Source organism: Schistocerca serialis, chromosome 3 (assembly GCF_023864345.2).
Source record: "Schistocerca serialis cubense isolate TAMUIC-IGC-003099 chromosome 3, iqSchSeri2.2, whole genome shotgun sequence".
NCBI lineage: Eukaryota > Metazoa > Arthropoda > Insecta > Orthoptera > Acrididae > Schistocerca > Schistocerca serialis.
In genome coordinates, this window is record NC_064640.1 from 402,917,312 (window position 1) to 402,989,400 (window position 72,089).

The following is a 72,089-nucleotide window of genomic DNA, read 5'->3' on the forward strand; positions in this document are numbered from 1 at the left end:
TTTTCAAATTTTACATTAAACTCTCATTTATAGCTACAGCCAGTAACAATAGACTATTTTAAATAAAATTATGCTTTACATTCAGTTTCTGTACTATCCTACTGAAAAAATGTTCACTCCATAACTATAGTTATTAAGTGTGTGAACTATGTTCTAAAAACTGAAAAAAATGGATTTATACAAGAAAAAAACCAGTCGCATGTGAGTTACAGAGCGAAAAAATACTTACTTTTGTTGTAAAATGTAAGTAATATGGATATTGTCAAAGATTATGATATTCATTTTTATTCATTTGAAGGCACCCTGCTATCTGTAAATAAAAATCTGACGATTTTACACTATAACTTTTGTATACATAGGCTGCAAAATAACCCATTCTACATCATTCCGATAGAAAACGCAAATGATTTATGAAATTTGGGATGGCCTAAGGTATTATGGCGACTATGTGCCATGAAATGAGGCAGCTATCATGTATTAGAATGAGCCACTGTAATTATAAAATGTTATTTAATGATGTGATGAATTAATATATTTAATGCATATTGTGTCAACAGTCTGTTTCTTACGAGCGGAGACAAGTCTGTAAATGATGGACCATGTTCACTATAGTAATTATCTACATTTGTACAGTCATGTAAAATTAATTAATCGTTGACTCTGCTTTCATTAAATTCTGTCACAATTTGATCCAAGTATATAGACAGGTTTTGCACCCTATAGCCGGCCGGAGTGGTCGAGCGGTTCTAGGCGCTTCAGTCTGGAACCGCGCGACTGCTACGGTAGCAGGTTCGAATCCTGCCTCGGGCATGGATGTGTGTGATGTCCTTAGGTTAGTTAGGTTTAAGTAGTTCTAAGTTCTAGGGGACTGATGACTTCAGATGTTAAGTCCCATAGTGCTCAGAGCCATTTTGCACCCTATATGAAGAACAACAATATATGCTAAATGGACAGTTGCTAATTACACATCAGTGCTCATATGGATGGAGATCAACATCAACAATGTAAGTGAATCAGGGTTAGCAGAAGAATGTTTTGAGGAGAATTCGATTTTATCCGAGAAGATTAAATCAAAGAATCGTGACGTTCAAGTTCTGCAGAGAAGACATACGCCAGTTTACGTTAGAGGGTATGGGCAGGTGGATATGTGAGAGTAATAGGATTTCGGGGCTGTAGGTGTTGTGGTTTCGATAAACCGCGCTAAAAGGATCAGTTATGAGGTACTGTAGAAACATACGCCAGTATAACCACAGATTTGTGAGTTCTGTTCGTCATACTCATTCACATGATTATGAAGTGACATTGGATTATGAGCCTTTTTCCAGTGTAGTGGTTCGGTACCACCGAACGTATCAGGATGACCAAAGGTAGCGAGAAGACACCAAATGTAGTGGGTGATGCCAGGAGGTGCCGTATTAAAACTCGGCAAGAACTTTCGAAGTGATTTATTGTTTTTTAGCTACAGTGCCCTCGTTCCTCTTGGCCTGTGTCACAGGGCACCGCAATGCTGAGGAAGCACCCCAGCGGCCTGTGCAATGCAACGCTGTGTCGTGCCGGCCTTGGCCGGCCTACTGAGTTCCGATGATGTCAGGATGTCTGAGCCAGCAGCCGACTCAGCGACCACCATCCTCGTTGTCTCAGCGCTGCTCCGCTGGGAGCCGTTGGCCAGCCCTGCAATGCTTCTTCCTCACTGACATAGTTGAGATCGTGGCAGCAACAAGCGCCCGCTATCCGGCGTCCGAATCTGCGGCCCTCGCCTCGGGAAGTGTCCGGAGTGTGTCAGGAGCTGATGTGACTGCCCACAGAAGGGAGCCAAAGAGTGGCCCACAGCTGGCTGGCTGTGGACCCCGCGTCGGCCTCAGAGGGTGGAACCAACGACCCGCCGTGGACTGGGACACTGGCGGTCTGTTGCTGCGTTTACCCGGTGGTGTGATATGCCCCACCGTCCAGGAGAGCTGCCACGCTTGACTGGATCTCGTTAGAAAATGGCACCTACTTACACTCGGCTGTATGCCCCTGTTTTGGTAACGCGCTGCTCCGAGTCACATACTCACCACACCCCAGTTGCGCCAGTGGGCCCCTTCGGCCTGTAGCTTGCGCCATGCGAACCGCTGCATTTACGCTTTTCAGCGGTTTGACGGCCCTGTGGCCTCCGTTCTACTTCGCGATCCTTGGTATGCATAACTCGCTGCAATCCAGCCTGCACTTGGCTGTAACTTTTGCTCAGAATATTGCACAAAACTAACTTTCCCTATCCTAAACGGTGGTGTCTCTACACCAGTAACGAATAACAGATGTACTCCACAGAACGGCACTATCCAGACACCACCGCTGTGTCATACATAACTGGAAGTAGGATGTACGCCGACATCCAAGCCTTGGCGCCCGTCGTCCCTGCAGAGATAGACTCAGAACAGTAGATGGGGAACTGATGTGAAGTCGGGTTTAGTGGTAGTACCAAAGGAGCCTCCCATGGTCGTTACCTAGGGACTTAGAGTTTTTACCCTGCTTTTTTAAAATATCCACACGCAGTTCCGTACTCTGCACCACTTACAGCTTGTCCCCAGCAGCTGTCAGAGTTCTAAAAGTGGCCCACGCCTACCTCCACTCATCGAGAATTTCCACTGAGGTAAGACCTCTGTGTAATAGCAACATGTCCTTCCAGCTCCCTCTCATGACACTACAGGGTGGCAGAAAAACAGGTGCCAGGTGTGCGATGGTATCGATAAGTGGTGTATAAGGAAGAGACACAGAGTACAGTAAGAGGTTTAGGAAAGATCAATAGAGTCAGCCCAGCTCTGAGCACGAGATGGCGACGTGAGTGAGAGGCTCACCATACCGAGGCATCGACATCTGCAGCTGATGTGAGCGACACGTTCACCGTACCTAAAGCCTCGCCAGCTGCAGCCGACATGAGCGAGGGGCTTACCGTTCCAGAGGCGCCACTACCTACGGCAGCCATGAGCGGGAGGTTCACCGTACCAAAAGGCTAGATAGCCATCAGGCCAGCACAACTAGCAGTGCAGCATTCGCAGGAGGTTGGTGAAAGTGGCTACTCCCACTGATTCGACACTAAATGCCGTGACTAGTGTAGACCGTCAGTACTTGAGTTATAGTGAGGCTACGAAGCTAGTGCCTACGAAGTTCAATGGAAACAGAGAACAGCTTTCAGAATTTCTAGATAACTGTGATAGTGCGTATGAACTTCTACAGGCAAAATCGAAGAATGTGTTTTCAAAAGATATGAGGGCTGGAACTTTAATAGTGGCCACTATTTATTTACAGCTCGTAAAAAATAGATATGTGTTTCAATGTTTTACTGACCTTCAAAGTAAACACCAGCTTGTGTATAACCCGTTGCCAGCGATGTGGAAGTCGTAGGATACTCTTAGCAGTGCCAGTTGTGTTGACAGTTCGAGCGGCGCGGTCTATTGCCCGACGAATTAGTAGCAGTTCTGAAGTGAATGCCGTGAAGTGTTTCCTTCAGTTTAGAAATCGAGATGGACTTACAAGGGCTTAAGTCAGGGGAGTGCAGTAGGGGGTATAGCACTTAGCAGCCCCATCAGTCAAACCAATCAGTAACAGCTTGCACTGTACGTGCTTAAGCGTTGTCTGGCAAAATGATGGTCAGGTGCTGCAGAAAGTGTCATCACTTCTGTCTCTATGCTGTTCATGTTTGGAACACAACCTACGATCAGCTTAGAGACAGAAGTGACGACTATTTCTGCTGGACCTGACCATCATTTTCCAGTAAACCCCTGATACCGGTGGCGGAGGGAACGATTATAAACCAAAGACCGTACTGAATACCACAAGCATAGCAAAAAGGCCGAAGACGAAGAATGTTAGCCAATGGGATAATTTCAGCCAGCACGTGTGCCTGGAATTTCCCCAGTGGTCGACAGAAGAGGTGAGTCGTAGCCGACTTTTGAATGCTCAATGACGCTTCCCTCAATATTGTATATCCCCTCCCAGGGATATACGGGATACTAAACAGTCTGCGTAAAGTGAAATATTTCTCAAGACTAGAATTAGCAAAGGGCTACTATAAAGTATCTGATAGACGGGAAAGACCGAGAGAAGACCACTTTTAATACATCCACATGACATCAGGAGTATAACAAGGTCACCATGGAGCTAAAAGCCGCGACTTCGACTCTCAGCGGAGTCTCTATATACAGGGTGATCATAATTAAACTTTCAAAACGATGTAGAAATAAAACCACTGGTCAGAAGGACGTCAAATTGCAACGGACTGTTATCAGAGAATGGGGAAATCGTATGGCAGGAGAAAAAAATAGTGTGAAAATTGATCAATAGATGGCGCTGTGTCAGAATATGTAAATGAAAAAAACTGTCATGTGCACGACCCACTGAAGTTGGTATAAACAAGCCGAGTACACAGCTTTTCCTCCTTTCGCACCTGCGACGTTCACCATGATTGTCTCAATGCAGGATCGCGCTCTGCTTGTAAAGCTATATTACAGGAATGACCACTGTGCGCACGTCGCTCTGCAGAAGTCCCGGACACTGAAGGGATTAAAAAAGGCGTTGGTCCGATGACTTCTGTGGGTCTGGAGAAAATGATTCGCAAATTCGAAAAGACGGGCTCTTTTGGTGTGTAGCCTGGTAGAGGGAGGAAAAGAATCGATTCAACGTCAATGGAACCAATGGCCACAGCAATGCAGGAAGAGATGAGTAGTGCACGGAGAAATCCTCGAACATTGAATGTACCCGTGAGCACTAAACATACTTCTTTGCTATCCATTCAAAATTACCCATGTGCACGGGCGACGTTCTGTTGACTGCCAGCAAGAGAGACCTTTGCTTTAGAATTTCTTGCTCGCATGGAAGTGGACAATTATTGGCCGTTGAAGATTTTGTGGACAGACGAAGCCCACTTCCATCCGACAGGATATGTCAATACACAGAATTGTCAAATATGGGCAACGGAAAATCCACACGCAAATCAACCAGTACCACTTCATTCTGAAATGGTCACTATGTGGTGCGGGTTTACGGCGTCATTTATTGTAGGGCCATATTTTTTCAATGTTTTCCGCTCCCGTTACCTGTACCGTCACTGGTTAGCGCTATGAGTGTCTTCTGCGCAACCACGTCATTCCAGCTCTCCAACAGCTTGGATGTGTGGATGCGACCATTTCTATGCAAGATGGCGCACCTCCGCAAATTGCAAATCCAGTTAATCAGCTGCTGAAGCGCCATTTCGGAAATGCTAGTATTATCAGCCGGCCTTTTCCATTCGCCTGATCTTAATCCGTGTGACTTCTTGCTGTGGAGCTATGTGACAGATACTGTGTTCAGTGTTCTGATTGCAAACTTAGCTACATTGAAGGCACGCATTCCACAACATATTCTGAAAGTGACCCCAGAAACACTTCGATAAGTTGTGAAACATGTTGTTTCTCTACTTCAACTTGTTGCAGAAAGGCCGTGCGGTTCTAAGCGCTTCAGTTTGGAACCGCGTGACCGCTACGGTCGCAGGTTCGAATCCTGCCTCGGGCATGGATGTGTGTGATGTCTTTAGGTTAGTTAGGTTTAAGTAGTTCTAAGTTCTAGGGGACTGATGACCTCAGATGTTAAGTCCCATAGTGCTCAGAGCCATTTGAACAATTTTTTTTGTTGCAGAAAACGGTGGACAGCACATCGAACATATTTTGCGCCAGTCACAGGGAGACTAATAATCCGATTTTATTTTGATTGGTGATTTTTATGCGGTTTTTGGCCTCAGGGAAATTAAAAACCGACGTGAGAGATGCTTTTTATGCTGTTTTGGCCTCAGAACAATTAAAAACCGAATTTTACCATCCGATGTGACATGAACTTGCAGTGGTAACTAACAGTTTCACACCAGTACATCCATACACACTTAGTAGTGGAGTTTGTTTAATTTCAAACGTACACCTTAGGCATTGTCGTATGATTCATTTGTCATCTGTAGTCGCCCACTATTAAATTACGATGCTTACAGCGCCATATATTGCTACATTTTGTAACTATTTATTTTCTTGTGCCATACGTTTTTCCCCTTCTTCGATTATATTCCGTTGCAATTTGACGTCATTCTGACCCGTGGTGTTATTTCTATAGCGGTTTGAAAGTTTAATTTTAGTTATAATCATCCTGCATGTGCCTAGATGAGATGGTTGTGGTAAGCCTAGTCGGATATAATGGTCGCTTCCTAAGTAATTTCAGTAAACTGGTGAAGCCATCGCATACCTTGTTGAAAAAAGTAATTCCTTATGACTGGGGAGTGACGAAGAGGAGGCATTCCAACAACTAAAGAAAAATTGATGTGTCCACCAATATGGCAGTACCTGGATTTGGACAAGGAGTTTATAGTAACGACTGATGCTAGCAACTTCGCGCACAGAGCGTATCTCACTCAGGGAAAAATGGGAAAAGACTTACCCACAACTTTTATAATGCAGACTCTCAAAAAGGTCGGGGAGAATTATAATACTGTGAAGCGAGAGTTGCACAGGATCGTATGGGCAGTGAAACACTTCAGGCCATACTTATTCGGTGTAAAGTTCAAAATGGTGGCTGACCACAAGCTACTTGTGTGGCTAGGAAATATATCAGATCCGTCCTCATGCTTCATGAAATTCCGTTTAAAATTGGAGGAACTGACTACCAAATCATGTAGAAGGAAGGGAAACATAAACGAGTGGCACTGTCCCGCATTAGAAACATGCACGAGGTAACAAAGGAGTCCTGACACAGCACAGAAGAAACTGTAGAAAACGGCGCGGAGGCTGCGGCCCTGGAGGCAGAAGCTGAGACAGTTCAGGCAGAGTTCATGGGCAATGCAGACACAGCAGAACAGCAAACACAAGAAAGGAAAGTAGAGATAGCGCCGGAGAGTTCGGGCACTGTGTTGAGCCAAGAATAAAACTTAGCAATCTTAACACAAATGCATGTGTCGCCGATAGGCGGGAACCAGGGAATGGGAAAAACATACAAAAGCGTGAAACATTATTGTAGCGGGCACGAAATGAAGTCCGATATTGAGAAATTTATGTGCAAATGTCAGAGCTATTAAGAGAACAAAATCACGTAAGCCAAAACGAAGCAGTCCCAGCAATTAACGCCTACATCTGAATTTATATTTGAAGCATGTGGTTCTCACACTGTAGGCCCCCTACTGCAGTCAAATTCTGGAAAACGGTATAATTTGATGTTGCATGACTCATTTACTAAGTTTGTTCTGGCTAAACCGATAGGGCGACAATATATACACTCCTGGAAATTGAAATAAGAACACCGTGAATTCATTGTCCCAGGAAGGGGAAACTTTATTGACACATTCCTGGGGTCAGATACATCACATGATCACACTGACAGAACCACAGGCACATAGACACAGGCAACAGAGCATGCACAATGTCGGCCTAGTACAGTGTATATCCACCTTTCGCAGCAATGCAGGCTGCTATTCTCCCATGGAGACGATCGTAGAGATGCTGGATGTAGTCATGTGGAACGGCTTGCCATGCCATTTCCACCTGGCGCCTCAGCTGGACCAGCGTTCGTGCTGGACGTGCAGACCGCGTGAGACGACGCTTCATCCAGTCCCAAACATGCTCAATGGGGGACAGATCCGGAGATCTTGCTGGCCAGGGTAGTTGACTTACACCTTCTAGAGCACGTTGGGTGGCACGGGATACATGCGGACGTGCATTGTCCTGTTGGAACAGCAAGTTCCCTTGCCGGTCTAGGAATGGTAGAACGATGGGTTCGATGACGGTTTGGATGTACCGTGCACTATTCAGTGTCCCCTCGACGATCACCAGTGGTGTACGGCCAGTGTAGGAGATCGCTCCCCACACCATGATGCCGGGTGTTGGCCCTGTGTGCCTCGGTCGTATGCAGTCCTGATTGTGGCGCTCACCTGCACGCCGCCAAACACGCATACGGCCATCATTGGCACCAAGGTAGATGCGACTCTCATCGCTGAAGACGACACGTCTCCATTCGTCCCTCCATTCACGCCTGTCGCGACACCACTGGAGGCGGGCTGCACGATGTTGGGGCGTGAGCGGAACACGGCCTAACGGTGTGCGGGACCGTAGCCCAGCTTCATGGAGACGGTTGCGAATGGTCCTCGCCGATACCCCAGGAGCAACAGTGTCCCTAATTTGCTGGGAAGTGGCGGTGCGGTCCCCTACGGCACTGCGTAGGATCCTACGGTCTTGGCGTGCATCCGTGCGTCGCTGCGGTCCGGTCCCAGGTCGACGGGCACGTGCACCTTCCGCCGACCACTGGCGACAACATCGATGTACTGTGGAGACCTCACGCCCCACGTGTTGAGCAATTCGGCGGTACGTCCACCCGACCTCCCGCATGCCCTCTATACGCCCTCGCTCAAAGTCCGTCAACTGCACATACGGTTCACGTCCACGCTGTCGCGGCATGCTACCAGTGTTAAAGACTGCGATGGAGCTCCGTATGCCACGGAAAACTGGCTGACACTGACGGCGGCGGTGCACAAATGCTGCGCAGCTAGCGCCATTCGACGGCCAACACCGCGGTTCCTGGTGTGTCCGCTGTGCCGTGCGTGTGATCATTGCTTGTACAGCCCTCTCGCAGTGTCCGGGGCAAGTATGGTGGGTCTGACACCCCGGTGTCAATGTGTTCTTTTTTCCATTTCCAGGAGTGTAGATATGGTAACAAGGAAGCTAGTAGAAAATGCTATCCAAAAATTCAGTATTCCGATAGCATTGTTAAGTGACATGGGAAGTAATTTCGTCAATGATACAATGAAGCTTGTATGTAAACTACTAAAGATCAATAAGATATAAGCCGGCCGGTGTGACCGAGTGGTTCTAGGCGCTACCGTCTGGAACCGCGCGACCGCTACGGTCGCAGGTTCGAATCCTGCCTCTGGCATGGATATGTGCGATGTACTTAGGTTAGTTAGGTTTAAGTAGTTCTAAGTTCTAGGGGGCTGATGACCTCAGATGTCAAGTCCCATGTTGCTCAGAGCCAATAAGATATAAACAGTTAGTTATAACCCACAGATAAGTAGGGCACATGAGCACACGCATCGGACGTTGACCGAGATGCTGCTGCATTACATTAACTGGGAACAGACTGACTGGGATAGTTGGGTGCCGTATGCCACTTTCGTGTACAATACCAGTCCGCATAGTACAAGTGGGTATGCGCCATTCGAGTTATTTTTTGGGCGGAAATATAGCCTTCCAGGGTTATTGCACAGAAAACCTGCTAACGTGATCTATAACTACGACTACTGCGCGACAGAGATGCGTCAAATAATGCTGGTTGCTCATCAGGGAGCCAGAGCCACTACGGAAGAGCAAGGAACGAAGTAAGTTAACTACGATAAAACACAGAATCCAAAGAGTTTCCGAAAAGATGATCGGGTGCTATTATTCGACGAAAGTGTGAGGAGAGGCCGTTCCAGGAAGTTCGATAGCCAATGGAGAGGACCATTCATTGTCGTGGACGTAAAGGGACCTAATGTAGTAATTAGAATAAAAGGTAATTTGTGTTAAGTTCTATGGGACCAAATTGCTGAGGTCATCGATCCATAAGCTTACACACTAGTTAATCTAACTTATACTAACTTATGCTAAGGACACCACACACACCCATGCCCGAGGGAGGACTCGAACCTCCGACAGAGGAAGCAACGCGAGCCGTGGCAAAGCGCCTTGGACCGCGCGGCGGAGAATAAAAGGGCAAAAATGTTTGAAGGTCCACGCAGCCAGATTAAAGGAATTCTTCTAATTACAGATGGCTGGAGTGCAAACACTGTGGAGACTAATAGTGATCGGAAGTACTATGGTGACATGCTAAGCAGAAATAAAAAACGCAATAGACTGCGACACGGGCAATAGCGAATTGTATGAAAAGGTAACAACGGGTAAAACTAAGCACAGCCGAGTGCGAGAACGCCCAAAAGGCCGTGAAATGGCAACTAGGCAAGATAAACAAAGCAAAGAGATTGATAAGACAGTTAGGCAGAAACGAGATGGCCGTTCAAAAAGAGGTATGTTGAAATTTATCGGAGAAGCAAGTAAGGTATTCTTCGGTACGCTAGACGAGGAAGACGTCTCCTACTTTAAAGCCAAGATAGATCTTCTGGAAGAACACCAAAGGGAACTTTTGAGATTGTTGAAGGACCAGGTAAAAACTGTGAGGGCATCATTGATGGGTTTTAGTCAGACAATAAATGCAGTGACAAGGAATAAGCGAATCATATCGAGCGGGATACGGAAGTTAAGTGCGCACATAGAAGAATTTGACAATAGCGCAAATAACAAAATAAAGCAAGCGTTGATACTGATAACTATCACGGAACAGCTAGTACAACTGTCAGTGATGTTTAATGAACTAGAGAGTTAATACGATTTAATGATTACGGTAACTGTGAGCGCAGTAAAGGGTTTGTTGGAACCATACTTGATAAATCCCATGCAAGTTGTAAATTATTTGGAATTAATTAAGGAAGTGCTAAGAGATAAGAAGTTTCCGACTGAATTCTCCGAGGACTAAGGGTATCAAATGTTAAGTATAATAGATTTAGATGTATTACTAGCCGGCAGTACTTTAAGTTATGTACTGATTGTACCTTCAGTTGATAGTAGCGAGTATACGCTATACAATGCATGTATGGCCACTACCTGCAGTGTTTGATAAGACTGAGCGACTATTTACTTATATCGCCCCGAAAAGGAGTTTTTGATGACTGATGAGGCAAAACGGCAGTATGCGCAGCTCGCCGGAGATAAGTTATTCCTTAAAAATATAAACACGAAACATCAAATACACTGGTGTACACAATTAAAGCAACAGACGGAAATTTCGCAAGGTTGCGTTTATTTTTCCACAAAACAGTGTAAACAGGTGCTAGTAAGATAGAAACAATGAAAAAACACACAACGTAAACAACTGGAACATGCAAAACGGTAGACAAAATGTTCCTCCTTTTTTCCAACTTAACGGATCCGCACACACATTCCGACAATTGGTTTGTGTTCAGCATGGCGTGTTACCACCTCTGGCAGCAATACGGCCCTGAATACGACGAGGCATGCTGTGAATCATCGGTCTCATGTCGACGCAATAATCCCCATTTTTCCTGCAGAGCTGCTCGTAAGACTTGGAGAGTAGCAGGCGGATGCTGACGTGATGCAACCTGTCTCCTTAGCGCATCCCACATTTGCTCTATGAGAATCAAATCGGGAGAGCGAGCAGGCCATGCCATGTATGCAATGTCTTTCGTTTCTAACAAGGGAACCTCTCCATCGCACCTCCCTCAGATTTAGTTATAAGTTGGCACAGTGGATAGGCCTTGAAAAACTGAACACAGATCAATCGAGAAAACAGGAAGAAGTTATGTGAAACTATGAAAAAAATAAGCAAAATATACAAATTGAGTAGTCCATGCGCAAGATATGCAACATCAAGGAGATTGTTAGCGCAGGAGCGCCGTGGTCTCGTGGTTAGCGTCAGCAGCTACGAAAAGAGAGGTCCTTGGTTCAAGTCTTCCCTCAAGTGAAAAGTTTACTTTTTTTATTTTCGCATAGTTATGATCTATCCGTTCGTTCATTGACGTCTCAGTTCATTGTAATAGGTTTACTGTACACTGTAATAAGTTTAGTGTCTGTGTTTTGCGACCGCACCGCAAAACCGTGCGATTAGTAGCCGAAAGGATGTGCCTCTCCAATGGGAACCGAAAACACTTGATCGCAAGGTCATAGGTCAACCGATTCCTCCACAGGAAAACACGTCTGATATATTCTATACGACACTGGTGACGGCATGTGCGTCACATGCCAGGAATATGTTGTCGACCCAACTAACTTATACACTTGGCGAATGGGCAAAAAGATTCTTCTACCTTGGCCGATTTAGGTTTTCTTGTGGATATGATAATCACTCCCAAAAAAGTGATAAAGTGATGAAAACGTAAGAGTTTGTCGCATAAACTGAAAATAAAAAATTAAACTTTTCACTGGGTGGGGGGGGGGGGGGGGGAGACTTCAACCAAGGATCCTTCACTCCGCAGCTGCTCACGCTAACCACGAGACCGCGGCGATCCTGAACTAACGCTGTCCTTGATGTTGCCTATGTTGTGCGTGGACTACTCAGTTTGTATATTTTGCTTATTTTTTCATAGTTCCACACAACTTCTTCCTGTTTTCTCGATTGATCTGTGTTCAGTTTCTCAAGGCCTATCCACTGTGCTAACTTATAACTAAATCTGAGGGGAGTGCGATGGGGAGGTTCCCTTGTAAGAAGACATCAACTACCCGTGCTTTACGAGGTCGAGCACTATCGTCCATCAGTACGAAGTCTGCTCCCACGCCACCTCGCAACAATCGCACATGAGATCCCAAGATCTCGTGGTGATACCTGACAGCAATTAAACCTGGCCGAGTCACCCGTACAATTTCATGAAAAGGTGTTATAGTGGTCAAAATAATCCCTAACCACACCATTAACGATCTTCCTCGATATAGGTCTCTTTCCACAATGTTTGATATCTGAAACCTTGTTCAAATGGTTCAAATGGCTCTGAGCACTATGGGACTCAACTGCTGAGGCCATTAGTCCCCTAGAACTTAGAACTAGTTAAACCTAACTAACCTAAGGACATCACAAACATCCATGCCCGAAGCAGGATTCGAACCTGCGACCGTAGCGGTCTTGCGGTTCCAGACTGCAGCGCCTTTAGCCGCACGGCCACTTCGGCCTGAAACCTTATTTCACGTTCCTTCCAGATGCGAATGCGTCGAGGATCACTCTCCAGACCAAATCGGAACTCACCTGCTAAAAGAACATTGGCCCACTGTTCGACTGCCCAGGTGGCATGTTGACGACTCCACTCTAAACGTTTCCTTCTGAGAAGACTATCACAGATACTCATACGGAAGGTCTCCGAAAATAAAGGCTAGTCTGCCGAAGCCGTCTGTACACCGTTTGCATTGGTACAAGACGTCGAGCAGACGCTGCGAGGTCAGATGCCAGTTGCCGTGCAGTACTAAGGCGGTACCGTTGTGCCCTTACGGCCAAATAACGGTCTTCTCTTTTTGATATCACACGTGGTCGGTCTTGCCCTGGCCTTCGGAATACTGTTTCGGTCTCTATAAATTGTCGTCACATCCGAGAAACACCAGAAGATTCACATTAACCTTTCGGGTCACATCAGTTTGCGACTCTCGTGCTTCCATTCTTCTTAAGGCCCTCGACCGCACGGAGTCTGGTAGGCGTCTTCTTTGTGTCATACGGCACTGTCTGTGACTGTATACACAGCGACTATGGACGTGGGACTTCCCGGCAAACACTACCTAGTTTGATAGGTGCCCTGAAGTCATCAAAAATGGCTCTAAGCACTATGGGACTTAACATCTGAGGTCATCAGTCCCCTAGACTTAGAACTACTTAAACCTAACTAGCATAAGGACATCACACACATCCATGCCCGAGGCAGGATTCGAACCTGCGACAGTAGCAGCAGCGCAGTTCCGGACTGAAGCGCCTAGAACCGCTCTGTCACAGCGGCCGGCCTGACGTCATCATTGACATGGTTGTCCATTGACCGGAACGCCATCTTTCGTGCAGAACATGATTGTACTGACATCTGTTGACATTTTGTATGATTATACCGTGAATTAGGTACAACACGGGGAAATAGAGGTTTGTTGCTTTAATTTTGGACACCAATATATGTAAGCAGAACTTTGTGCTAACCTCTACTTATGACTATGAGAGCTTTGAAGCCCGCATGCTAGAGCCGTTATGAGAGGCACTGCAAGACTGCAGTCTGTGCAGTCTGAAATATATAGTACTAAATGAAAGTATCTGGAGGCAGACATGGAACACCGTGTGGTTGTTAGGCGTCCCAAGGGACGAAGGGTTAATGGTGCTATATAATGATTTACCACCCGCTGACATCATTCCAAGAGGAACGAGAAAACTAAAGTTTCTGAGTAAATGTAAACATTATGGCGCACAAATTATGTTACAATCGGACCATTTGATCCGTACTAACACCAGCAAAAGGATGTAGTTCCTACACTGAATATAGACGTTGACTGCCATGTAATACAGGGTGAGAAGCAGAAACTGTTGGACATATCCGTGAGACTGCCACTCGACAATGTTGTGAGACACCAAGGCGTTTTAAATCTGGCAGGAAACAAAATCGAAGAGCTTCAGAACGAAAATGAGTATCAGCAAAGGACAACTTTCCGAGAATGGTCAATGAGTGACTATTCCATATGGGGATGTTCAGGGTCTGCAACATTAGTTGTATTAATTTTAATCTGTTGTTTATGTGCATATGGTACATGTTGTAGAAAATGTGGCAAACGATTACGTGAAATAAGTGGAGGATGCTGTACCAGAATCTGCGTAACCAATACTGTTGTAAACAGATGTCCATCTAGAGAACTACACTGAAGATACAAAGAAGCTAGTACACCTGTTAATACCGTGTAGGGCCCCCGCGAGCGCGCTGAAGTGCCGCAACACGACGTGGCATGGACTCGACTAATGTCTGTGGTAGTCCTGGAGGAAACTGACACTACGAACATTGGAGGGCTGCCCATAAATCCGTAAGAATACGAGGGGCTGGACATCTCTTCTGAACAGCAGGTTTCAAGGCATCAATAATGATCATGCATGGACGTTTTGGTGGCCAGCGGAAGTGTTTAAACTCAGAATATTGTACCTGTAGTCTCTCTGTAGAAATTCTGGACCTGTAGGGTTGGTTGGTTGTTTGGGGAAGGAGACCAGACAGCGTGGTCATCGGTCTCATCGGATTAGGGAAGGATGGGGAAGGACGTCGGCCGTGCCCTTTCAGAGGAACCATCCCGGCATTTGCCTGGATCGATTTAGGGAAATCACGGGACCTGGAGGGTATCGCATCGTCCTGCTGTAATTGCCCATCAGAATGTATAATGGACACGAATGGATGCATGTGATCAGACAGGATGCTTACGTACGTGTCACCTGTTAGAGCCGTATCTAGACGTACACTATGTGATAAAAAATATCGGACACCCCAAAAAATTCGTTTTTCGTATTAGGTGCATTGTGCTGCCACCTACTGCCAGGTACTCCACATCAGCGACCTCAGTAGTCATTAGACATCGTGAGAGAGCAGAATGGGGCGCTCCACGGAACTCACGGACTTAGAATGGGGTCAGGTCACTTGTGTCATACGTCTTTACTCGAGATTTTCACACTCCTAAACATCCGTAGGTCCACTGTTTCCAATGTGATAATGAAGTGGAAACGTGAAGGGACACTTACAGCACAAAAGCGTACAGGCTGACCTCGTCTGTTGACTGACAGAGACCGCCTACAGTTGAACAGGGTCTTAATGTGTAATAGATAGACATCTATCCAGACCATCACACAGGAATTCCAAACTGCATCAGGATCCACTGCAAGTACTATGATAGTTACGCAGGAGGTGAGAAAACTTAAGATTTCATGGTCGGGCGGCTGCTCATAAGCCACACATGATTCCTGTAAATACCAAACGACGCCTCGCTTGGTGTAAGGAGCATACCCATTGGACGATGGAACAGTGGAAAAACGTTGTGGAGTGACGAATCACGATACATAATATGGCGATCCGATGACAGGGTGTGGGTACGGCGAATGCCCGGTGAACATCTTCTGCCAGCATGTGTAGTGCCAAAAGTAAAATTCGGAGGCGGTGGTGTTATGGTGTGGTCGTGTTTTTCATGGAGAGGGCTTGCATCCCTTGTTGTTTTGCGTGGCACTATCACAGCACAGGCCTACATTGATGTTTTAAGCACCTTCTTGCTTCCCATTGTTGAAGAGCAATTCGGGGATGGCGATTGCATCTTTCAACACGATCGAGCATCTGTTCGTAATGCATGGCCTGTGGCGGAGTGATTACACGACAATAACATGCCTGTAATGGATGGGCCAGTACAGAGTCCTGACTTGAATCTTATAGAATACCTTTGAGATGTTTTGGAACGCCGACTTCGTGCCAGGCCTCTCCTCCGTGAAGAATGGGCTGCCATTCCCCAAGAAACCATCCAGCGCCTGACCTGACTGACCGTACCCCTGCAAGAGTGGAAGCTGTCATCAAGGCTAAGGGTCGACCAACACCATATTGAATTCCAGCATTACCGATGGAGGGCGCCACGAACTTGTAAGTCATTTTCAGCCAGGTGTCCGGATACTTTTGATCAGATTGTGTATCAGGGGTCCCATATCACTCCAACTGCATACACCCCACATCATTACTGAGCCTCCACCAACTTGAACAGTCCCCTGCTGATAGGCAGGGTCCATGGAGTGATGAAGTTGTCTCCATACCCGTGCATGTCCATCCGCTTGATACAATTTGAAACAACCAGGCAACATGTTTCCAGTCATCGATAGTCGAATATTGCTGTTGTCGGGCCCAGGCGAGGTGTAAATCTTTGTGTCGTGCAGCCATCAAGGATACACGAGCAAGCCCATATCGATTATGTGTCGTTGAATGGTTCGCACGCTGACACTTGTTGATGGCCCAGCACTGAAATCTGCAGCAATGTGCGGAAGGGTTGCTCTTCTGTCACGCTGAACGAATCTCTTAAGTCTTCGTTGGCTCCGTTCTTGCAGGAGGTTTTTCCAGCCGCAGCGATGTCTGAAATTTGATATTTTACCGAATACCTGATATTCGCGGAACACTCGTGAAGTGGTCGCACGGGAAGATCCCCACTTCATTGCTACCTCGGAGATGCTGTGTCCCATCCCTCGTGAGCCGACTATAACATTTTCTTAGATCTTGATAACTTGCCACTGTAGCAGCAGTAACCGATATAACAACTACGCCAGACACTTACTGTCTTATATAGGCGTTGCCGACCGCAGCGCTGTATTCTGCCTGTTTACATTCGGATACGCATGCCTATACCAGTTTCTTTGGCGCTTCAGTGTTGTTAGTATGCGCATATGCATAGTGCCGAATCGTACGATGATACGGAGGACGAATGAAAGTCAACCAAATTTTCGCCCTTCCCGGATAAAGTGACATGGAGAGAACAAAGTTAGACGTCACGTGTTTCCACGGAAATAATAGCTAACACACACCAATGGTATAATGCCCAAAACTACGTACAGATAAAAGATAAATCTTGCACCTGTAATATAAGAAAACTGGTAGTTATAATAATAAGTTCTTCTGTAAGTGGCAAAACGACAGGTAATGCCATGAGCAAAACGGAGTCACAAATTGAGAATGGTGTAGTGAATGTGTAAAACCAGTATAGAACCGTGAGCAAAATGGACTCACTAAGATGATAAAAGTGAAAATATATAGTTGATTTTATTTAAAGTATGTGAAAGGTATTTTATGAAAAGTAGATCTAAAGGTATTCCATGTAAAGTATGACAAAGACATTTTATGAATACTGTATTCTATTTACCATGTGTCCTAAGTGTGTTGTGACCGATGCACAGTAACCTGCCAATGCACATGTATGTAAACTGTTTTGGTAGGTACTAACAAGAGGATCGTTCCTATGAGAGTGGGAATAGAACTGGGAATTTTATAACCTCTGAGGACAAGGCCTTTAAAATTTCCCCAGGGAATAAGAGGTGTTCGGAATCTCAGGCCCGCCGGAACTGTTCATTGGAACACTTGAGAATTGCTCCTCTGGAGCAGCGCTGAAGCTGGCTACGGGCAGGAAGCGTTGCCTCAGTTTTTGACAGCGGTAACAACCACAGATGTCTTCGTGGCGCCATGCTACAAACAGTTTCACAGACAGGGCTACGTAACCCGCAGCAAGCAAAGACTTGAGCAGCTGAGCTCCTGCTACAGGGGGGAGGGGGTGTGGGGAGGGAAGTTTCCAGATCTAGTCTAACATGGTAATGAAAGCGTACTGTATACGTGACTAGCCCCTCTTAGTACGTCACAAATTGTTCTGGAAACATCCTTGTGACGGCCTACGAGCCATATAATAAGGGCACATCAGTACACAGGACAGAGTTGTGAACAGCAGTATCCATGCGATACCGTCTCAGCGTCACATGTCGCCGGACGTGGGACTTAGGCCGACTTGACAGCCGCGACGCAGGCCGTTACATGGAGATAGTCTCAGAGTAGTAGACGGGAAAGTTATGGAAAGTAGTACTTAGTGGTATTGCCAGAGGAGCCTTCCATGTTCGTTAGCAAAGGACTTAGAATATCTACCCTGCTTTCTTAAAATATCCTCACCAAATTCCACATTCTGCACTACTTCCAGCTTATATCCAGCAGCTGTCGGATTTCTACAAGCGGCCCACGCCGATTTCCACTCATCGAGAGATTCAACTGAGGTAAGACACCGGTGTAGTAACAACATGTCCTTCCAACTCCCTCTCGAGACACGACAACCATATCTAGCACAATGACTGCGCGTAGTGAGTTAAAAAGAATGGGGTACAATTTCCCAGCTGCTGCTCTTATATGTACCTGTAGTCAGTGTAAGCGACGGTTGAGGTTCTGTAACGAGCGACGCCACTGGACAGTGGGTGATTGGAATCGAGTGATGAATGCCGTTATACCGTGTGGCAGTCCTACGGAAGGGTCTGAGTTCCGTGAATGCCTGGTGAACATTACCTGCCATTATGTTTAGTGCTGAAAGTTAAGCACAGAAGTGGTAGAGTTACGGTATGCGCATGTTTTCTGTGGTTAGGACATGGTCTCCCCGCTTAAGGAAACACTAAATGCGGAAGCCTATGAACATTGATTTAACAGCAGTTTGTACTGCGTACAGTAGAGGATCAGTTCGGAGACGATGATTGTTTGTATGGGCTCCCTGTCATAAAGTAGCATCTGTGAGGTACTGATTTATGAGCAATATCATTCCAGTACCTTACTGGGCAACCGAGAGCCACTATCCGAATGCAGTGAAAGTCCTTTATGACGAATCAGAGCGTCGACTTGGCTCCAGACTCCAGCGTCTAACATCACTATCTTTTCTGGTTTCTGCGTTTGAAGAAGAATGGGGTACCATTCCTACATAGACATGCACACGCTTCATTCAACTTGTACTCGGCAAAGTTAAAGCCGTCATAAAGGCGAAGGGTACACATCCCCCGTGTTAATGTCCACTAACAGGTTCAAAAAATGGTTCAAATGGCTCTGAGCACTATGGGACTTAACATCTGTGGTCATCAGTTCCCTAGAACTTAGAACTACTTAAACCGAACTAACCTAAGGACATCACACACATCCATGCCTGAGGCAGGATTCGAACCTGCGACCGTAGCGGTTGCGCGGTTCCAGACTGTAGCGCCTAGAACCACTCGGCCGCCCCGGTCGGCCACTAACAGGTGTACGGACACTTTTTATAAGACAGCATACGATATTTTCACACACCTCCCTTAATTAATTCTTTGCGTCAATCTGTAGTGACGTTAACCGGTTTTGAATCGCCTTTGAAATCTTTAATTTCATTTCCCGATAATACGCGGACTGTTTGTCATGCCGCCCAATATCTCATGTTGCAAACAATTCTCATAAATAAATTGAATCCGCTCTTTCGATGAAGTGAGTTGCTGATTCTCAAACAAACACTTTTCATCGGAAAACATTAACCATATTCCAGCAGAATGTAATCTTCTAGAGCAGAAAATAAGATAATATCTACGTAATTGCGAACATTAGCAGGTTTTTCAGAACACTGGTGCCAGAGTATGCTGCGGTCAGAAGAGCAGTTAATCTGGGAGACAGCAGAAATTGCATGCCCGTAATTGGCCGGAGGCTCATTGCCGATCCGTGTTAACACCGCACGCTTCTGGCCACCAAACAAATCACCAGCACAATATACAAACATGTTCATTAATTCCTCATTCGATGTATTCGCTTGTAACTACAAATGTTTTTAGAAAGAATAAAGGGAACTACTGAAATCAGCTAAGCTTAGTATAACATTTTTAAGTCTCAGAACATTTCAGCGTATAGCACTGCAATCGTCACTCATCAATTACTCAAAAATGTTCAAATGTGTGTGCATTCCTAAGGGACCAAACTGCTGAGGTCATCGGTCCCTAGTCTTACACACTACTTAAACTAATTTAAACTAACATATCCTAAGAACGACAGATACGCCCATGCCCGAGGGAGGACTCGAACCTCCGGCGGGAAGCAATTAATCCAAGACAACTGAATGGAATGGCGCCATAGTATACGGCGGTACCGTAAGCTAACACTTGAAATAAGATTATTCGTTAAAAAATTCTACGTAGAACCTTGAAGAATTTAGTGCGACAATAGTGGAGAATAGAGCCGCATCAATTTTATAATTATTGAAAACAAGATGCTATCGAAAAGCTCTCTCCTCTTTCTCCTTCCTCAAGCTCAATGAAAAAGTTTATTTCAGACGCTTTCTGAGATATTAAATAATTTTTGGAGGAATATGATGTTACGAGGAAACACATGTCTTTTCTCAAAAACTGGATGTATAAATAATTCTGCTACTTGTTTTCCGTTCGTCTGACAATTATTTATCAGTCATTGACAATTATCATTCGTGATACTTTACTATTTCCACTTGTTAGGCGTATATTATATTTGAGACCGATATCGGACATACACTGAAAATTTGCATACTAAACAAATATCTCCAATAACTGATAAATGTTGCAGTATGTGTATTGGTTACTTTTGGCTGGCCTCAAATGAAACACACGCGCTGTTTACACTGCAGTAGTTCGTTCATATCTCTAATCTGGAGCCCGTTAACACTGTGCTGTTACGATTGGCTTGTGAAATTACTGTCATAGTTCCTTTAAAAGAGTTAACTTTATTGAATGATTCGTTTACGTTTGCTCATTTATTTACATTTTAGCCCTAGTAGTATGAGCTCAAATTCAAGTAACGGTAGTTATGAAACGGAATAGTGGCCGTGATAGAAGCAGTTTTAAGTGATCCCCATGGAAAGTCAAAGTAGCGGACGCGTGTCAGCTGAAGTCTTGTGGTGCAGGCGGTAGGTGAAACTTCCTGACGGTCGGAAACAGAGAAATCGTTGTGCTCCGGCAGCGTGGCCAGCCTACGAACAAAGAAATACGATATAAATTTCGACTTTTTAATAGCCGTTGCAACTAGTTAATTATAAGCTAATCCATTTTACCTCCTTGTGGGTGTTATTAATTACAGTAAATTAAATTCCATCTCTGGCATAATGTCCTTTTGGAAGGCTAAGGGTTTCACAAGAGTAATCTTTCATCTTCTGGTTTTCTGAAGTTGACACGTGCCAAAGAATATAGAGGATAACGTTGTGATTTACTCCTCCCTCGGGGTAGAACACCATTCCGCCAAATTCATTTCTCAGAGAGAAATCCTTGCTCGAATCTATACGAGCACATTTCTCGCTGAGTGTTATGAACAGCCACGACATGACAAGAATGTGGATTGGTTACGGAGTTCATTTTGTATCCTTGTCGAACCATGAGGCTTACCTTTCTTAGCGCAAAGGATAAGGGCAGAGCTGGTCCTAAACGCCGCTGTGTCCACCTACTTCCATCACGATGGATTATCCACTACCTACAGCTGTAAAGGCTCGTTGAAACTAGAACAGACAAGCTCAGTCTGTTCCCATGACCTATGATCAACCAGAAAGTATTCAATCATATCGAAGTCTGAAGTCTCGTTAATGTGAGACCTATGAAAGTTTGATTGAAAATAAAGCGAAGAAAGCTTAAATCCTATTTTAATAAACTTCTTTCCACTCTTAAATTTATCATCAGCTGCTGTCTCTCTGTTCTATAGCCTTAGCCTTGTACTAGCAGTAGTAGGGCAAATTGGGTGCAGACCAACTCTGCATTGTTGCCAAATTTATTCCAGATGGATGATCGAAGATGGCAGCCACAGATGTGGCAATGTCGCACTAACGTCATGACAGGAAATTCAGATTTTGGTGGGAAAATACATGAACTGAGTCACCCCCACAGACCTAACTCCATATCTCCCATGACCTCCACTCCTTAGCCCTCTCTTCCCCAATCTGGAATTAGGAGGGAAAAGGACTCGATCTGTGCTAGGTTGCTGGATAGTACAGACACAAATCATTATTTTTTTATACATTGCAGTGTATTGTTTATTTAAAGAAATTGACTTGTCACAAATTGAGCACTAGACAGTAGCTCGATCTACTGTATTCACCTTGAGGCCTGTAGTCCAACTGACCTAGTTCACAACACCACCACCACAGGACGCTGTTGGTCCTCCTCCCTCCCCTCCCATGACATAATCCAAGATGCAGACCGAGGATAAAATGGCGGAAAATTCGCTCTGTCTGTGTCTACCCGCTGGACTGGAAGGATCTCATGACGGTAGGCTAATATTGCATGTACAATGCATTGTTTGAACAATTTGTTTAAGAATATTGTTTATTTATTTCAGAAATAGCAATACACCTTGAAGTTGATGCTGGTGTTCTTAACAATTTTGATGAAGACAAACAGTTGCGATGCTTTTTCATTCCAATCGTGTAATGAACCACATAGATACACTGCCACAGATAGCTTAAATTTATCTGGAAAACTTTCTCACCTCTTGCCACCCGCACAGACTGCCCAGAGTTTGGTTGCGCCGAAGGGATTTGGAACTACCAGTATCCGTGTTGGCCACTGGAAGAAGCCATGCGCCAGACTCGCAGCACCGGCATGCAGTAACTACAGGACGGCCGCGCTAAGCACTAACACGGGCACTCCATAATCGCACTAAGCACTTCCTGTCCAGCAGGAAATACCCGTAGTCTCCCACCACACTCCTGGCACAAGGATATCCCTTGTTGCTGAACATGAACTGCCACTGGAGCTTTTATATCTGGTGTTTAAGCAATGTGTGAAATATTGTCACATACATGTCCTGAAGATATCACAGGATCTAAATGTACCGCTGCACAAATAGAGAGAGAGAGAGAGAGAGAGAGAGAGAGAGAGAGAGAGAGAGAGAGAGAGAGCTTTACAGATGTCACAAGAATAATCTTAACAATTTTATCCCAAGGAATACCACCACCTAACTTTAACACAGACTCTGAAATTATCGTGATACACTTGTGAAATCTCCCTGAGACACTTCGTCCGCTTTTATGGGAAATACTACATCCTTCACTTGTCTTCGAGCATGAGCTGCTACAGGAAGTTATTAAATCCAATTGAATATGTCTCTAAATACTCTTTCAAAAACAACGCTGAGCTCTAGTTTGCCTCATTTTTCCGATGTATACCGCCACACTCGAACCCAGGCTCTAAATAGATCGCTGCACACTTGTGAAACTCTCAGTCTTCATCCAACCTTCCTCCTTGAGACACTTCACGAGATTTTGTGGGAAATAGATCCGGAGACCGATATCAGCGTAAATATCCGATTTTAAACGCCAAAACGACGATATTTGGAACTCGAAATAAATATCTCTGTAACTCTAAACAGGACGCTCACCACTTTTCAAGTTTTAGCTACTGTTCTGAAGGCCCTGACACAGCGAGAAAAATTTCTGAGTTCTATAGCTGCTGTGGTGTTCATCACTTTTCTCATACGCTCCATGGGCTTAGTTTATACTTGCTGCTGGAGTCAGGGATGTTAAGGCGGTTGCTTTTTTTTATTATTATTATTTTCCTCACTTCTCGAAGCACACTAGTGTCTAAGCACAGACAGGAAAATCTGAAGAGTTACATATCTGAAAGTTCATGACATATTTCGAATTCAACAACAAAACGTAAAAAAAAACCACCAACAGAATTCTAAGCACTGTCCTACAGACGAGAAAAGTGGCTGGAATTTTCGGTGAATTTTCGATATCCAACAACTGCAGTTCTGGAGAGGTTCTAAACTCACAATGGCAGGTTGGAGGTAACATCCTGCCTGTCCGAATTAGAGAAGGATGGTCTGCTTGGACTTGTCCCTAAACGCTCGAACAAAGAAGACATCACGTTACTCTCAGACGCCACGGAACTTTCCATTGATACCTTGCCCCTGTCTTGCACCAACCAGTCTGTGGAAACTCCTATGCCCCACACAAAGGATGTCTTGTGATTCTCTGACGTCACGGGACTTCTTTTCAATGGAGCATTCTGAGTGAAACTTACCGAATTTACCCATCAAACTGCTGCTGCCGATGTGGGAACACCGTCCATCACTTTCAGCAGATGGACAAATTACGAGATTTTCAGTGGCCAACTATTTTGTACAGATCGAAAAACATACTGCAGTCATATTGCACAGACAGTTATACCCCGCAAAAGTGGTCTACAGTTTATAAAATGCGGAAACTAACTCAAAATGGTTGTATACATGGAAGAAGCCTGGAGATACTAGAAGGTATCAGATAGATTATATAATGGTAAGACAGAGATTTAAGAACCAGGTTTTAAATTGTAAGACGTTTCCAGAGACAGATGTGGACTCTGACCAGAATCTATTGGTTATGAACTGTAGATTAAAAGTGAAGAAACTGCAAAAAGGTGGGAATTTAAGGAGATAGAACCTGGATAAATTGACTAAACCAGAGGCTGTACAGAGTTTCAGGGAGAGCTTAAGGGAACAAATGACAGGAATGGGGGAAAGAAATGCAGTAGAAGAAGAATGGGTGGCTTTGGGGGATGAAGTAGTGAAGGCAGCAGAGGATCAAGTAAGTAAAAAGACGAGGGCTAGTAGAAATCCTTGGGTAACAGAAGAAATATTTGTGGTGTCACCGCCAGACACCACACTTGCTAGGTGGTAGCCTTTAAATCGGCCGCGGTCCGTTAGTATACGTCGGACCCGCGTGTCGCCACTATCAGTGATTGCAGACCGAGCACCGCCACACGGCAGGTCTACAGAGACTTCCTAGCACTCGCTCCAGTTGTACAGCCGACTTTGCTAGCGATGGTTCACTGACAAATTACGCTCTCATTTGCCGAGACGATAGTTAGCATAGCCTTCAGCTACGTCATTTGCTACGACCTAGCAAGGCGCCATTACCAGTTACTATTGATGCTGTAAAACATGTACCGTCACGAGCGATGTTCACCAATTGTGGATTAAAGTTAAGTATTCCAGCAGCTACGTACGTTATTGGCTATGTTAATTACCTTGTCCTGTTCCAGACCTCACGCCAGCCTGTGTGAGCTTAAACGCGTGCCTTTCGGCTTCCTCCTCGTGGATTGGCTGTCTTGCCAATCCACAACAATATTGAATTTATTTGATGAAAGGAGAAAATATAAAAATGAAGTAAATGAAGCAAGCAAAAAGGAGTACAAACGTCTCAAAAATGAGATCGACAGGAAGTGCAAAATGGCTAAGCAGGGATGGCTAGACGACAAATGTAAGGATGTAGAGGCTTATCTCACTAGGGGTAAGATAGATACTGCCTACAGGAAAATTAAAGAGACCTTTGAAGAGAAGAGAACCACTTGTACGAATATCAAGAGCTCAGCAGGAAACCCAGTTCTAAGCAAAGAAGGTAAAGCAGAGAGGTGGAAGGAGTATACAGAGGGTCTATACAACGGCGATGTACTTTAGGACAATATTATAGAAATGGAAGAGGATGTAGATGAAGATGAAATGGGAGATATAATACTGCGTGAAGAGTTTGACAGAGCACTGCAAGACCTGAGTCGAAACAAGGTCCCGGGAGTAGACAACATTCCATTAGAACTACTGACGGCCTTGGGAGAGCGACTCCTGACAAAACCCTACCATCTGGTGAGCAAGATGTATGAGACAGGCGAAATACCCTCAGACTTCAAGAAGAATATAATAATACCAATCCCAAAGACAGCAGGTGCTGACAGATGTGAAAATTGCCGAACTATCAGTTTAATAAGTCACAGCTGCAAAATACTAACACGAATTCTTTACAGACGAATGGAAAAACTGGTAGAAGCCGACCTCGGGGAGTATCAGTTTGGATTCCGGAGAAATATTGGAACACATGAAGCAATACTGACCTGTCGAAGTAGAGAGGACATAAAATGAAGACTGGCATTGGCAAGGAAAACGTTTCTGGAGAAGAGAAATTTGTTAACATCGAGTATAGATTTAAGTGTCAGGAAGTCGTTTCTGAAAATATTTGTATGGAGTGTAGGCATTTATGGAAGTGAAACATTGACGATAAATGGTTTGGACAAGAAGAGAATAGACGCTTTCAAAATGTGGTACTGCAGAATAATGCTGAAGATTATATGGGTAGATCACATAACTAATGAGGAGGTATTGAATAGAATTGGGGAGAAGAGGAGTTTGTGGCACAACTTGACTAGAAGAAAGGATCAGTTGCTAGAACATGTTCTGAGGCATAAAGGGATCACCAATTTAGAATTAGAGGGCAGCGTGGAGGGTAAAAATCGTAGAGGGAGACGAAGAGATGAATACACTAAGCAGATTCAGAAGGATGTAGGGTGCAGTAGGTACTGGGAGATGAAGAAGCTTGCACAGGCTAGAGTAGCATGGAGAGCTGCATCAAACCAGTCTCAGGACTGAAGCCCACAACAACTCAAAATGTTTCAAATGGCTCTGAGTACTATGGGACTTAACATCTGAAGTCATCAGTTCCATAGAACTTAGAACTACTTATACCTAACTAACCTAAGGACATCACACACATCCATGCCCGAGGCAGGATTCGAACCTGCGACCGTAGCAGTCACGTGGTTCCGGACTGAAGCGCCTAGAACCGCTCGGCCACCGCGGCCGGCCCGGAAACTAACTCCCAAGAGAATTGCTCAATTACATTAATCTGCTACTGTCGAGGAAAGTTCGGATTTTCTCGGCGTGAAACCGATTTCGAACCAAGCTATATCACCACAAACGATTGTACCACCACACCATATCGATGTAGTAAACACAATTCGTATCCTGCACCAAACAGTTCATCACTTCGACATCCTGCATGTACCTGTCGAACACCAGACTCTCATATACAGGGTGAGTCACCTAACGTTAGCGCTGGATATATTTCGTAAACCACATCAAATACTGACGAACCGATTCCACAGACCGAACGTGAGGAGAGGGGCTAGTGTAATTGTTTAATACAAACCAGACAAAAATGCACGGAAGTATGTTTTTTAACACAAAGCTACGTTTTTATAAATGGAACCACGTTAGTTTTGTTAGGACATCTGAACATATAAACAAATACGTAATCAGTGTCGTTTGTTGCATTGTAAAATGTTAATTACATCCGGAGATATTGTAACCTAAAGTTGACACTTGAAACCTCAGACGTTCAGTTGTGTGTTGTAACAAACACAGGCCACGGTCGGCGAGCAGCATCTGCAGGGACATGTTTACGATGACGACCGTTTTTACGAGTGTGGCTGCAGTGCACTGTTGTGGTTTGGTCTAGCTGTCGCAGTGTCCGCATGTAGCGCTTGCTGCTATTGTTATTCTGCATTCGTCTCCGCACGCAGACCAACTGTAGTACACCGTGTTACCAGACGTCTGTGATAGTGTAGTGTTGTAGGAACTGTGACCATAGTGTATTCGAACTCTGAAAAGGCAGAGATGATACTCATCTATGGCGAGTGTCGACGAAATGCAGCTGAAGCCTGCAGGGTGTATGCAGAACGGTACCCGGACAGAGAGCATCCAACGTGCCGCACATTGCAAAACATCTACCGCCAACTGTATGCAACAGGTATGGTCGTAGCACGCAAACGGGTCCGTAACAGGTCCGTCATAGGAGAAGCGGGTGCAGTTGGTGTGTTAGCTGTTGTTGCCATGAACCCACACATGAGTACACGGGACACTGCGAGAGCCGGTGGACTGAGTCGAAGTAGTGTCATGCGCATACTGCATCGTCACTGCTTTCACCCGTTTCATGTGTCGCTACATCAGCAATTACATGGTGATGACTTTAATCATCGACTGCAATTCTGTCAATGGGCATTAACAGAGAATGCGTTGCAGTTGTACCTGTTAACCGATGAAGCGGGTTTCACAAACCACGGGGCAGTGAATCTACGGAACATGCATTACTGCTCCGTGGACAATCCTCGCTGGCTCAGACAGGTAGAGCGACAGCGACCGTGGACTGTAAATGTATGGTGCGGAATCATTGGCGACCACCTCATTGGTCCTCACTTCATTGCAGGGGCCCAAACAGCTGCAACATACATCGCGTTTCTACAGAGTGATCTGCCAAAGTTGCTCGAAAATGTCCCACTGGAAACGCGTCGACGTATGTGGTATCAGAATGATGGTGCACCTGCACATTCCGCAATTAACACTTGGCTGACCCTTGACAGGATGTTCGACGGGCGTTTCATAGGACGTGGAGGACGCATAAATTGGCCAGCCCGTTCTCCTGATCTTACACCTCTGGACTTCTTTCTGTGGGGTACGTTAAAGGAGAATGTGTACTGTGATGTGCCTACAACCCCAGAGGATATGAAACAACGTATTGCGGCAGCCTGCGGCGACGTTACACCAGATGTACTGCGGCGTGTACGACATTCATTACGCCAGAGATTGCAATTGTGTGCAGCAAATGAGGGCCACCACATTGAACATCTATTGGCCTGACATGTCGGGATACACTCTATTCCACTCCGTAATTGAAAACGGAAACCACGTGTGTACGTGTACCTCACCCCTCATGGTAATGTACATGTGCGTCAGTGAAAAAGACCAATAAAAAGGTGTTAGCCTGTGGACGTAATGTGCTGTTCCAGCCTCTTCTGTACCTAACGTCCATCACCGTTCCCTTTGGATCCCTACGTAATTCGGTGCTATCCAATACACACGATCGAACAGCGGAGGAGTGGTACGCAAGCGTCAACTTTAGGTTACAATATCTCCGGATGTAATTAACATTTTACAATGCAACAAACGGCACTGATTACGTATTTGTTTATATGTTCAGATGTGCTAACAAAACTAACGGGGTTCCATTTAAAAAACATAGGTTTGTGTTAAAAACATACTTCCGTGCATTTTTTATGGTTTGTATTAACCAATTACACTAGCCCCTCTCCTCACGTTCGGTCTGTGGAATCGATTCGTCAGTATTTGATGTGGTTTACGAAATATATCCAGCGGTAATGTTAGGTGACTCACCCTGTATATATATATATATATATATATATATATATATATATATATATATATATATATATGTTCGAGAATAATGAACAATGAATGGACGTACTGCAGAGTCATCTATCTGCATGCACAGTCTAGTATATGGTACTTGCAAAGTGGTGGAGGGGTGGTTAAGTGATGACACAGAAATTGGGAAGCGTGCTATCGTGTCATTGGTAAGTATTGAAATTATGGAAAAACTGTCAAACTTGCTAAAATTGGTAACACTATCAACTGTGAAGCTTATTACAGAACATTGACGGTGTCCTTTCCATCCCATCCAACCACTGATACGTTGCTGATTACCACATGATGATTGACTGACACCATTTGTTTGAGATAGAAACACAGTCTTGGTGGGAACAAGAACTTTTGAGGTGGCCTCCCCCGAAACTGTTATCACGTACATGACTGAAATATCAAGAATTAATCGAAATGGAACACCAAGACGTCTGCTAATCCGTCACTGTGAAAGATGAGTTTAAACGTAGAGGTGATCAGTCACCTATGGACAGCAGTTTGGAAATGTTCCACAATGCTGCAAAACTCGTATAGAGCCCATATGTTGTAATGTCTTCCGCATTTTTGTCGATAAGAAACATCACATCAATCTTTTATTTGAATCATCCTGTGAGAGCAGTTGGATAATGTACACTGTGCGATGTGCAGTTTTCTGTGAGAACCAGTGTTTTGTCAGTGTAGAACCTGACACAGACCTGGAAGTCTTGGTGGAAAAAAAATGTATGGTGGAGTACAAAGCTGTAGTCACACATAGCATCGATGTGTTACAGCAGAAAACATAACAACGTATCAAGTTATAATCCGTTCATCGTAAGAATAAACCTGATGTAAATATTGCATCATGTATTCTCCCACGTTTGCTGGAACCTCATTGAATTACCGTTTCACGTGGGACTGCAGCCAAGCTGCCTCGAGTACTGTCAAGTACGATAATAAGGGTACGCTTTGTGTTGTGCATTACGCGCACATCGACTTAGTGATAATACAGGACAACAGCTTTACCGGCGCATTTAGCTTGGACAGCACTGGCCTTACACGTTCAATGAGGATTCCTTAATAACGGTATTACAAACTACGAAAACTTCAAAGCCGATTATCTCAGTAAATTTATGAAAAACATTAAGTACTTTTTAACTGTGCCCCACGCGCGTGTTTCACTACGGAACAGAAAGCAGCCTCAGCCATTTTCATACTGCGCATTAACAGCGCGACAATCAGAGCACAACGCTGCAGAGACTTTGACTGTATACGCTTTTCGAAATAAATACTACATGGCTAAAGTGTGATTAACAAAAACGATGATGGCTGTTAATACATTGGAATACCTTAAAGTTTCGTTTAACGTCACTTAGCAATAAGATATCTAATACACTCCTGGAAATCGAAAAAAGAACACATTGACACCGGTGTGTCAGACCCACCATACTTGCTCCGGACACTGCGAGAGGGCTGTACAAGCAATGATCACACGCACGGCACAGCGGACACACCAGGAACCGCGGTGTTGGCCGTCGAATGGCGCTAGCTGCGCAGCATTTGTGCACCGCCGCCGTCAGTGTCAGCCAGTTTGCCGTGGCATACGGAGCTCCATCGCAGTCTTTAACACTGGTAGCATGCCGCGACAGCGTGGACGTGAACCGTATGTGCAGTTGACGGACTTTGAGCGAGGGCGTATAGTGTGCATGCGGGAGGCCGGGTGGACGTACCGCCGAATTGCTCAACACGTGGGGCGTGAGGTCTCCATAGTACATCGATGTTGTCGCCAGTGGTCGGCAGAAGGTGCACGTGCCCGTCGACCTGGGACCCGACCGCAGCGACGCACGGATGCACGCCAAGACCGTAGGATCCTACGCAGTGCCGTAGGGGACCGCACCGCCACTTCCCAGCAAATTAGGGACACTGTTGCTCCTGGGGTATCGGCGAGGACCATTCGCAACCGTCTCCATGAAGCTGGGCTACGGTCCCGCACACCGTTAGGCCGTCTTCCGCTCACGCCCCAACATCGTGCAGCCCGCCTCCAGTGGTGTCGCGACAGGCGTGAATGGAGGGACGAATGGAGACGTGTCGTCTTCAGCGATGAGAGTCGCTTCTGCTTTGGTGCCAATGATGGTCGTATGCGTGTTTGGCGCTGTGCAGGTGAGCTCCACAATCAGGACTGCATACGACCGAGGCACACAGGGCCAACACCCGGCATCATGGTGTGGGGAGCGATCTCCTACACTGGCCGTACACCACTGGTGATCGTCGAGGGGACACTGAATAGTGCACGGTACATCCAAACCGTCATCGAACCCATCGTTCTACCATTCCTAGACCGGCAAGGGAACTTGCTGTTCCAACAGGACAATGCACGTCCGAATGTATCCCGTGCCACCCAACGTGCTCTAGAAGGTGTAAGTCAACTACCCTGGCCAGCAAGATCTCCGGATCTGTCCCCCATTGAGCACGTTCGGGACTGGATGAAGCGTCGTCTCACGCGGTCTGCACGTCCAGCACGAACGCTGGTCCAACTGAGGCGCCAGGTGGAAATGGCATGGCAAGCTGTTCCACAGGACTACATCCAGCATCTCTACGATCGTCTCCATGGGAGAATAGCAGCCTGCATTGCTGCGAAAGGTGGATATACACTGTACTAGTGCCGACATTGTGCATGCTCTGTTGCCTGTGTCTATGTGCCTGTGGTTCTGTCAGTGTGATCATGTGATGTATCTGACCCCAGGAATGTGTCAATAAAGTTTCCCCTTCCTGGGACAATGAATTCACGGTGTTCTTATTTCAATTTCCAGGAGTGTACATAAGTTGGACCTACTATAAAAGAGCGAAACAACACCAGTGTACATGTGCTACGACTTCTGACCAATCATCGCATTTGTCTTTGTTTACATCAGGTTTCGTCTTATGATGAACGGATTATACAACACAGGGACCCTCTCTTGCGATTGATAGTCTGTGGAATATAGCACTCCTACAGCACCGGCAATGAAATTTTGCACTGGTCTGTGCAAGCGACTTCTACCGCTGACCACCTGCTCCAGTGCATCAATACTTGTGTATTTAATAGTATCGCCACATATGCCCAGTGCCAGCACACGGACAGTGTTTGTTTCTCGCTATATCGTAAGAGAGAGATGCCGTAAAATCTTGTCGAGTTCTCTGTTGGATGACGTTAGAGGTGATTTTATAGTTCACAGTTTTTCTCTGTTGAGTGGTACAAAATACCAATGCTAGAGAGAATGTTTGGGTGACAGACGTGAATGCACCCTGAGTGACACAGATCTCCTTCAGACTGCAGTACCTATGGGTACTTTGGAGACACACTGCAATGAAGTAGCAAAATCATCATTCTCCTTCCAGTTCCTGTAACTGCTCGTGCTGTCTTTTCTTCTAACTCGTGTTGCAGGAGTAAGCTTCGTTTGACACTGTCCTTACACATTGTACACAGTTTGAAGAGCTATGACAAAATGTTCCTATTTCCACCGAGTGGTCAGAACATACTCCTGTAGCATTAACTCAGCTCCACATATTTTTCGATCGGTTGCAGATAGTGGTAGATATAGCTCTCTTCGACTTCTGCTCAGTTATGACATAAATTGGGATGATCACTTGGACAAAGCTGCTGGTAGGGCGGGGCAGAGATTGAGGAACAGTTACAAGCTACAGATGGAATGTCTAAAACCACAATGGAGTTTTGCTGTATGAGGACCTTAGCAGACATGTTCGAGAAACGTGAATCTCTTTGAGATATGAGAGTGACACGAATATGATTCAGTAATGGTTTGCAATCAGTGAAAGACATCTCCATAGAATCCAACTCAAGTATGTGGTTGAGTGGAGAGACTTGATTCACAATCACAGACAGCATATTTACCGGAAAACGTAACACTACATATCTGAAAGACCAGTGTATTGGGCACTGGTTTTTGTACACTTGTTACGACCTCAGTATAACGCTATATTTTTTAAAGTGATTCCTCACGTAGTACACCATCTATTGTCTGTCACAATTCTCATTCGTCATCCTCCCTCCCTAAAGCCCACTAGATATATCACAGAACCTCTGACATGCAATCGAGACAGAATACGTTACAAATACTGTTCGTTAGTGTGAGGCTTGAGGGAGCAGCATGAGGGAGTTACAAACATCTGTTTAATATCACGTTCCTTAGCTGAATCAGTTTCTAAATTCAATGTGAATGACGCTTTTACACTGAAGAGCCAAATAAACTGGTACACCAGCCTGATATGGTGTAGTGCTCCAACCAGCACACTGACGTGTAGCAACATGATGTGCCATGGACTCGATTAATGTCTGAAATACTGCTGGAGGGCACTGACACCATGAATCCAGCAGAACTGTCCATAAATCCGTAAGAGCACGAGAGGGATGAGAACTCTTCTGAACAGCACGTTGCATGGCATCCCAGATATGCTGAATAATGTTCATGTATGGGGAGTTTGGTGGCCGGCGGAAGTGTTTAAACTAAGAAGAATGTCCCTGCAGCCACTCTGTATCAAATCTGGACGTGTGGGGTGTCACTCCGTAGTGCTGGAATTGTCAAAGTCTGTCACAATGCACAGTGGACGTGAATGGATCCATGTGATCAGACAGGATACTTACGTGTCACCTGTCAGAGTCGTATCTAGACGTATTAGGAGTTCCATATCAGTCCAAATGCACGCGTCTCACACCATTACAGAGCCTCCGCCAGCTTGAACAGCCTCCTGCTGACATGGATTCATGACGTTGTTCCACACCCGTCCATGTCAATCCACTCGATACAATTTGAAACAAGCACGGCCGGCCAAGCAACATGTTTCCAGTCATCGACAGTCCAATATCGGTGTTGACAGGATCAGGCGAGGCGTAAAGCTTTGTGTCGTGCAGTCATCAAAAATAAAAAATAAAAAAAAATAAAAAAGTCGTCAAGGACACACAAGTAAGCCTTCGACTCCAAAAGCCTAAATCGATTATGTGTTGCTGAATGCTTCACACGTTGACACTTGTTGATGGCCCAGTACTGAAATCTGCTGCAATGTGCGGAAGGGTTTCACTTCTGCCACGATGAACGATTCCCTCAGCCGTCGTTGGTTCCATTCATGCAGGATCTTTTTCTGGTCGCACCGATGTCGGAGATTTGATATTTTCCCGGAATCCTGATATTTACGGTACACTCGTGAAATGGTTGTGTGGGAATATCCCCATCGCTAACTCTGAGATGCTGTGTCCCACCGCTTGTGCGCCGACTATAACACCACGTTGAAACTCACTTAAATGTTGATAACCTACCACTGTAGCAGCAGTAACCGATCTAACAGCTGTGCCAGACACTTGTTGTTTTATATAGGTGTTGCCCACCGCGGCGCCCAGTTCTGCCCGTTTACATATCTCTGTAATAAAATACACATGCCTATACCAGTTTCTTTGGGTCTTCAGTGTATTACGATCTTACACCGCCAGCAACGCGCACCCCCGCGTTATTTGTGTGGAAGACCACTAAATTTGGGAGAAATATCATATCTCGATTTATAAAACTTGTATGGTTTTTAACATGGATATCGTTAGTAATACTTGTTCAAATGGCTCTGAGCACTATGAGACTTAACATCTATGGTCATCAGTCCCCTAGAACTTAGAACTACTTAAACCTAACTAACCTAAGGACATCACACAACACCCAGTCATCACGAGGCAGAGAAAACCCCTGACCCCGCCGGGAATCGAACCCGGGAACCCGGGCGTGGGAAGCGAGAACGCTACCGCACGACCACGAGCTGCGGACAGTGATACTTGTGCACACCTGTAGAAGCAATACAACATTTTATGCAAGCTGAAAGTAACTTTTTTTTTAAATAGCTTGTCGCTTATAAGACGATTACGTGTCTCTCCCTAAGACAATCTGGTACCACTCGCAAAGAAATCGGATTAGACATGTCGATCCACTGTGGATTTTCGCTCGATATTGTTTGGTATCACCAGCATTCAGTTATTGACGAAGTATTCTACTTAGTAGGAGATGTGTGATAGATTCTCTATGATCAGCAGGCTTATAAAGTATGTGTTGGGGTGTAATATTACTGTGGTCATCGTTCCGACATGTGCAAAGAAAATAACCGTCCTGTCGTAAGGAAGGCATGGATATGACATGGAAAATTGTGATTTCAGCGCATCGATAGCCGTAAGGGGAGTGAAAGGTTTCTTTAGGTGGAAAACTATGTCTAGTCATAAGAATGGTACAAATTTTGATATTTCCAGAAATACAGGCGTCAGGAGGGGCTATTTCTGATACTTTGCTCTTTGTTTTTTTCCTTTATTGTAATTTCATGCCCCTGGGCAGGGGAGGCCTGGCAGCGGCACAATCTGCCGCTCTTCAGCTGAGAGGCATACGAATAATAAAAGACATAACATACATAAAAAAGGCGAAAGACGTGGATATAAAAACCAGTAAATGGAGATAATGGAAGTTAAAATGTACACTAACAGGGGGATATTCATTGGGGGACAGTTAAAAAAGTCATCATAAGGTTAAAATAACATAGTCAGCGACTTTTGGGGCACTTAAATTACACTGGAGTCACGCACACAAGTTAAAAGTCGCCGCAGTATAAAAACACACAGAGCGAGAGACATTTCAAAAACTACTGTAAATTATGGAACACACATGAAGAATAAAAACTGCTGGTAGGGACCTGCAGATGGACGGGAGGCCTGAGAGGAATTAAAAGAGGAGAGAGGAAGGTGCATTGTGGGGGGGGGGGGTTGAAGGGATGGGAATAAAAGAGAAAAGGGGACTATACCAAAGGCCAGGGGATGGGCGAGCTGGAGATGAAAAGGGATGTTGAGTCAGGAGGGAGCATAGAGACACAGAAGGGGGCAGGGGGAGGGGGAGGTGTAGGAGGGAGGAATACCTCTCACGGGAAGGGAAGAGGATGGAGAGGGAGCCCTAAGGAGAAGGAGGCGGAAGGTTGGGTTAGAGATGATAGGAGGGGTAGATATCATGGTGAAGTTCATCATCCAGGAGGAGTAGGTGCTGGAAGTTGCATTAGCAAAGGAGTTGGAGGGTGTGGAGAGATGGTGGGATGCAATGGTATAGACCCAGCAACGGGCTGGGGTAGGACAGAAGAGAAGACACCTGTGGGTGTGGGGAATCGAGTCTGCAGATGACATACAGTGTGTGGATTTGTTCAAGGAAAAGAAGATGGAGGAAGGGGATGAGATTGTAGTGGATTTGCATGGGGGACGGAAAGCGGATATGGAAGGCGAGGCAGAGAGCATGGCGTTCTAGAATTTGGAGGGCTGTATACAATCTGGGAGGGGCAGAAATCCGAGTGAGACTGGAATAACAAAGAATGGTGCAGATCATGGATTTGGAAGGAAGCAGTCCTCACATCCGTCGACACCGCCGCCAACGCCTGGTGCTTGTCACCATCACCACCACTGCTGCCACCACCACCTCCCAGTGCTCGTCGCCGCCACCACCACCACCTGGTGCTCGTCGCCACCACCACCCAGTGCTCACCGCTGCCACCGCCGCCGCCGCTGTCGCTGCCGCCGCTGCCACCACTGCTGCCGCCGTCGCTTGGCGCTCATCGTCACCACCGCTGCCAGGGCTTGACGCCACTGCTGCTGCCCATTGTTCGCCGCCACCACAGCCGCTACCACCACCGCCGCCTATACTGCCACCACCTGGTGCTCGTAGCCGCCACTGCCGCTACTCCCACCGCTGGGTGCTCGCTGCCGTCACCACCTAGTGCTCGCCGTCGGCGTCGCCAACGCCTCACCCCTGTTGCAGCCATCACTGCCATGCCTAGCTGGGGATCGTCAGCGCTGCCGCCGCCATCGCCGCAGTCCTTCACCGACAGCACTGTCCTTGCTGCTGCTGCCTTTCCTCATCCCTGCTGCTGTTACCCCACTGTCGCCATCACCACTGTCACCATCTTCGCTAGCTCACCACCCCCATGGCCGAGTCTACCACCTCCATCATTTTCACCACCCCTTCCACTGCTCCAACCACTATCAAATGGAGCTCATCAGCAGACCCCATCCCCGTTCTTCCTTCCCTCCCTGTCTGCCCCACTTCTGCTCCGTTTTCAGCTGTCACTCTGCCCAACTCTCCCTCACCCTTACCTGTCACCCCACTGTCATCTTTGGAACTCTAACCACTCTTGGCACCACTTATGTCAGGCTCCCACCCAGCACTAATCTCAGTCTACTGAACCACAGTCTCTGCCACACCCATGCTCCCACCCTCTGCATCACCTGCCCCTCGTGGAGGACCGGCCCCTGACACCTGTCCCTCCAACATATCCCCCAGCTCCTTTCCCAATATGTCCTGTCCAAGAAACCTACCCAAATTTCTATAAGTCTCTCTAGATCCTCGAGCACCATGCACTACCCCTCACCTTCCATATATACCTCCCATCCCCCATGCAGATCCTCTATGACCTGTTTCCTTTCCCCCATCTGCTCCTTTTCCTCAAACATATCGGAGTCCTCTACACCCCACACAGACTTGATCCCCCTCATCCCCTAGTTGCTCCTCTCCTCTCCATCGCCTGCCCACTGCTGCGCCTTCAGGCCTTCACTGTTGTGTTCCACCTACCCTCCACCTCTACACCCTTCATCTCCTTCCCCAAGGTGGCTTAGTCAACTTCACATCCCAGATGATGCCTTCTCTCCCTCCATTTATCCCTCCTATCAACTCTAATCCTCACCTCCCCTTCCCTACCTCTGTCATTTTCCTGGGCTCCCTCTTCCCCCCCTTCCATCCTGTTTTTCCCACCTACCCTATTTTTGACTCCCTTCTTTCCCCTGCATTCTTTTGCATTCCCCTCCTCTGCCTTACCTCTCCCTCTCGCGTCTGCCCTGCATCCCCTTTGTGTGCCCTCTAAGTCTATTGGCTTCCACCTTTTTGCTTATTTCTCTCCTCCCACCCTTCTTTTCCCATCTGTCCCGGTCCTCCCCCGCCCCTATCTGCCTTAGGCTGTGGTGTGTCATCTTTGCATCTACTCCTTAGGGCAGTGTTTAGAGCGTGTTAAGTGCTGTGCGTCTTTTTTAAGCATTGCAAACAGGAACCATACTGCCACTAATTGTGAAATTTATCTCTTGCGAACAGAAACCAGACGGTCACCCTGTTTTTTAATTGTCTGTCTGCTTACGGTGTCTCTTAATTAGGAACACCAGCCGAATTGTTTTTATATTTTAACTTGCAGAACTTTCCGCCATTTTACATTTTAAAAAGTCACCGTTTATCTCGCCTGTTTTTATTGCTTATTTTCTTTTTATTCTGTTTTTAACTACTCTGTAGGCTCAAGAGCGGTGTACTAAGCTACTGCCAGCCTGCCCCTCCCCTCCCCTCTCTGGGGGCAATCGAAACCCAATAAAGAAAAAAAAAAACATTTGCTGGTTATCTAGACATGAGAATTACATACGATTATAAGTATTAAAATCTCAATGGACTTTATACAGTATAAGGATGATTTTGAATCTGTTATATCATTGACATCAGTATTCGTTAAAGAAATATGAGTGGAACTACCAGTGTCTTCTGTTTTTGATTTTTCACATAAAAATCTTTGCAGACGAGACATGTTTCTACTTTATCAATGAGTTGCAGCATGTCCAATCGCCAATCGCACTGCACTTTGCAAAAGTTTCAGGTTTTCAGAGATACGATTTCCACCCCTTATCATCTAAATAATACTGTGCAAGTGATCGGTAGCATACTGCTATGTTACTGATAGTGAGAACCATAATGTAAAACGTGTGATATTCTGGCAAACGATGTGAGAATACATATGTTCTTGTATCTCTAACGACTGGAGATGATCGCACCTCGTTGCAGGAACAACGGTAACAAGCAGACCACATCGGGAACGGTACCAGCAGCGGACGCCTTTGTGCCGCGGTAACCAGCCCAGCCTTAGTACACCATTTCGGACAGTGGCCACGGTCGGCGGGGGGCGCTCCGATCACACATCCGGCCAGCGTGTGCAGGGGCAGTTGGCTCGTGACCGTTGGCAGCTGTAGATAACCCACCGATCTCGTGCGAAGTACCTAGTGCTGCCACTATATACCGTGCATGTGCCTATGGTTGTTTCGATTTGTCTGTCTTCATGGTATATGTATGAGTGTCTGGTGGTCGACAAGTACATGCAGGATGTTGAAGTGATGAACTGTTTTGTGCAGGATACGAACTGTGTTTACTACATCGATATGGTGTCGTGGTACAATCGTTTGTGGTGATATAGCTCGTTTCGAAATCGGTTTCACGCCGAGAAAACTCGAACTTTCCTCGACAGTAGCAGAGTACTGTAATTGAGAAAATGTCTTGGGAGTTAGTTTCCGCTTTTTATAATCTGTAGACCACTTTTGCGGGGTATAACTATCAGTGCAATATTACTGCAGTATGTTTCTCGATCTGTACAAAATAGTTGGCCACTGAAAGTCTCTTAATTTGTCCGTCTGCAGAAAGTGGTGAACAGTGTTCCCACATCAGCAGCAGTAGTTTAATGGGTAAATTCAGTAAGTTTTACTCAGAATTCTCCATTGAAAGGAAGTTCCATGTCGTCAGAGAATCAAAAGACATCCTTTGTGTGGGGCATAGGAGCCTTCACAGACTGGCTGGTACAAGATATTGGCAAGGTATCTATGGAAAGTTCTATGACGTCTGAGAATAATGTGATGTCTTCTTTGTTGGGGCATTCCAAGACAAGTCCAAAAAGACCATCCTCGCCTGGTTCGGACAGGCAGGATGCTACATACCACCCGCCATAGAGAGTTTATATCTCCAACCCACAGTTGTACGATATCCAAAATTCGTCGAAAATTCCAGGCACTTTTCTCGTCTGTAGGACAGTGCTTCGAATTCTTTTTGTGTGTGTGTGTGTGTGGGTTTTTTTTTCCTACGGTCTACTGTGGTATTCGAAATATGTCATGAACGTTCAGATATGGAATTCTTCTGTTTTTGCTGTCTGTGCTTGGACACTAGTGAGTTTCGCGAAGTGAGGAAAATAAAATGAAATTAGAGCCTTAACATCCTTCACTCCAACAGCAAATATAAACTAAGCCCATTCAGCGTTTCAGGAAAGTGATGAACACTACAGCAGCTGTAGGACCCAGAAATTTTTCTCTCTCTAGCAGCCCCTTCCAAATAGCAGCTAAAACTCGTATAGTGGAGAGCATCCTGTCCAGAGTTACGGAGATATTTATTTCAACTTCCAAATATCGTCGTTTTGGCGTGTAAAATCGGATATGGAAGCTGCTATCGGTTTTTCGACCTATTTCCCACAAAAGCGCCAAGTGTCTCAGGCAGTAAGGCTGGATGAAGATAGATATTTTAGAAGTATCCCATGATCATTTTAGAGCCTGTGTTCAAGCGTGGCGGTATACACCAGAAAATTGTGGGAAACTATTGTGCAGCAATCTTATTGAAAGTGTATTTAAAGACATATTCCATTGGATTTAAATACCGCCGTACGAGCTCGTACTCAGAGACAATGGAAGTCTGTTGTATTTACCCACAAAAGGAGGGGGGGGGGGGCAGAGATGTCTCCAGTAGTTTTTACAAGTGTGCCATGATCTTTTTGTAGTCTACATTAAAGTGCAATGGTGGTATTCCCAGTCTATTTATATTGTGTATTTATATCGCAAATTGTTTCCATACTCTTGTGTCATCTGCTAAACTCTCTCTCTCTCTCTCTCTCTGTCTGTCTCTCTCTCTCTCTCTTTGTGTGGTAGTACTTTGGGTTCCTGTAATATCTTCAAGGTATGTACAGGGCTATTACAAATGATTGAAGCGATTTCATAAATTCACTGTAGCTCCATTCATTGACATATGGTCACGACACACTACAGATACGTAGAAAAACGCATAAAGTTTTGTTCGGCTGAAGCCGCACTTAAGGTTTCTGCCGCCAGAGCGCTCGAGAGCGCAGTGAGACAAAATGGCGACAGGAGCCGAGAAACCGTATGTCGTGCTTGAAATGCACTCACATCAGTCAGTCATAACAGTGCAACGACACTTCAGGACGAAGTTCAACAAAGATCCACCGACTGCTAACTCCATTCGGCGATGGTATGCGCAGTTTAAAGCTTCTGCCCTGCCTCTGTAAGGGGAAATCAACGGGTCGGCCTGCAGTGAGCGAAGAAACGGTTGAACGCGTGCGGGCAAGTTTCACGCGTAGCCCGCGGAAGTCGACGAATAAAGCAAGCAGGGAGCTAAACGTACCACAGCCGACGGTTTGGAAAATCTTACGGAAAAGGCTAAAGCAGAAACCTTACCGTTTACAATTGCTACAAGCCCTGACACCCGATGACAAAGTCAAACGCTTTGAATTTTCGGCGCGGTTGCAACAGCTCATGGAAGCGGATGCGTTCAGTGCGAAACTTGTTTTCAGTGATGAAGCAACATTTTTTCTTAATGGTGAAGTGAACAGACACAATGTGCGAATCTGGGCGGTAGAGAATCCTCACGCATTCGTGCAGCAAATTCGCAATTCACCAAAAGTTAACGTGTTTTGTGCAATCTCACGGTTTAAAGTTTATGGCCCCTTTTTCTTCTGCGAAAAAAACGTTACAGGACACGTGTATCTGGACATGCTGGAAAATTGGCTGATGCCACAACTGGAGACCGACAGCGCCGACTTCATCTTTCAACAGGATGGTGCTCCACCGCACTTCCATCATGATGTTCGGCATTTCTTAAACAGGAGATTGGAAAACCGATGGATCGGTTGTGGTGGAGATCATGAACAGCAATTCATGTCATGGCCTCCATGCTCTCCCGACTTAACCCCATGCGATTTCTTTCTGTGGGATTATGTGAAAGGTTCAGTGTTTAAACCTCCTCTACCAAGAAACGTGCCAGAACTGCGAGCTCGCATCAACGATGCTTTCAAACTCATTGATGGGGACATGCTGCGCCGAGTGTGGGAGGAACTTGATTATCGGCTTGATGTCTGCCGAATCACTAAAGGGGCACATATCGAACATTTGTGAATGCCTAAAAAAACTTTTTGAGTTTTTGTATGTGTGTGCAAAGCATTGTGAAAATATCTCAAATAATAAAGTTATTGTAGAACTGTGAAATCGCTTCAATCATTTGTAATAACCCTGTATTTGACAGTATTCCGCACGTCGCTTAAACACCAGATGTAATAACTCCTGGGGCAGTTTATGTTCAGTGACAAGGGGTATCCATGCGCCAGGGGTGATGTGAGAGGCTGCAGATATTTACAGCATGACAGGAAGTGCTAAGTGTGCAGCTGCCTTGCGGTGACCACATGTCAGTGGAGTGGGCCCGATGCATAGCTTCCTCCAGTGGTCAGCTCAGACACCGGCATTTCCAAGTCCCTCCAGCACACCCTATCTCTGGGAGCCTGCGTGAGTGGCGATATGCGAGAAAGTTTTCCAGACACATTCAAGCAGTCTTTGACAGTGTAACTACATGCTTCTTTACGCAATTGGAATGAAAAAGCACTGCAATTATTTAAATCACCAGCATTAATTTTGAGGTGTGTTGCGATTTCTGAAATAAATAAACAATGTTTTTAAACAAATTGCTTAAACAGTGCCCTGTGCACGTTGTATTAACCTGCTGTAGTCAAATTCTCCGAATCCAGCAGCTACATATAGACAGAGCGAATTTTCCGCCATTTTTCCCAGGGCTGCCACTTTGGATTACATCACAGGAGGGGAGGGAGGAGGGCCAACAACACCTCTTCATGGTGGTGTTGTGAACAAAGTCGGCTGAACTCCAGACCTTAAACTGAATCCAATGGGTGGAACGACTGTTTAGTGCTCAATCAATGACGACTCAAATTGTTTAAATGAACAATATGCCACAATGCATACAAAATAAAGACTTACGTCTGTCGTATCCAGCGTCCCAGTACAGACTGAATTCTTTTCCTGGAAATTTCCTGATGGAGGAGGGGAGGGGTGTTGATGGGACAGCGGAAAAGGGGAGGGGATGGGAGGTGTTGTGGAGTTAGCTTAGTGGAGGTAACCCAGTTGACCTATTTTCCTGCCAAAATCTGAATTTGTCGTCATGACGTCAGTTTAACGTTGCCACATGTATGGCTGCTGTCTTGGATCCGCCATCTTGAATGAAGTTGGCAACAAAGCAGATTTGGTCTGCATTCCCTTTGCCCTACTACTCGAGTTGTTTACACATGATATCGGACCACTCAGACGGCGTCCTCTGTTCATAAAAGTGCGAATATTGCCAGTTTCACAACAGTTAAAATTAATTCCTAACGACAGCGGTAAAAGCAAGCATTGAAAGCCTGGGATTTTACCCAAATTTGATATGGTAAGTTAACTGATAACTTTTTATTCGATCGGTTGTACAGTTTCCAGCCCATCTTACTCAACATTCATCTACTTAGCTTACTTTTTGATACTTTTGTATTAGTTATGAGTGTCCATTTGTGATGGCTATTCGGAAATTAACCACAGTTAAAATCAAAACTGTTTTATTTTCAACAGTTAGAAACAACTTCCAGCTACATACCTCCATAGTTGCCGATCCGACTTAGACGTTTGTCGTAGCGTTGTACCAACTTTCCAACACCCTCGTTATAGGAGGCAGCCGCCAGTGCTTTCCACCAATTCTCTATGCTGGCCTACAGCTCGTTGTCTGTGCCAAAATGTTCTCGTCATTGCCAGCGGTTCATGTGAGCAGAGATGACACTCAGAGGGAGACAATTACGGGCTGTATTGTGGGAAATCAAACATTTCCAATTGAAAACAATGCAGGAGCATCTTCACTGCCCCTGCAGAATGCGAGTGAAAATTGTCTTGAAGAAGAAAACGCACGACATTTATGTAATGTTGGCTGCATAGCTTCAGTCGAAATTTCTCACTAGGCCCTCGTACTTGGCGGCAGACACTCTTGGTCTAGGTATCTTTATGTGCTCCCTGTGTGTTCAGAACTAAAAAGAACGACGTAACGCGATCGACGGGCATACCAGAGACATTGCTCAACCCACCCGTGCTAAACTTCATCGGATTTTCGCTGTGGTTTCCATTTCGCAACCGATCGTTCCTTACTTTCCGAATAACCCTAGTAATTATTGTGATTTCTAGACTATAGATCATTGACCACATACAGCTTACCAGTATAAGGGGTGTTCGAAGGTTTCTGTTACAGATTTCTAGGACTTGTAGAGGGGTGTGAATACAGAAATGTACCATTTCTACTCTATGATAATTTCAATTCAGACGTTTCACTCATTCACTTGTGCTTGGGGAATAGAATTAGGCGTGATGCATTACAGTTATTACGTAATAATTCGAAATGAATCATAACGAAACACAAACTTATCACTTAAGTGAATTTGTTTGTATTAACATTTAAACATTACGTGTTAACATTATTCGAAAATAAAAAAGAGCCCAGCATAGCGTACGTGCAGAAAGTAATGGTTATGTGTTAATATAAACAAATATGCTTAAATCACAAATGAATGTTTCGTTATGTTTCCTTTCTAATTGTTACCTAATAATTGTACTGAGTTACACCTAATTCAGTTCCTCAAGCAGACTTGGATAAGTTAAACATCTGAAATGAAACTATCATAGAATGGAAACGGGACGTTTCGGGACTTGGGAGCCTACTCAAAATATTAGGTACTCATTTCTCTCTACAAGTCGTAACACCCAGTACAATGATTTCAAAACACGTAAAAAATCGAATGAAGATTGGGGAACAACGATTCCACTGAAAGGATAAATTGCTCAGTTTTGACTATGTGATTTATTTAAATCGGACCATTCTATCAATGTGAACAAATAACTACTGACAATATTTCCAGTGGACGCATAATAAATATGAATTAACAGAAATGAACTAAAATTTGCAATCTTCAGACTAATTCTGTTGGCTTGTGAGCAAAACGACCTGAAAATCTCTACATGGAATGACTAACGCCGCTTGCGCACCGAAATCTGAAAGAATCTACCCCAATCGGGTGACGTAAACTTTAGAGGAGAAACATTTATAAGTGATTCCCACAATTTATGTTATCTGCCGTGAATACCAGGTCGGATAGCTATTTCACCGTCATAAACAGCACGCTGACGGAGTTCAGTGACGACTCTCATATTATCGTGCGCTGTGGCGAAGGCTGCAGCCCTGTAATGTGCAGTACACTGAAGTCTAAAGCTTTAGACAGCAGACTACCCTCGAGTTTCATTGCCAGAAACTAATGTCAGATGTGAACTCCTAGCTGAAGGCTGAATTCAGTAACGTCTTCATCGAAAGTGTAGAACAGAGGAAGAGCTCCCCTAATAACTGTTTTTCCAGATGCAAGACGAGAACTCCCAGCCAAAAGGCGAAGTCCAGATTCGTCTTAAGCGAACGGCATAGTCCAGTGCACTACCTAATAGCTGAAACTAAAGTTATGTCGGGCTCAGAGGCCTCAAACACAACAATCTTAAGCCCAGAAGCTCAGACGAGAACGTCCATTTCTGAAAAGTGCTGGCTCTTCAGCTCACTTCTGTTCCCTCTCCCCTAAGCAAGGGTGGACGAATCATACTCTCAACACACACAGATTATATTCACTCTCTCCTCATTTTAAAGGCGCCAGCCAACCACAAACATAAGTTCGGCTTCTGCCGTGGAACTTCCTGGAACAAATTCCTCTCCCATCACTTCATACAAATTCACCAATCAGAAACCTCTGCATTTAAAAGTCCGAGTGGCATACGTGCGGGCGAGCTAACGACTGCTGGCGTTGTCCCAGTTCCCAACACGTTCCAAGCGACTGCTACAAGAGCTGAGATATTGGCAGTCATGCTAAGTCGTCGCCAACCGACCACCAGCATTCACTGTGTGGCATCTGCCCTCGTATTACTCTACGGCCGTTTCCTTGAGAACGCTGGTGTCTTCGGTATCTTCAGGTCGAAGGCCACTCGCTTACAACAGGCGCTAGGCCTCTCGGTGTCCTTAGAATTCATCTGGGGTTGTCTTCCTCCATGCAAGCCCCTTTGAGAGTTGTGTGGCCATCTAACTCCCCGCAGAGCTACCTGATGCCTGCATGGCTGTCCGCCCAGTGCTGGTGAAACCCGTGTTTGTTCTCATCACTGAGTTTTTACACAGTCACGCTACATTAAGTCCGATCACCCAACATGCAAATGAAATTCAGTTATTAGAACCAAGGTATGCTTCACACTGTCAGTCATATTCTGTTTCCGTAATAAACTTCTCTACTTCTATCAAATGATATTAAAATATGTCTAAATACGTGTCACTGAGCATGTCGAAAACATTGTAAGGTGCAAAACTCCTGCCACTGCAGAGTGATTCTGACGAGGAAAACTTGGTGCACTGCGTTTTTTGGCGTTGCGCAATTTGTGATTGTGTGAATATAAATCCTGTGAATGCCTACCAGTAAAAAGCTGTCATAGAAGACGCTGGTCTCATCCCCTTGAGGTGGTTATCCAGTTACGAAACCTATTAGTTTTGGTGCTACAAAATGCCTCAGCTTTCTCTCTCCCTTGCCTACTGCCACGCGCTGGCGCATCTGGAAGTAATTTTGTAAGCACTGTGGAACTCCTTACTCGTACTTCCAAATTATTTACGTGAACCAATAGTAGCCGCTTTAACATTTCTTTAATTATTTGGTTTTGTGGCACCTAGGTAAGTTGTCAGCATCCCACAATCGTCAAATGGGTCCTAAACTATCTTTTACCATTCTACTTTCTAAGATGTATCTTAACAGCGCGTGTTTCGCTCCACAATGGTAGTTCTTCTGAGAGTCTGCCATTAAGCAGCACGCATCACGTGTGCACACAGTTCACTAAAAAGAGTTTCTGCTGTTCCCGCACGCACTGGAGATGTAATCTGAACTGTATGACTTTGGCCACGCATCATTAGGGCATTCTCATTTCAGAATACAGCCTGGACCAACTCTAATGCCTACGTAGCATGTCCTTTCACGTAAGGGTGAGTGGCTATTCTGGGAATGGGGGTGGGGAACTGACTCCCTATAGTTTATGGCCCCTCCACACTTCCCTAGTTCTCCAACGAGCCCAGGTTGCTTCCATAGGGGCTTCTAATTTAGCTTTGCATGCAGTTTAATATAGGAAATTGCAATGCAAGTAGTTAAGTATTGTAAACCCCTGACTCTTATTCATATTTAATAATCCAGTGGAGATTAATTTAGGTTAGGCTCTTCCTGATGGGTTTTTATATAAATTGTGCGACAGTTTGGAAAAATCGTTAGTTCCATTGTTAGTCAGGTGATAGAGCCCCTCAGGTAAATAGTGGGCGGGTCGGGAAACTAGTCTGTCGTCCTCTCTGTTTTCTTGCAGGGGGGGGGGGGGGGATAGAATGGGTCTTTGTCCAAAATGTGAAAAAGCCTTTGCCAGAAGCGACTGAGTTCACTAAGCGCACCCAGCTGCCATAGAGACTGCCGCATAGGTTCAGATGCCATCCTTGGTACCTACAGGTGGTTGGCTGACTTCGTGAAGACAAGTAGCCTACCACAGCGCGGAAGCAGAGCTATCGTTTTGTAGCATCGTCCTCCGAAACAATCACGGTCCTCTGGTTTGAAGCTAAGTGGAAAGCTTAAACAAGATGCTCAGAAGGTTCTGTAACGATCTAGATGCGAATTCCTCGACCTCTGCTATAGGGTGGAAAAAGGTAGGGCCCTCTGAATAAGCCAGGCATGCACTACAGTCAGGAAGAAGATACTATGGTAACACAGTACATCTGCCGTGCACATGAGGGTTTTTTAGGATGCGGAAATCACTCCACAATCCTGATAAGATGCCTTGTGAGTTCAGACAGAGTAGCATTTTTCACATCATATCGAAGAAAGAAAATATTAATATAGTGTTAGTTAACAGCAGGAGCGTCTAGGCTACGGAAAGCTCCAAGAACTAATTCCTCTTGTTAACGGCAACAATGCCCACACCGTTGTAGTGTCAGTTAAGATAGACTGAATGCTGGTGGTTGAGGCGTGTTTATAGCAATAAAAAATACGATAATACATTGAAGAGCCAAAGAAACTGATACGCCTTCCTGACATCGTGTAGGGCTTCCGCGAGCACGGAGAAGTGCAGCAACACGACGTGCCATGGATTGGTTTCATGTCTGAAGTAGTGCTGGAGGGAACTGCAGGGCTGTCCATAAATCCGTAAGAGTACTAGGCGGTGGAGATCACTTCTGAATAGCCCGTTGCAAGGCATCCCAGATATGCTCAATAATGTTTATGTCTGGGGAGTTTGGCGACCAGCGGAAGTGTCTAAACTCAGAAGAATATTACAGCAGCCACTCTATAGCAATACTGGACGTGTGGGGTGTCGCACCGTACTGCTGGAATTGTCCAAGTCTGACGGAATGCACAATGGACATGAATGGACGCAGGTGATTAGACAGGATGTTTACGTATGTGTCATCTGTCAGAGTCGTATCTAGACGTTGACTGTGGATGTTGTATCACAGACACAGTCCCTTTGACCGTTCAGAGATGTTCAGAGATGTCACTAAACCCGTCCAAAGATGTAAATAACCATGCATGAACAGCGCCTGTTAGACGGAGGGGGTCCGACTACCGATCAGTTCCAGTCATTCCACCAGGAATGAGGTACACGGCTCGTGTTGTCTGTAGTTCAACCATGCCTAGACGGTTAATATCGCTGTTCGATTGCGTCCGGATTGTTACGTTGTGCCAGGAAGGGCTCTCATAAAGGAAGTGTCCAGGCGTCTCGGAGTGAACCAAAGCGAAGTTGTTCGGACATGGACGAGATACAGAGAGACCGGAACTGTCGATGACATGCCTCTCTCAGCCACCCAAGGGCTACTGCTGCAGTGGATGACCGCTACCTACGGATTATGGCTCGGAAGCACCCTGACAGCAACGCCAACATGTTGAATAATGCTTTTCGTGCAGCCACAGGACATCATGTTACGACTGAAGCTGTGCGCAGTAGGCTGCTTGATGCGCAACTTTACTCCCGACGTCTACGGCGAGGTCCATCTTTGCAACCGCGACACCATGCAGCGTTGTACAGATGGGCCCAACAACATGCCGAATGGACCGCTGAGGATTGGCATCACGTTCTCTTCACAGATGGGTGTCGCATATGCCTTCAACCAGACAATCGTCGGAGATGTGTTTGGAGGCAACCCGGTCGGGCTGGACGCCTTAGACACACTGTACAGCGAGTGCAGCAAGGTGGAGGATCCCTACTGTTTTGGGGTGCCATTATGTGGGGCCGACGTACACCGCTAGTGGTCATGGAAGGCACCGTAACGGTTGTACAATACGTGAATGCCATCCTGAGACTGATTGTGCAACCATATCGGCAGCATATTGGCATGGCATTCATTTTCATGGACGAAAATTCGCGCCCGCGTCGTGTACATCTAGTGAATGACTTCCTTCAGGATATCGACATCGCTCGACTAAAGTGGCCAGCATGTTCTCCAGACATGAACATTATCGAACATGCCTGGGATAGACTGTAAAGGTCCGTTTATGGACGACATAACAAACCAGTCACTCTGAGGGATCAACTCCGAATTGCCGTTGAGGAGTGGTACAATCTAGACCAACAGTGCCTTGATGAACTTGTGGATAGTATGACACGAAGAATACAGGCATGCATCAATACAAGAGGACGTGCTACTTGGTATTACAGGTAACACTGTGTACAGCAATCTGGACCACAATCTCAGAAGGTCTCGCTGTATGTTTGTACAACATGCGATGTGTGGTTTTCATGACCAATAAAAAGGGCGAAAATGATGTTTATGTTGATCTCTATTCGAATTTTCTGTACAGGTTCCGGACCTCTCAGAACCGAGGCGACGAAAAACTTTTTTTGATGCGTGTATTTAACACACGTCCTACTCCAAACAGGTGTTTACCATTACTGTTAGGCCGCGCGGCTTAGCCGCGAGGTCTAGGCGCCTTGTAATGGTTCGCGTGGCTCCCTACGTCGGAGGTTGTCCTTAGCATAAGTTACTTTAAGTTCAGTTAAGTAGCATCTAAGCCTAGGGTCCGGTGACCTCAGCAGTTTGGTCCCATAGGATCTTACCACCAACATTACTATTAACACAGTATGCAGAAGATAAACCGATCATGTCTGCTTCGTGAGCAGCCAATCTACATTTACCATACGTTCTTTGACCATTAAAAGCCAGCATGCTATGTCCGAAATGGAGCCATTTAAAACATCTCAACAGGTTAGGTATTCAGAGCAGCACTTTCATATGGGTGATACCTGTTGCGTTATTTCCGCGAGCACGTGTTGGATTCTACCACGAATACTGCCGTCTTCTGGTGCTAGCTGTTCACTTGCTTTATAATATTTGTGACGTGACACCCGCTAGCTCTCAGTCTTATTAGCGTTCATCTTTTTTTAAGCAGTATGATGAACTTGCACGTTTCAACATTAATATCATTATTCAGCATTTTGTGTATCTCAGTTATCATCGGATGATCTCCACGGCATTTTGGATTTCGAAGTAAACTGCACTATTGGCATGTAATGCTTTTTATAAGAAGTGTTCCATTCTTAAGTCTTGCCAACGGCCTTGTGGTAACACCGGTTCCCGTCAGATCACCGAAGTTAAGCGCTGTCGGGCTGGGCTAGTACTTTGATGGGTGACTATCCGGTCTGCCTAGCGCTGTTGGCAAGCGGGGTGCACTCAGCCCTTGTGAGGCAAACTGAGGAGCTACTTGATTGAGAAGTAGCGGCTCCGGTCTCGGAAACTGACATACGGCCGGGAGAGCGGTGTGCTGACCACATGCCCCCCCATATCCGCATCCAGTGACGCCTGCGGTCTGAGGATGACACGGCGGCCGGTCGGTTCCGTTGGGCCTTCATGGCCTGTTCGGGAGGAGGATTCTTAAGTCTTCATGTGCATTTCAGTGTTACTACAATGTCACCCAATGCATCATCTATGTGGTGAGGATTCTAAAAAATATCTTCTAAAAATATCTTCTAAAATATCGTCTAAAATAGGTCTTCATCTTATTTCAAAATTCAAAACAACAGCGAAAACTGACACATGTTTGTTACTATTGCATTCTGTCTTCCTTGATATGTCTTTTCAAGCTGATTGCCCTCCCGAAACACTGAGAGAGCTTATATTTCGTTACGAGGAGTAGCCAGGGATACACACGTCTGCTGAGACCGAACGCCTCATACTTGCACAAACCTGATATAACTGGGATGTGGTAGATACCTCAGAAGCTGCCGTCAATTATTGTTTCGTTTTAAAAGTCTGTCACCCTAGCTGCTTGTAGTCGAGCTTAAGGAAGAGACTTGTTTTATGGGGGTCTGTATTATTATCGCGATCTTGGAAAGTAAGTAAAGAACCCTATTGCTTATGCCATACGATGTTTCGCAGTCATTCAGAACTGCGGTCGCTTCAACATAACCAAAACTTACTGTTATTGGGGATTGGTGGAGCTCACCAGCCCAGATCAGGGTCCCAAGGTTCGTCGTATCTGCACCCAGACCACGCTGAACCAGTTCCCCAAGAAGCTCGCCGTTTGGAGGTGAACATCGGACACGTTGTCAGTGTATAAGGTTCCCATACGTTTCCTGCTATTGTAAATAATTCACTTTTACTGTAGCGGGACAAAGATGAATCAGTGCACTGCAGGAGTAAAGAATTAGATACATGACTCTGTGTTCAGTTTTGTCTGTGGTTGACTTGTTAGTCAGTTGGTTAATTCAGCACTGACAGAGGCGCTGAACTGTGTTTTCCTTAAGGTGTGATGCTGCCCACTGTTTCCATCGGTGCGCGGGTGCCGTTTTGTGGCGCTGCGCTGGTCAGTGTGCAATCGATGCTTTAGTACTGCACAGCCTTTTGTACCCTCCTACAGTCACTCAACTTCGACACCTCATCGTGCACCACAGCATCATCAGCAAACAACTACAGATTGCTGCCCAGCCTGTCTAACAAATCATTTATGTATATAGAGAATGTCAGCGGTCCTATCACACTTGTCAGGGGCGCTCCTGACGATACCCTAGTCTCTGAAGAACACTCGCCGTCGAGGACAACATACTGGGTTCTATAACTTAAGAAGTCTTCGAGCCACTCATATTTCTGTGAACCTATTCTATGCGTTCGTGCCCTCTTTAATAGCCTGCGTGTAAAACGCTTTCCAGAAATCTAGCAATATGGAATCTGCCTGTTGCCCTTCATTAATACAGTAGCAATATACTGATAATATTGCCCTTGTGAAAGGATTTTAATTTTACCGTGATGGTGCGTATAATGATTAAGGGGTCGAATTATCTCCGTTTCTCTAAAGATTTCTATTGAAAGGAAGCAACAGCTGAACAAACGGAAATCGAACCAAGGTTCTATTAGTGATAAAGTACACTGCAACTGCGTAAAAGGAAAGGGTCGCCATCCTAAGTAGCGAAGTTTTACGAAGTATTAACATGGTTCATAAAGGAAGTTAACTATTGGGACTGACTTTACTAGGTGCTGAAATTCTGATTTGCTGATAAGATACAAGGCAGTGGCTCAATTTAGCAAGTAGTGAAACAATAGTTTGGCATGAATGACACCGAAGGAGTATTAATGCTTTCAGGCAGCAACTGGCTCTCAATAACGCTTACTACCTGTAGATTAAAGTAGGAAGCTAATGATCGTTATAGGTAAATGATTACTAGTGGTGGGGCACTACTAACTAGGAGAAGAGGTTCTATTGCTAGTTTAGTTATTTGAAATTACTGCCATGTAATTGTCTCTTTTATACTGATTTTTATTTGTATTCTCAAGGAGCATTCACTTTCTCGTACCATTTAACTCAGATGGGACATCTGACGATTGAATCTATTATATTTTGAGTACTTGTAGCTATTTTCTTACTGTAGTAACACAAATTATAAGAATTAACATCCTACTTCTTAAGTATTGTTACTGTAATATGAAATTTAAATCTGGATCCACTATTAGCATGGAGACCCAGAAACTAGGCTACTTAGTAGATTCTGATCGAAGCTTAATATTTTACTCACAAGACAATGTTAGAAAAACTGCTAACCACGTAACACACGTAATTATAAATATTGTTACTTCACTAAGAAGAATCATTGAACTGAATATTTTAAATATTCTCTTAGTAACTGTAATTTGATGAAACTTTTGACTAACCTTTCGTGAAAAATACTTGAATACTTCAAAACTTTGGTTCACTGAATAATTATGAAATTTATTACTGTTTATTTTACGACAGTTTACTATTCAATAAAATAGGATACTTGGATATATCGTAGCACTTGCGATAGGATCTTGTCGAGGTAAACGACGGAATCTCAAAACGAAGTTCAAGAACACAAGTTTGCTATTGGAAAAGAAACCGCATAACTAGTCCATGCAGTTATATAGTACTCAACTGATAATTTGGGATGAAGGTGGTGGCATATCGGTCTCCTGTGCTATTCAAAAAAGTCGGCAAAAGTATCTATGGCTCTTACTGTGTAACCAGATCTACAAAAAACTCTTCCTAGCGTCGGATTTACGTAGTACAGACCCATCCAATGTATGTCATAACAATAAGCCAAACTACTTCCACATCGGAGGCTCTATTATACAGGGATCGCAGTTAAAAGTAGCCTGCCTACCCTATGAATGCGAATGCAGCATTTCGACTTTTGAAATACACTAAACAGCTACAACAAAGGACAGCTCTATGGAAAAATCGATTGTTAATATTCTATTGTAAGCATTTCAGTTTATTTCAGGAGTGAACTTAAACGTTTCTCTTTGTGGTCTGGTAAATGACTTTCTCGATAGAAGAAAGAATTGGAGTTGTGAAAGCATATGTGAAAACAGGTTCGATTAAGAGTTCCTTCAGTCGGCACACCAGAAGTTATTACATACATTCGCCGTAGAATTATTTATGGCCCTAAGAACTAAGAAGTCTATACGTAAATTGGTCCAACAGGCACATGTAAGGGGGGAGGAGTTGCCAGCGGATATTTAAAAGTTTTAATTTGAAGCAAATTCGTGTGATGGTTGTGCAGCAGTTACAGGTGGATAACAGTCAGAAACAGTCAGAAACGTGTAGATTAGTCCAAGTGGCTTTTGAATAACATTACGGTGATTTGTTAGACCGTTTCCATTACATCATGAGTGATGAAGCATGGTTTCAACTTTCCGGTCATGTGAATTCACAGAACACGAGGTACTGGGCAACGGATAACGCTAAAATTGTGTGTCAATAACCACACCATGATGCAAAAATCGGCGTTTGGTTCGGTGTAACAGGAACGCGCATTATTGGACAGATATTTTTTGTCACTATCCTCAACACGGCAGCTTTTTGACACTTTTGTGCTCAGCTCACTGAATATGAAAGACAATAATGCTTCTTCCAGCAATATGTGGCAATATGCCACACTTCTAAGGTATCCCTGGAACGAGTTCATGATGTCTTCAATGAGGAACGAACTGTCAGCAAACATTTATGGCTACCACATTCCCCCGATCTAGCATGTGATTTTTATCTTGTGGGACACTTGAAGAGTATGGTCTATGAAACAAATCCACACATAATACATGAACTGAAAACGACATCAGCCGTGAAGTTGCCGCCATCGATATTCGAACTTTACGCCGGGTCTAATCTTACCTGAACATGCCTAGATGTGCACAGCTGTATATTGATGTTGCAGGGGGTCATTGTCAACATCTTCTATAAATGTATTTTTCATTGTAAATTTATGGTAAATCCATTTCATTTCTTTCTTTCTGTAATTTCACTGCATTTACTTTATTCATGCACAAGCTACTTTTATCTGTACCACCCTGTAAAATCTTGCAGTTCTTCCCGCCTCTTCCAATTCACAAGACGTGTACATTTTGCCATCTAGCCATCGAGTGACTCAGGCCAGAAAGAAGCATTGATGTTCGACCGCCAGATTCACCTTCTCTATTCCCACCAAGCCAGTTTCGTTGTAGAGGGCTTCCCTCCGGGATGTTTTACATAATTACAAATCTACATGCCCCATGCATGAACCAGCACTGCAAGTAATGTTTTAACGTTTTCAACCTTTTATATTACATTATTTCTTAAAACTACATTCATAGATTCATTACATTGACATAAATTGACATAAATAATGAATAAATCATGGACATACATGTTACATCATAGAGCATGGTTATACACCAGTCACATTAAATAAATATAGACAAAGAAGTTAGATAAGACAATTATAGCTAATACTGATAATAGTTTTACACATCATGAATTGATTTTAAAAATCGAAAACTGCTACAAAATAAATTAAAGAAGTGTTCAAGCCACAAACATCCCTGTGTAAAGAATCTTGTTCCTGAAGTACGATTTATGGAATGTAAGCTGTACATAATTTGCTGTCGGAGTAATTTCAACATAGCCTATTAAAATACAAAACACTAAATATTATTCTAATTATTTGTTTTATTTATATTTGTCTCACGTTTTAAATGGTTACTTTTCGTTTCAGTTTCATTTCTGTTTTCTTAGTTTACTGTTTCCCGTCCGTGTATTTTGTTAATTCAAAATAATAAGTAATTCATTATTATGATAGAAAATAATTACAGTAATGGTAATCCGTAAGGAAATGCTTATAGTATAACTTTTTTTAAGCCATAGTCATAAAATCAACGAAATTTCTTCATGTGATATGTGAGACCGAGAAGACATTGTTAAACAAAATTCAGTAGGATTTCAAATCGTAACGTGTGATCCTCAAATATCTTGATTTGCATCAGGAATATTTCAGTACATTGATAAACCTTGGCGAAGAGAACTGATCATGCACCAGTGCTGCAGCTTGATTTTATTTTTTCTCAAGTCTCGGTTGACATCATAAGCGTTCAACAGAACTAGATCTGAAAATCTTCTCATAAAGTTCTCCCAACTTCGAAAGCCGTATACGTTATACGGTTAACCTGTACCATCAAGCCCTTTAGAATCACAACATGTTTCTGATTCTCGGGTACGACGCACAAAACTATTTTTTTTTTCTCTGGCCACCCGCCTTTTCGTGTTTTAAAAGAAACTAATGGTAAGTTTTGGTCTAGAATTCGAGAGTCTATGTCCATGTGACAGCATCTAAATCTGGTAAACAAATGTCTGGCACAGTCAAAGATATTTGAGAGACGTTTTCTTTCCCAATGAGGGAGAAATATCTGTAATATTGTTAGATTCTTGCGGTGGTCAGTGTGAAAGAATCGGTTAGAGTATCATACGAGAGGCCAAGGGATTTGTTCATCTGGTGATCCCAGATAGCTCGACGGCGCATGTACATCTGTGGAGCGAATACAGCTTCCGATGTTGGAAGAATTTTGTGAGAAGACTTTCTGATCTAGTTTTGTTGAATGATTATGATGTCAGCCTCCACTTAGGAAACAATACAATCAAGTTGTAGTCACTAGTATATAACCATTTCTCTTCGCTAAGGCTTGCCAATGTACTGAAATATGTATGATTGAAATCGGGATATTTGGAGGTTCACCTGTGACAATATGAAATTCTTGTGAATTTTGTTTTACATTGTCTTCTCCGTCGTGTACATTAGGCGAACAAATTTCGTTCAATTTATGTGTATGGCGTAAAAAAGTTATGTTTTATGCATTTTCTTACAGATTATCATCACTGTAATTATTTTATATCATAATAGTGAGTTAATTATTATTTTCAGTTAACGAAAAACACGTATGTCAAACAGCAAACCAAAACACAGAAATACTATCAATTTAAAACGTAAAATATCAATTTAAAACATAAAACATGTATAGTTAAAATAAATAATCAGAATTATAGTGAATGTTTAAATATTTTGATTAGGTATGTTGAAAATGGACCGACAGCACATAGTGTACAGATTTTTTTCCAAAAATGGTATTTCAGAAACCAGCTTTATTACACAGGGATGCATGTTGGTTGAAAGCTCCTTTAATTTATGTTGTAACAAAAGTTTTCATTTTTCAAAATTAATTAACGCTGGCGGACTATTTTGCAAAATTTCAGATTACTGTAAAAGTTGACTACACAGTTTTCAAGAACATTAAGTATCTATAAAATATGATACGAAAAACATTTTTTATAAATCATGGTTTCGAAGATGTTCCCTCTAAGTCTAAAACAACAAATTACTTACCCCTTAAAACTGAAGCTGGGCACAAACAAAACAATACATATTACACTACTTTTCCCCCTCTGCACACCCGCTAAGTTTCATCAAAATCTTTATTGACACTTGGGAATGTTCTCTTGTATGGAACCTAAATTTGACGTGTAAATTACAGACATACACAGCTGAGACTGTTATACACAAATGCATAATAGGATTCTCCTACTTTACTGATAAGCTTCTCTGTAAATCACAATTTGACATCTCTGCTGCTTTTCAAACTAAAAGAAGTATGTGGCTGAAATATTGAACTATCAGTTGAATATTAAGATTATAGACTGTCCCCGTTTGTGGATCTGTCGCTGTATGAAGGTGAAAGACTTCTTTACATCGTGCTATACTGACATGATCCGAATGAATCCATTGTGGACTTAAAACATTTGCTAACAGGAGGAATTAAGGTTTCAGCATATCCAACTACAATCAAAAATATTATTCCAGCCTGTACATTAACGTCACGTAGAACTCCAATGCAATATTGGAAAAGCGTCTGCGCAGACTATTGATAAAGTAAGCATGGTTTCCCGAATATTGACAAAGTAAGTTTGAATGGAAACAGATACAAACGAGGTTTCAACGAAAGGGTGCACATTCACTGATGAGCCAAAACATTATGACCACCTGCTTAATAGCTTGTGTGTCCGTCTTTGGAACGAAATACATCATTGATCGTGCGTATCAGGGATGCAACAGTTTGTTGCTAGGTTTGTGGAGGTATGTGTCATTAAATGTCTTAGCACATGTCATGCAATTCACGTAAATAACGGAGCGCTGATTTGCGTTCGCGGTGCTGGAGCCCGATAGTGACCCATATGGGTTCCATAGTATTTACGTTAGGCGAATTTGGTCGCCGAGTCATCAACATGAGTTCAGCATAAAGCTCCTCAAACCACTCTAGCACAGTTCTGGCTTCAAGACAATGGCAGTTATACTGCTGAAAGATGATATCGCCTTCGGGGAAGACATCAAGCATGAAGGGATGCAGATGGTTCGCAGCTGCCAGCATGTCTCCGATTACTATCACAGGTCCCAGGCAAGCGCAGGAGATTAGCCGAGCGGTTTAGGCGCTGCGGTCATGGACTGTGCGGCTGGTCCCAGCGGAGGTTCGAGCCGTCCCTCGGGCATGGGTGTGTGTGTTTGTCCTTAGGATAATTTAGGTTAAGTAGTGTGTAAGCTTAGGGACTGATGACCTTAGCAGTTAAGTCCCATAAGATTTCAAAAATAATATGTAGCAAAAATGTGATTCACCGGACGAGCCGAAACTTTTCTACTGATCGTCGTTCGAATCCTGATGGTCCCGTGCCCACTACAGTCGTAAACGACTATGTCGTTGGGTCAATATGTGAGCACGTAGGAGTGGCCTGCTGCGGAGCTCCATATTCAACGATGTACGATGAACGGCGTGCTCCGAAGCACTTGCGTGTGCAGCAGCATTGTGTTCTTTCCGCAGAGATGGCACAGATCACCGTCTGTCCTACTCACAGCGCAGACAATTCTCCGAACCCCACGTCCTGTGAAGTCGTGGACGTCCAACCATTTAGCGCCTAGTGGTAGTTTCACTGTCCTACCTCTTTCTATAATGCTCACGACAGTAGAACATGAACATTCGACCAGCTTCACCGTTTTCTAGATACTCGTTCGCAGGCTCTACGAAATAATAGTTTGCCGTTTGTCAAAGTCGCCTATCTCAACGGATTTCGCGATTTGCAGCCCATATCTTCGTTACGGTGATCCCTTGTCCGTGTCTGCTCCACTTATATACTTTTGTTACGTCACGTTCCCACAACTCCACCAGGCGGCATCCAACGTCGCGATGGGCAGTGGTCATAATGTTTTGGCTTATCAGTGTATAGTAACCAGCGACTTAACTCTGTCTTATTCATTATAGCCCAGGAATATCCAAAATACGGCCAGCGGACCTCATCCGGCCGTCCATGCCTGGGCCAAAGCTTTTTGAAGCGGTAAGCAAATCTTCCCGCTTGTTAACTCTAATAGAGGCCGCTAGGAGCATTGTAGCGACAAAAGCACGTCAAAATCACCTTCACTTCGTGATAAATAACAGATATGTCACCAGAAGCGTTCTGCTTGCAGGTGACTATGGTTGCCTGTTCCAGTGTGTGATATGTGTAACATAGTTACTGCTGTTCTCAAGAAATACAATATTCGTCACAGCTACGAAAAAAAAGAAACATGGACCATAGTTCGATAAATTCAAGGACAAGGTACGTGAACATAAATAACTTTTTGTCAACAAACAGTTGTTCAAAAATGGTTCAAATGGCTCTGAGCACTATGGGACTTAACTGCTGAGGTTGCTGAGGTCATCAGTCTCCTAGAACTTAGAACTACTTAAAGCTAACTAACCTAAGGACATCACACACATCCATGCCCGAGGCAGGATTCGAACCGTCGACCATAGCGGTCGCGCGGTTCCAGACTGTAGCGCCTACAACCGCTCGGCCACTCCAGCCGGCTCAACAAACAGTTGTGCGTCACATTATAAAAGAAATGAAGCCATTACGAAAGTAAGTTTACGAATATCCCATGGAATCACCACACACGGGAAAACGGGAAAACATTCACTGAAAGTGACTGCATGAAGGCATGTATTTTAAGCGCAGCTGAAAAACTGGTTCTCAGCAAAATCGAACAATGTAAAGCGGTTACTCTCTGCAAATACAGTGGCGTGTCGAAGTGAAGAATCAATTGGTTCAAATGGCTCTGAGCACTAGAGGACTTAAATTCTAAGGTCATCAGTCTCCTAGAACTTAGAACTACTTAAACCTAACTAACCTAAGGACATCACACACATCCATGCCCGAGGCAGGATTCGAACCGTCGACCGTAGCGGTCGCGCGGTTCCAGACTGTAGCGCCTACAACCGCTCGGCCACTCCAGCCGGCTCAACAAACAGTTGTGCGTCACATTATAAAAGAAATGAAGCCATTACGAAAGTAAGTTTACGAATATCCCATGGAATCACCACACACGGGAAAACGGGAAAACATTCACTGAAAGTGACTGCATGAAGGCATGTATTTTAAGCGCAGCTGAAAAACTGGTTCTCAGCAAAATCGAACAATGTAAAGCGGTTACTCTCTGCAAATACAGTGGCGTGTCGAAGTGAAGAATCAATTGGTTCAAATGGCTCTGAGCACTAGAGGACTTAAATTCTAAGGTCATCAGTCTCCTAGAACTTAGAACTACTTAAACCTAACTAACCTAAGGACATCACACACATCCATGCCCGAGGCAGGATTCGAACCGTCGACCGTAGCGGTCGCGCGGTTCCAGACTGTAGCGCCTACAACCGCTCGGCCACTCCAGCCGGCTCAACAAACAGTTGTGCGTCACATTATAAAAGAAATGAAGCCATTACGAAAGTAAGTTTACGAATATCCCATGGAATCACCACACACGGGAAAACGGGAAAACATTCACTGAAAGTGACTGCATGAAGGCATGTATTTTAAGCGCAGCTGAAAAACTGGTTCTCAGCAAAATCGAACAATGTAAAGCGGTTACTCTCTGCAAATACAGTGGCGTGTCGAAGTGAAGAATCAATTGGTTCAAATGGCTCTGAGCACTAGAGGACTTAAATTCTAAGGTCATCAGTCCCCTAGAACTTAGAACTACTTAAACCTAACTAACCTAAGGACATCACACACATCCATGCCCGAGGCAGGATTCGAACCGTCGACCGTAGCGGTCGCGCGGTTCCAGACTGTAGCGCCTACAACCGCTCGGCCACTCCAGCCGGCTCAACAAACAGTTGTGCGTCACATTATAAAAGAAATGAAGCCATTACGAAAGTAAGTTTACGAATATCCCATGGAATCACCACACACGGGAAAACGGGAAAACATTCACTGAAAGTGACTGCATGAAGGCATGTATTTTAAGCGCAGCTGAAAAACTGGTTCTCAGCAAAATCGAACAATGTAAAGCGGTTACTCTCTGCAAATACAGTGGCGTGTCGAAGTGAAGAATCAATTGGTTCAAATGGCTCTGAGCACTAGAGGACTTAAATTCTAAGGTCATCAGTCTCCTAGAACTTAGAACTACTTAAACCTAACTAACCTAAGGACATCACACACATCCATGCCCGAGGCAGGATTCGAACCGTCGACCGTAGCGGTCGCGCGGTTCCAGACTGTAGCGCCTACAACCGCTCGGCCACTCCAGCCGGCTCAACAAACAGTTGTGCGTCACATTATAAAAGAAATGAAGCCATTACGAAAGTAAGTTTACGAATATCCCATGGAATCACCACACACGGGAAAACGGGAAAACATTCACTGAAAGTGACTGCATGAAGGCATGTATTTTAAGCGCAGCTGAAAAACTGGTTCTCAGCAAAATCGAACAATGTAAAGCGGTTACTCTCTGCAAATACAGTGGCGTGTCGAAGTGAAGAATCAATTGGTTCAAATGGCTCTGAGCACTAGAGGACTTAAATTCTAAGGTCATCAGTCTCCTAGAACTTAGAACTACTTAAACCTAACTAACCTAAGGACATCACACACATCCATGCCCGAGGCAGGATTCGAACCGTCGACCGTAGCGGTCGCGCGGTTCCAGACTGTAGCGCCTACAACCGCTCGGCCACTCCAGCCGGCTCAACAAACAGTTGTGCGTCACATTATAAAAGAAATGAAGCCATTACGAAAGTAAGTTTACGAATATCCCATGGAATCACCACACACGGGAAAACGGGAAAACATTCACTGAAAGTGACTGCATGAAGGCATGTATTTTAAGCGCAGCTGAAAAACTGGTTCTCAGCAAAATCGAACAATGTAAAGCGGTTACTCTCTGCAAATACAGTGGCGTGTCGAAGTGAAGAATCAATTGGTTCAAATGGCTCTGAGCACTAGAGGACTTAAATTCTAAGGTCATCAGTCTCCTAGAACTTAGAACTACTTAAACCTAACTAACCTAAGGACATCACACACATCCATGCCCGAGGCAGGATTCGAACCGTCGACCGTAGCGGTCGCGCGGTTCCAGACTGTAGCGCCTACAACCGCTCGGCCACTCCAGCCGGCTCAACAAACAGTTGTGCGTCACATTATAAAAGAAATGAAGCCATTACGAAAGTAAGTTTACGAATATCCCATGGAATCACCACACACGGGAAAACGGGAAAACATTCACTGAAAGTGACTGCATGAAGGCATGTATTTTAAGCGCAGCTGAAAAACTGGTTCTCAGCAAAATCGAACAATGTAAAGCGGTTACTCTCTGCAAATACAGTGGCGTGTCGAAGTGAAGAATCAATTGGTTCAAATGGCTCTGAGCACTAGAGGACTTAAATTCTAAGGTCATCAGTCTCCTAGAACTTAGAACTACTTAAACCTAACTAACCTAAGGACATCACACACATCCATGCCCGAGGCAGGATTCGAACCGTCGACCGTAGCGGTCGCGCGGTTCCAGACTGTAGCGCCTACAACCGCTCGGCCACTCCAGCCGGCTCAACAAACAGTTGTGCGTCACATTATAAAAGAAATGAAGCCATTACGAAAGTAAGTTTACGAATATCCCATGGAATCACCACACACGGGAAAACGGGAAAACATTCACTGAAAGTGACTGCATGAAGGCATGTATTTTAATCGCAGCTGAAAAACTGGTTCTCAGCAAAATCGAACAATGTAAAGCGGTTACTCTCTGCAAATACAGTGGCGTGTCGAAGTGAAGAATCAATTGGTTCAAATGGCTCTGAGCACTAGAGGACTTAAATTCTAAGGTCATCAGTCCCCTAGAACTTAGAACTACTTAAACCTAATTAACCTAAGGACATCACACACATTCCTGCCCGAGGCAGGATTAGAACCTGCGACCGTAGCGGACGCGCCGTTCCAGACTGTAGCGCCTAGAACCGCTTGGCCACTCCGGCCGGCCGAAGTGAAGATATTTCTTGTAATTTATCAAATCAGTTGCAAGAAAAGCGTTTAAGTTTGCTTGGTACTCAACAGCCCTGGGCATCTCTGATACTACTCAATTCGTGTTGTTTTCTAAAGGCGTGAGCACAAACTTTTTTAACTTTGTATGTTACTGACTATCGGGATGTCCTCCTACAGCCATTTCAACAGCGGAATGTCACTGCTGACGATGCGGACGTAACGACAACACAACACCGAGTCCCCGAGAGAAGAAAATCACAGCCGAGGTCGGGAATCGAACCCGAGCCCCTTCGGTTAGTAATCCTCCCGGCTCACCACGCAGCTGCCGAGGCGGATGACACAGCTTCCATGTCACTGAAGAACTAGCGGATCTCATTTTATTTTGTGTTATAACGGCAGGTAAGGTTACCTTTCAATAGATGTACACTGACAGAAAAAGAATCGCAGCACCAAAAAATAATTAATGTAAAGCAATGACGTTCCGGAAATAAATTTGTCTAGGTAGCATATTTAAGTGATAAACATTGCAAGATCACAGATTAAGTGCGAGATAAGCCATTGCAAATGTTAAATGCTAGTCCATTAATAACTGGTGTAACCAATGGCGAGTCGTGACATACTTGTAACAGTAATCGTTTTTAAAAAATGTTAAAAGTAACAGTATAGGTGCTTTAATTATTATAATTATAATTATTATTATATATTATTATTATCAGTGTTATTATAATTATGTTATTCTTTACGATTATTCAAATAACGAAATTGTTGTTTACTAGTTGTTAGTATTGTCATTGTTATTATTGCTACGTTATCGTTTACGATTATCCGTTATCAGGTCCTGGTATTACATTGAACAATGTCGTATGCCGTCTATTAAAGCAAAAGCAAAATGCCCAACCTCGTAAAGATCAGGCGCCCTAAGCGATCACGCATGCTAGGAAAATACCTATTATTGTATCTAAGTGAATAAGAATGCTATTAAAGGTTCCAGTACCAACATATTTATTTATATTCGACATCAATTCTTCGATTCTTCCTGTCGAAAACTTCAGCCACCTAGTCATAGAACGACGCTTCGTGTTAGACGAACTTGAGCAATCGCTTTTCAGTTTACAATAAAGGAAGGAGAGAAAGTGAGGTTTATGACTGTGTATTTCGAAGATAAGTTTCCATTCTCTTCAACGCCTAAAATAGTCTTTCTGCCGAAGCGCTGGTTGCAGGAAGGGCTGAAATTAATTTCATAACTTTTGATGCTTCAGGTACTGCTTCACTCAGACCACAGGAGATGAGAAACTGACTTTGTATAAATAGTGGTTAGTTCCGGAATTCGTCTGAATAATATTTCACAGATTGTTCCGTCCTTATTCGAGGGATATCAGAATGTCCACCTTCAAGGAATTAAATATAGCCTCAGGGAATTTACCTGTCTATTGGCTATAGCTTTTATAATTCATAAGTGAAAGAAACTCCAAATTATCAAAGTCAGTCACTCAGTTTTCTGATTCGAAAGAAAATCAACAATTTCACACAACTAAGTATGGTACGATGTTTCTATGATAATCACACCATCCCATTGCTTCTTTCTTGGAGGCTCACTATCGCTTTCTTCTAGCTCGGCTTTAGACCACACTTCTTGAAATTTACCGAGAAGTTCCTGTTACTCAGTCTCAAACTGACCTACTTTCTTCAAACAGTAGTCGATATCAAAGAGTTTAACTTGCAGTGTTTTGAAAAGAGCCCTTCAAACTAGCTCGGGATTTTGACGATCTAAGGCGTCAATTGAACAGAATTTGGCACGATATCCCTCAGGAGAACATTCAGCAACTCTATCAATCAATGCCAAGCCGAACACCTGCTTGCATAAGGGCCAGTGGTAGACCAACGCGTTACTGACCTGCTCAATTTGTGAAGCTCTCTCTCTTGAACAAATTATCAAATTTTTCTGAAATTGTAGTCTACCGAATTCCGTCCCATTCGGATAATTCCCTGTTGGTGCGCCGTTTTTCTATTTTTCTTTAGTGTAATTTTTCAAATTGTGTGACGAAATGACAATCGGTTTGATGATAATGAAAGTTAAGATTTCGCTGTGATCGCTGCTTAACATTTTAAAAACTGGTTCAAATGGCTCTGAGCACTATGGGACTTAACATCTGAGGTCATCAGTCCCCTACACTTAGAACAACTTAAACCTAACTAACCTAAGGACATCACACACGTCCATGCCCGAGGCAGGATTCGAACCTGCGACCGTAGCAGCAGCGCGGTTCCGGACTGAAGCGCCTAGAACGGCTCGGCGACAGCGGCCGGCTAACATTTACGATACTGCTACTACACATTCGTGAATTAATGCTTGGCTCTATGCACTCATTTCGTACTTAACACTGTCTGTAAATGCTCTGCTTACGCTACGTATCTGTAAGTTAATTCATTTTGATGCTTAGAATACTGTACATTTGGTTTCTGAATTAGATGTAGCGCCACCATTCACATATACAGGTTGTTCGGAAATTTTCGTTACGTACTCTAGATCTCGTAGAGGGCAGTGAGTACATAATATTTTGTGTAACGCGTTTACGACAGCCTAGGAAAAGAAAAAAGTGTCAGAGTTTCTTGCCTTGGTATGCAATATGGTAGACAGGATGACGTGTACTACTTCTTGAGGGATCGTATGCAAAATTTAATTTACGAGGTTCCTCTAAGATTAGAGGAAGATCTGCTGATACGAGTTGTAGAAGAGACACCACGTAGGATGGAGAATGTGTACCAGAACATGCTTCGTAGATACAATGTCTATAACAACATTGGTGGTCGCCACATTGAGCCTCTGTAGTGATTCATGAGTACTGCTCTATATGTACAGCATGCGTTTTTTTTTTTTTAATACTGTAAACACACAATGTTTGAGTGTTAATACAAGCAAATCTGCTTAAGTGATAAATGTATGTTTCGTTATGTTTCCTTCCGTTATGTTTCCTCTCGCATTCTTACCTAATAATTGTACTGCGTCACGCCTAATTCAGTTCCCCAAGCAAAAGTTGATGAGATAAATATCTGAACTGAAACCGCCGTAGAACTGAAACGGTACTTTTCGGACATGGGTTCCTGTTCAGAATATGTACTCACTCCCGTCTACAAGTTCTAGAAGTTTGTAACGGGAATTTCCGAACACCGTGAATCTTTGGGTACCTACAGAAATATACTTCTGGTTAAAATTCTAAACAACTCGTTGTAGACAATATCATTATCTTACCAGACCATTTTCATTTGTTTACTGTCACATTAATTACGTATTTATTACGTCTTGTTGTATTATGTCTTGTTTTATTTCTACAAGAAACTGGGCTTCAAGGAAACTGTATACCACCAACCATTATTCATTCAGCTGAAATAATAAAAAGAATAGGTCTACATTGCCCATAACCAACTCTTTGGGCAGTCGCAACTGATCTATGACATTTAAATGCGTCAGCGGATAGCATTGCTAGAGACAAAAGTAGAAGAGGCTGTATACTGATAGCTCTTCGGAAACTTGAACATTTTATTGGTAATAGCTGTTGTAACTTCCTTTGCCGCTTTGTGGCACTTCAGTGGATACAGGAGCGAGGAAAAGATGCGGTTCGTGGACAGAGACTTCAAATGTTAATTTATTTTACATCTAATATCAATTAGTAAAAGTAATACATACCTCTGTTTGCCGTAGTTGCAAACAGCAGATTTGAATTTTGGAATATACAGGGTGAACATTAATAAAACTGACGAACTGCGGGGATGGATTTCTGACTGAAAATGGAGCAAAAAAGGTCCTATGAACTCATTTCTGGAAATTGAGTGTGTGCATGCAATGACAAAAAGTCGTCCCAGAACAGAGTACAGAGTTGCAGCGCATCCACACCACAACAGATTTTCAACTCGTTGCAGGTGATTGGGGTAGTAGCGGTTGTCATGCAGTTTACATACAATCGTTCTCTGGCTTACACCACGTTGGCGGGACACTTGCTTGGAACTTGTACATGGGTTCGTCCAAATCTGGAGTACGCACAGTCCACCGCCGCCCAGCACGTTCATCTGTCTGAATGAACCCACGATCATAGCCACCTAAAAAGTGCTTGAAATGTTGTTGATGCGGTTGGTGTCTGTGATGGTATCTCTGTTCGTATAGCCGTACTGCCTCTCGACCCTTTTTCGTCTCCTTGGCAGTACACAAACACCATCTTGGCATGTTCCCGACATGAATACCGGATCATTCTGCTGCTTACAGCACGCTGCGTTAATCACACAGCCTCAATTCATAAGCAACACACGACACTTGGTCAGAGGAACTGTCATTAGTCAGCGCCATCTATTTCCCGAGACATGACCATAGGACTTTCTTTCCTCCATTTCTAGTCAGCAATCTGTCCATGCAGTCTGTCTGTTTTATTAACGTTCACCCTGTATACAAATAAAAAGGTTTACAATTCAGTCAGTCATCAATACAAAGATTATTCCGTAGATGATGTGGCCTGACCGCTGTAAAAGTTTGTAAATGTTACGAAATGGGAAACATACAAAATGGAGGGACTGTGCGTTGTTGTTTGAACTTAAGCAGACCCTCCGCTGGCGCTCCGGAGAGGAGATGCTTGCATATCGTTGTCAGCGGCACAATCGTTCGTGGCAGCGCCCTCATGCCGCAATGGTGGCTGTAGGAAACGCGGCGGCGTGACTGGCGGTACGCGTATTTGGAAATGCAGCCGACCGGACGGCGGCCGATACCGCAATTGCGACCTTAAGCTTACCACATGTTGTTGAATTGCAAAATGTCACTTGATATCAGTACTGCTGTATGGAGCAGAGCCTTAGAGAATTAAAACATCATCCATGAACAGAGTGAAGGCGTTTGAAATGTCGGTGTACCGCCACTCGTAAGTATGTCGTGTGGGCTATGATGAGGTTCCTCAGAGTGCTATTAAAAACTTTGAAGTCATGACAGTCACGAAACACAAGAAACCAGCGTATGTTGAACACTGCTTTGCAAATGAGAGCTATCGCTACATAAAGTTCATCACTGAAGGAAGGAAAGGAGGAGAACGGAGAACCTGGTCGGAGAAACGTTCCATTCTCGCAAAATCTCAGAGAGTGGCTAGACATCCCAGATAGTCTCACCTTGATTACAACTGCTGAGAGCGGAGAAAAATATTCGTACTTTATCTAAGGGCACAGCACATAAAGGACAAAAATGATGCACGCCCAGAAATTATAGAAAAACGTAGATGGCTGGGAGTGTAGATTAGCTCAGTTGAGAGTACCAGCAGGGATTTCACTGCGTTCGTGCGCACCGCAGATGTCACTAGGGAAAATTAAGTTAGCTACTATGTCTTAATTAATAGCGCAGATAACGGGAAGCAGTTTGAGAAGATTTCCTTCCAAAGAGGCGAGTAATTCAATTTCTCTTACAGGTGACGTACAATCTTGTCGACCAAGCGAGAGCATTTTGCCGGTGCGTGACAGAAAAGTAGCCCGTCGGTAGAACACGTACGAGAGATCTGTCAGAGGCAGGAGGCGCGCCGTAAGTGCCAAACCGGCCATGTGGCTTGCGTATTTATTGCTCCGAGGAGGCCGGCAGCGCGGGCTGCGCGGGGAATAATTCATTTCTGGAGGCCGGAGCTTGGCGCGCCGTTAAGGGCAGTTCTGGGAATATTCTGCCACTGCAGCAATCTGCCGCGATTCCTCACTCAGCACGGAAATCTCGCAAGTGTGAGTAATACAGCGTGCACCGAATAGAAATGGACACGTTAAAGAATTGTTGGCGGCGTGGGTGATCCGTCATCAATAATTGGCTGGTCCGGCGCGGCGACGCGATGAATACTGCATGCGGAGGAACCGGTCGCCGGTCGCCGGCCGACAACCCACTGCCCGTCGCCCTTCCTAATTTCCGACAGCGAAACGCAAAGAAATTGGCTTCAGAACCTGCACGAAGTGGAGTCGTATCTTGCCGTGACAGAGTTCCTAAGTCCCCGACGGAGGAGACCTCGGAGCGATTAAACTTTAACTGGAGCTCTGCTGCGAAACTACTCACATATCGCACGACTCCGTTTCTGGGCGATCAGCTTCCCTCGCTGCTGCATGGATAACAGTCTCTGATTCTAGTACGGATTTTACCTTGAAAAGCAAACAGTAATGTGGCCCACACAACAATTTGAGGACAGCTGAAGAACTATATGATCTGGAAGTAGCTAAACACGATAGCGAGGGGCAGGATTATGGTGAGACTCCTCTATGCTCCTTAAGTAAAAGATGAGACGACTAGTTCTGAGCTCGAAGCTATATTATACATTATGTTATGTTTTTTTAGCGATAAACGTTGTCGGTAAATTTTTATTATTGTGAAAAATTCCAAAGATCCATTTAGTTAGCAACAGTATCCTCATTTTAGACTGTTTGCTTTAGGACTCTACAGTCTTTTAGATGATAAGGTGTTAGCTAGCTTTGGCGAAGGAATCGACCGCAGTCTTTTCAAAGAGCCCATTTCAGAAATCTCCTAGAGTTATTTATGGAAACCACTGTGTCTCGCTTAGTCTATTGCACGCATAGTCTCAAAAGATTGCAGCATTTCCCTTATTCTCATAGAATGACGTGACGCACTATTTATGACATTGGCGTCGAGCTTTGGAGTGCAATTTAAAAAGAAAGGGGAAACAAAGGAATGAAGGAAGTAAAATTAGTGTTTAATGTTAGGTCGAAGTAAGTGTCATTAGAGCTGTGCACAGGGCTGGATTGGGAAAGGATGAGGAAGGTGTTTGATCGAGTCTGTTTCAAATGAACGATTCCACCATATGACTTACACTATATGGGGAAACCACAAATACCCATCCAGTCTTCTTGGTTTACGTCCTCCACAGTTTTTGTAAATTACTTCAGGTGAATAGCAGGAGTACCTTAGACAAGGTTGTATAATGCTAGGTGGGCTCATCTTGCGATGAGTTCTCCATTCATAGGACGTTAGATCGTAAGCTCCTTGTCGGTTATCTTCTTATGACGACTAAATACTGGGTCATTTCTGTGATATGTTTCATTCGTAGAAAAATTGCATCTATTTCAACGTTTGTCCCTTTCCTATCGATTGCCTACCTCCCACTTAACTACCTACTGACTGTGAGGTGCCAGCTGAACTGCTTAGCATATCCCTACAACGATATAAGTCCGATCCCTGTGACATACAGAGAAGGGAAGCTCCTCATTAGATCATGCAAGCTGAAGAAATACAACGTCACGCAGCAGTAACGTCTTATGAAAACAAAACTATTAGGTGTGGCCCAATAAAGCATTAAAGTAGGGGTATCAAACCACACATGGATATGTTAAGGAATGGATACATCTATCTACAAAAGAAATTAGTCGTCACTGTAACATTTGTCTTATTACCATAAAACATCAAACACATGATTATCCACTGAAATAAGTTTGTTAACAGTTAGTAAGTGGATAAGAGGATCGTAATTACGAAATCAAGCCTTGGCACAAGTGGGTGAACTCATGAAAGCATCACGGACATGGACAATGACTGCAAGAATGAATAATGGTTAAAGAAAGAACCTAGAAAAATACCTACGAACATCAGTAAAATCACCAAAGTGTATGATGGAAGCAACTAGCTGGCTGCAAACGTTAAAACTGAGAATTCGAACGTAGATAAAAGCTGACTGTCTTCGCGTGCTCCCTCGATTTGGTGACTACAACACTAGCTCATTCTTACCAGTTTCATACATTGTTACTGCGGAAGATGGCGGCAGTAACGGCTGAAAATTCGGAGTCCAGGTCGGCTGCTACACATATTTCTATGCGATTCTTTAGCAGCAAGTGTTTTCTCATCTGTCGCTTGGCAGCAAGTATTGTCTGACTTTAACTCTTCGAAACTAGGCTGTTTCTACCTGTGCCGCAATCTCGCCAGCCAACTGCAGCAGAGCTTGAGAGTTCTGACCAGTAATAATTTTGTAAATAAGTTTAACAAGCTCCTACTCTGGTAGATTTTGTCTTCTTTAGCCAATGATGGTCTGGTGGGTGGGGGTTGGAGGGGGGGGGGGGGGCTGAGGTGGAGGGCGAGGCGAGGGAGAGGAAGTCAGAAAATCTTTCCCACTCCAAGTTAGGTATTTGACCTTGGACAACCGAAGGTCGTGCATGCAGAATGCTTTCTACGGAAATAATTATTGTTAGTTCAACAGAGTTCTCATTTGTAGCATTTTAAGCGAACATTTTTTCGTGGCGCGACTGCAGAGAAACAGTCGGTCTCATGCTTCTTCTGGCTACTACACCTGGATACAACGTTCTCTTTCGAAACAGATTACTTCTAGCATCTCACTAAATAGAGTTTTATGACAGTTAGGCTTCCTCAAGTCACCTGCTGTGCTGAGATGAGGATGTGGCGAATTTTACATCTCCTCTGCTTGGATGGACAGTTTTCAGTTCCATTTATGACCCCTCCTGGTCCTTTTAAGTAAATTTCTCTGTTAAGTAAAACAGTTAAAAAGAGCACTTCAAAGCTGCAGAAAACAGCACTTGCCTCTCACCATAATAAAAGGAAAAGAAGACAAGAAGTAATTAGCTGTGCATTCATTGACAGTATAGAATACTGTCTGCAGTCATGATGCGGCTTTAACGGGTGGACTAGAAAGGTTTTTGGAATGTGCATATTACATTATGAAATGCGTTGCGTGGCAGTTTGGGAACAAAATTCCACGTAACAACGCTTTCTTGCGTCGATTAATATGGTTGCCTGTGTAATTGCACTGAGATTAATCTGCAGAAAGAGTTCATCAAAGATATTTTTGCTTTGGTATGGGTACTCTCTTCTTTTTCTGTTTCGCATTCTCATAGCCTGATGAGTTTTATTCCATGGAAGGAAAAGGTTAACCTATTGCGAAGGTAACAACATGAAAAT